This window comes from Quercus lobata, chromosome 1 (assembly GCF_001633185.2).
Source record: "Quercus lobata isolate SW786 chromosome 1, ValleyOak3.0 Primary Assembly, whole genome shotgun sequence".
NCBI classification, from domain to species: Eukaryota; Viridiplantae; Streptophyta; class Magnoliopsida; order Fagales; family Fagaceae; genus Quercus; species Quercus lobata.
Window position 1 is genome coordinate 14,992,280 of NC_044904.1, and position 72,089 is coordinate 15,064,368.

Below are 72,089 nucleotides of genomic sequence, written 5' to 3' on the forward strand. Positions count from 1 at the left end.
TTATTGGCATAACGAATCTATCTCTTGTCTACCAAAAATTTGTGGAGTATATGTTATTATTTCCTCTAGTGAAGCATGAATCTACGTGCATTGTCCTTATGAAAATGGTGATAGCACGATTTAAGCTAAAAATTATTTGTATTCTTTGTCCCTAGCCTAGTGGATAAATTGTGAATTATTGTGATTAGCGACCACACATGTAAAGAAAACAGCCAAGACAATAATGAGAATGCCTAATCGAAAAAGCTTATGCATGAACCATGTAAACAAAAAATAATAATAATAATAATAATTGGAACTTACTCTTTGTCACGTTGGTATTTCTTTATACCTTTCTAGATAACTAGATTACACTGGCCCTCATATATTCCTTTTCGAGGAATAGTAGATATTTTAAGAAAAGTAGCTTCCTATCTGATTAGGATATTCATTATATAACTTTTGTTAGGGATTGAACTTTCAACTCAATAAATAGTATTAATTCAATTGTTATAAACTCAATAAATAGTATAAATTCAATTGTTATAACAATTGAAGGATATGAGAATTTTTACCCTGATTCTACTTGTAAAGAAGACTAATCAATACAACTGACTTATAGAGCTTTTTGCTATTAGATAGTAATTCAGATGATTATCTATGGGTATTTCTAATTTTATAACCTGATTGATAATCATATGACTTGTTTAAATAACTTCTTTCTTGTAATTGAAATCAAAGTAAATGATCATTGAATCGTCGTGTTATAAATTGGTGGTGGAGGTTTGAAGGAAAATTCTTTCACTTAAAAGTAGATAAATTGAAAGGTAGAAAAGGTGTATATTGGATAGGCAAACTTCTTTACCTAAAAGAAGATATGATTTGTTAGACAAGTAGATTATCTTTGCACAAATCAATAGAGGAATATACTTCTAGGAAATGGCCAGATGGGCCAATTAATTTTGGAAGCCATAAAAACAATTAACCAAAAATTCAATCCTTTAAGAGGAAGTAATTAATTAAACTCATCCACTCAATCAAGACCTTAAATTGTTCAAGATGCCCCTTTTTTTCTCTCTCTCTTTGAGATGGGTAAATTCTAATTAGTGAATTTAAGACTTAATTAGTGTAGTGGTAGGATTGGCCATTCAAAACCTAAAGTGTACTGGGGAGTTGGGATATATTCTTTGAGTGGATTAGAATTTGAAAATTAATGGTCTCAGATGATGGATAGGTTGGCCTAGTAACAGCAATTAGGTTTGCTACCTAAAGCATAGGTTTGGGAAATATATTGAAGTTATCAACAAAAGCATTAAGCGATATAAAATTCCATTCCTTTTCGTATAGACTTGTTAGGATAATTAAATGGGGTAATTAGCACTGATCCAAATTAGGTCCACTAAACATATGACCTTTTTCAGTCCAGAACAGTATAGAGAAGTATATTTGAAGGAAATGAATATTTCATACTAAAAAGGTTCAATGAATAGTGAAGTTTTGGAGTGGGAAAAAAAAGAGGGCGATTCTTAGCGTAACGTTGATTTTGGTTGTAAAGTTGTGTGAGGCACGTAAGGTGAGAGGTGTGTGTGTGTGTACGGTTTGATACTGCTAATTGCTGCCACTGTTTTTTTTATAAAGTTGGTGGAAGCAAGTAAAGCATTCTTCTTTCTCTCATTTATACTCAAACTTATATAAGATTATACTATAAACATATTTTTCAAGAAAAATATATATATACTTTGTTTCCTATCTTCAGGCCACACAACGTTACATCTTTCGTTACCACATACTTTTTCCCTTTAAAAAATTATATATATATATATATATATATGTAGAGAGAGAGACAGACCATAGTATTTAGAACTTATAATAATTCATAATTCTGAGAAGTGTTACATCCACAATATTTTCATAACACTTTCACAACAAATTATAGGTAGTAAGTTGTTATTGATTTTAATTTGAATCTACAACTTAGTGTCCGTTTGCCAACTTATTTTACTATTCAGCTTATTTATCTACTATTCATGGACCCCACTGCATTTTTTGATACTATTCATGGATCTTACTGTACTATTTCAGAATTTTTACATTTATCTACAGTATTTTCAGCAAAAAGTTTTCAGTTTCAGCAAAATAAGCAGATCCCAAATGGACCCTTAAATTACTTTTTTGGTCACCCATAACAACCAATAACGATCTATCATCTATGATTTGTTGTGAAATTATTGTGAAAATATTATGAACATAGCATTTCTTCAAAATTATTATTTTTTATCATCAAATCAATATATTAATTATGGTATGATGGCTATCCATGAGTTTTGTAGAGTTTCTTGTTTTGTAACCCTGTTCTAGTAACGTTATTTTTATTTTTTGAAAATCTGTGTGGGTGAAAAAGTGTATGAAAATACGTGTAATATTATTTAAAAACTGAAAATTGTTGCTTAAAATTCCATACCAAACAGCCCCTTCCCATATACATAAGCAAGGTAATAAGTCTGCTCATTACTGGCAAAATATACCCTCGGGCATTTCAGATTTCTTTACTTGGGTTTCGAAACAAAAATGTTCTTTGTTACTTTTCAGTCTTAATAAAGTTCTTTGTCCCCCCATTAAAAAAAAATCAAGACATTAATAAATTTTCTTTTTAGTGTAGGTGAGAGATCATTTACAACTTATAAATGTTCATTACACACACACGCATATGTGTGTGTGTGTGTGTGTGTGTGTGTGTGTGTGTGTGTGTGTGTGTGTGTGTTACTTGTGGGGGGGGGGGGGGGGGGTGGGTGAGAGGGCATCGTGATTTTTAGTATTATGTTAATTGGATTGATTTCTTTCACGCGTCTTCCTCACGCTAAAGTAGGCAAAGAGTGGGGCTACCTCATATTTAAATAAAGTTTTGATGTGCCCAATAGTTCATGACACATTACTGTCAAACTATTGCACCATCAACTATATTTGATCCATAACTTTCTTGCCCATATAAACACTTACTGTTATTGGACTAGTTTTAGTTAGCATAATTGCCTACGCATGTGAACCCAAGATACAATTTTAATAAGTTCCAGCTTGTTATTAATCTAATCATAGCGCCAAAATGCTGTTGGAGAAGAAACAACTATTTTTTTATATTATATTGAGATCTCTTAGTGCTAATCATTTTAGTTATCATGATTTCTTCGTGATAAATTAAGAAAGAAGTCTTCAGTAAAAGCATCCTCATATAGTAGCCTTACAGATTTAATTTCATCTCTGTTGATGTTGATTTTATGGAGCTTGTTTTACATAATCATAAAACAAATGAGAGAGAGAGAGAGAGAGAGAGTTAAAGATTCAGTAATATAAACTAAACAAACTTCATGCCCCCCCACCCACTCCCGAAGAAAAAAAAAAAAACGCACCCCATTTAATTTGTTTCAACCAGTAAAAACCCCAATTTCTGGTGTCAATTACCGGTCCCAAAATTTTGAAAATATTCATTTTAGATAACTCGAGCCAATAAAATATATACTATAGAATACAGCTTTTGAATAATGTATATGTATACTGGACACGATATGATGTAAATAAGTGTTCAAAATGCATTGAACAGAGCTTCACTGCACTTATAAATTTATATATCATATAAATATCCCCTTAACGGTAGCATTTACATGCATTAAAAATAGTCTAAAAAAAATTCTTTTGTTAATTAATTGAATAAATTATAATTTATCTCCTTATAATTTGGATTTATCACAATTTAATTCACACAAAATTTAAATGTTACATTTAAACCCCCTCAAATTTGACCTAAAATAGTTATTTGAATTTCATTCAAAATAAGAGTCATCTCACTTATGTTACACGTGCGGAAGTTTATGAGAGACATTATACAAAAATATTAAATACTCTTATCTTTAATTTGCCAAGAGCCTTGTATTTGTAAATTAATTTCTTAACACTCAGTGGCGAAGTCAGGAATTTATCTTTGGAGGGACCATGTATTAAAAAAAAAAATTGTGTGTATGAAATCTAAAATACTAGTAATGTACAATACTTCATAACTCAACATATATTATAAACAACAACTAAATACATATTAATATAGTAGTGTATATGGTAGATTTTAATCAAACTAATCAAGTACATTTATAAATTATAATGCCATACAGTATAAAATATATTGATTATTATAATAACAAATAATATATTATAAGGACATCAAAACAAAGCAAATGAAAAATAAAGTAACACAGGAGCACTGCATAGGGGTGAGGGGTCTACGGAAGTTTCAAGCTTGTCTTTCACTCTTTCTTGTCTAGTCTAGTCACACAGAACTTCTACTTTTTATATTGTAAACACAAAACTGTAGCAACAGTGGGGAAAGGAAAAGAACTAAAAGGACAAAAGAAAAAGAAGGCAAACGCCAACGTAGACAAAGAGAGAGTTACCTATGAGAGCACTAAGAGCAAAATGTTTTGCAATTGTGTAGGGGACTTGGTGGTGCGACGAATCAACAAAGTTTCTGACCTTTCAATTTTTCTATTGTTGTGGTACAAGTAAGCTCTAGATGTGTGGGGATGAATTTTTCCCTTTTATTTGTTGATGTAATTGTTAAAATACTTATGTGTTTATTTTAAAGATGCTAAATGTTTAATTATTGTAATTTTTTGACATACATATATATTTTTATATATATATATATATGAATTGTATTCTATTTAAATGAAAGTTATGTTTATTTTTAGACTTTCTTAAATATATGTGTGTGTGTGCGTGTGTGTGTTATCGGGTATGGGGGGCCAAAATGATAAGGTTCATTTAAAAATTTTCAAATTATTTAGGATAATTCCAAAAAAGGGGGGGTGGGTGGGGAAGACCCCCCTTGGTCCTGCTAATCATCCACCAATGTTAACACTTCTTAATGTTTCCAAGGAAAAAATTCATGGTTCAAATGCATCATTTTCATTGTAATTATCAAATTATCAACGATAAAAAAAAAATCAAGTCAAGTGTGAGATTCTTGATTTTTTTTTTGGATTATTTAAATACCACTAATTATTTAAACTGCATTGCATATTTGGGTTCATAGAAAAAGAAGAGGAGTAAGAAAGTAGAAGATATCATGGGTAATATGTTCAAAAAATATATAATTTGTTAATTCATATGAAACTTTGACTATTTCATTTTAGTAAAAATTTAAGGGATTCAAATATAAAAATAAAAATAAAAATCTTAAAGATTAAATTGTGATACCACCAAACAAAACAAAAGGGAGTAAATGGTAATTTAATTTATTAATCTAATTAATGTTATTAAAAGATATCAAAAAACACACATTTGAGTAGTGAACTTAGTACTCACTCCACTTCAACAGTTCACACGTCACTGACTGAGGGAACGAAGCTTGTGAGCCACTCATGACAAGAGGACAGGTTCATTTGCAACTAAGCACATCCTTATATTATTATTTTTTGGTAAATTGGATATTGCATTAAACTTAAGTGGCTAAGACCACTTCATTACAAATACGATCCTGGGTCGTGCCCAGTTTGTCCAAAAATAAAAGGGGGGTAATCACAGAGGGAGGGGCTTCAAAAACAACAAAATAATAATAATGATAATTTAACAAAAGAAATGACTAAAGAGTAAAGACATGTTCTTTTCATTTATATTTAATGTGTGTTGGTTGTTACTGCACAAACAAACATATTCATATTCTCCTATTACTATTTTTCTTGGCTGTCAATGAACCACCCATCTTTGACATTTCAATATTGTTAAAATATAGTACACAGGAAACAACTGAAGTCCACGTGATAATTTATTACAGCATGACAAAACATTGAACCTAAAAATAAGAAGAAGAAAAAAATTGAGAGTAATTTTTAATTTATGACATCCGTTTTTAATGATTGTTCTTAAAACACAAAATGATTTTTAGTGTAAATGGGGATTGAATCCTATATTTTGTATTCAGCGACAAAAAAATTTTATCGGTTGATCTAACTAAAACGTACGAGTGAATTATTCTAATTATTGCTTTTCATTCTTTTGTTTTTCTTTACCTATTGCCTATTGGCAGACAAGTTGCATATCTAAATCATAGACAAATGGATAAAATAGTATATATACCGGTTAACATTTCCAAATTACTTTTGAACTTTTAAAAAAAATTAACCAAATTTCAATATATTTTCTTCTCAAAAAAAAAAAAAAAATCCAGATATTTGGCTAAACAGCATTTTCCCAATTATAAATCTCAAATTAATTTGCGCACGTGTTTGATATAATTTCAGCCCACCATATTTTTACGATAAATAATTAGGTTAAAGGAATAGTAGTAATAATTCGAAGGTCAACAGGGGTGGAGCTAATCAAGGAGGGCATTCTTATTGGCGTGACAAAACTAACGTGGTTAGTTGTGTGAAGGCATGAAAAATTAAAGATGAAATGTCATTTTGTTGAAGCTATTATTTGACTAAAGCGTTCTTTCTTTCTTTAATCAACATTTTTTTTCCTTGCAGGTTTCAATTCATAACCCCATTCCCACAATTGGATGACCATTAATGAGGAAGGAATCTACCTTTTTTTTTTTTTTTTAATTTCAATTTATGACGTTCACTTCTAACGATTGCGTATTTTATTATTAGACCAAAATATCAATTAGTTTTTTATATATGCGGAGATTAAATCTCAGATCTCTTATTTAACTATCAGAGACTTTATCAATTGAGCTAACCAAGACACTCCTGTTAACACACATCAGAACATTTGGAACTTTCATTTTAGCCTCGCATAAAATGTTAAGCCAAGAAAAAGCTTGATACGCATGGTTGAGCTTGAGCATGAGAGAATGCTAGACTGCTAGTCAAAGCGAAGAAAAAGTAGTATGATATTTTATCTAAGTGCGTCACTATGATCTAAGTACTTTGAATTTTAAGTTATTGTAATTAGGTAGATCTTTATACCAATCGGTTCTGTCTAGACTGGGGCTCATCCTAAGTTCCTAATCCAATTTGTTAATCAAGAATTGAATGAAAACTTATGTGCTCACAAAATCCAGAAACCAATAATGAAACTTTTTATAAAAATAAATAAATAAATAAATAAAGTTTATACTATAATTGAAGTTAAATTACAAAAAAAAATAATAAAAAAAAGTCCTAAATTATTAATTTATTATGTATTCCCTAAAGTTTAAAATCAGTAATCAATTCCCCAGCTTCAGTCAAATTTGCATATGGTTCTTTTCCCTTATTAAATTCAGTTAAATTGAAGAAATTTAGAATCAAATGGATTAATAGTTTGAATGAAACTAGAGGATTGATTGCTCAATTTCGAAAGATTTTTGTGGGCTCATTACAAATAATGTGATAGTTTAGGATAATTTATTGTAATTTATCCTAAAATTAAAAAGTAAACAGTGGCAGTAGCAGTAGCAGTATGAGTTATAAAGCCTTCAAAATTCGAAGCTAGATAATATGAAGATATAGTTCAGGTATCGCGCTAGACTTTGTATAACTGGTGCTTCTGCCAGTGTTTCTTAGTTAATGATATTTCCGTAATTACCAAAAAAATAGTTCAGGTATCAAAAATTGGGGTACAGCAATATTGGCTTCTCCCTCAACATACTTGGTTGAAATACTCACTACAAACTACATAATTGCCTCCTAAGGAAAATGTTAAAAATGTTATCAATTTTATTTCAAGATGATTTACAAGCTCATATAGCAATGAATGTGAATAGTACCACATCAATAACATAACAAACAAATCTTTTAATTACTTTATTTTTGTGATGGCAGGGATCCATACTACAAATTATATCATATATGTATGAAATACTTTTATAATAAAATTTGTAGTAATAAATTGTAAAAAAATTTATTTGAAAATTAACATATTAATTTACAAAATTTATGTAATAATATTTATAGTATATCACTGCAAAGCTGTAACAAAACTATTTGAAGTTAGACTCTCTAGTTAAAGGCAATAATTAGAAGATAAGCTGAGGTGCGGATTGGCATTTGGCAGTGCTTTTCTTGCCAAAAGACATGCACTAGTTCTTAGAGTTGATCCCCAATAGCATAGCAACTTACCAATGTTGGGCATGATTAGTGCTTAGCTAGTGCATGTCTCTTTCTTTAACTAGTAACTAGTTAAGAATACTTAGCCCCCTCAATAAATAAATAAAAAAAACAGAGAAAACCAAAGCATAAGAAATTAAGAATTAAGAATTATTTCTAATCTCATTGCTTTTCTCTTGGCTGCACACAGCTCCTACAGTTGTCGTCATTCAACCAAAATATTATTCTAATTGAATTAACAAAGAGTTATTCAAGTATAGTTTATTTCCAAATTAATAAATCATTATCAGATAGCATTATTCAATTTGTGCTTAAGAGCTGGACAAAGAAAAAGTCATCAAGTTCATACTTGGAACTTTGTTTTATATGACAGGCTCTTTACAGAGATAAAGACTGAGAATAACACAGTTTTTTTTTTTTTAAGGAGTAAAATACTACTTGCAGTGGACTAGTGAACTTAGTACTCACTCCACTTAATGGGTTTAAAGTCTAAACGTCACTGATTAGAGAGAGAGAGAGAAGTTTTTTTGAGCCACTCATAAATAAAGATTAGGTTGGTTGCAATTAAGAACCCTTAGAACATGACAAACAAACAGACAATTATCTTGTTTGTACACAAGCTTGCCACTAGACGCACAAACAAGTGAACAAGCACGAGTCTATCACAATGTTTCTTGGCTGTTACTAAACAAGCTAGCATGCCTTGACAACGTGATTGTTAAGGTGACTCATAATACAAAGATATCTAAGTTTAATTACATGTAAAAAAAAGTGTATAGATCACGAAGTCCCCACTTAGAAGGAGGCAAAGGAAAGTAGAGAAGTTGTGTACGTATATGCATGTGATGATGGGTCATGGGTGTGATATATATGAAATATCAATTTAAGGTGAAAAGTGCTAGTTATTTTTCAATCAAAATTTGTTAGGAAGAGTTATGATTTCCACATATTCATTATTTCGCATCTTTCTTTCTTTTTTTATATATATTTATATATTTAGTGGTGTTAAAATGTAAACATTATTCTCATATCAATTGTGAATATGTGTGTGAAATAGTAGATGTAAACTAGTGTAAACAAATATTTTTTCTTGTATGGATTAAAGTTAAAAAATATCTAAATTTTTTTCTTCTCAATTTGTTAAATCAACAAAAGGTTCTATTATATTATTCAAAAAAAAAAAAAAAAAGACACTATTCTATGAAAGACTATCTACCATACGTTAAGGATTCACTTTATTTTAAGTGAATGTGAAATAGAGAAAATCCATTTTTTACCATTAAAATTTTATTGATTTTTTTTAAATACTATGCATAGTGTCACTTTATTTAAAATTTAAATTACACGATACTAAATACACCGTTACATTTGAAATCTATTGTTGTAAAGGACTAAAAATACTTGCAAATAATATTTATTAATTTGAGTCTGAGACATGTCTAATATTCGAAGTAACGGGGCCAATGAGATTACATAATCATGATTAATGCTTTATGATTTGTAGTAGGAAGATTCTAAAAGTACTACAACAGTACAAATTAATTTTACCATATAAAACTTACTAATTACAATTATTTTTTTTATAGAGTTTCTACTTATGGCATTAGCTCTTGATGATAATTCTTTATCATCAAACCAAAACATCAATAGGTTTTTACAAATTGATGTGATAATTAATTTAATTGATGAACTTCAACCACTTCATAAGTGAATATTTGAATTGTCTTTCTATAATTAGTGACACATCAGTTTGTAAGCTCAATATAGTCTACCACATAACACTACCCCTTGTAATAATATTGTAAGCTTATTAATTTGGCTGTTATTGATAAGTGGACTCAAATCATCCTTGAGCACTGCAACAAACTAATTAATGCAAGTTAAGAGTGTTTTACTTTAAGAAAAAGAAAAAAATAAAAACCTATTTGTATTTTTATCACTAACTCATACATCTACAAACTCTTGAAATCAGAAATGAAGTCGATGGCCTAGCTAGCAAGTGATAATTTGTGTAATCTCAATTTAACAGAGAATTAATTACATCTTTATAATTGGCTGCATTTAACAGAAAAGAAAATTGCTGAATGCTTTCTTCAAACTGAATTTTTATCATTTTTTGTTTTCTCCTCAACTGCACAATCCTGTGTGGCTTGGTTTATGCTTTACTCAAAAGCATGTCACATCTTTTTCAGTTAGAGCCTAAGGGGTACTCTCCAAGTCACTTCTTCTAAACTATCTCTAAGCTCTTTTTCTTCCATCTAACTGTCATTTGACTTCTGTGGCCTTTGCAAACCGACCGACTACAAATCTACAATCAGTTGGTTGAAATTATCAGTCAAGTAAACTTTCAATATATTAATACAAACAATAAATTAACCTTCAATTTGATAACTTCCAATATTTCATGAACATAATAAGGGGCAGTAATTGATTGGTAGCTAAAAAAGTGATGATAGTGATAAATTGGTAGGTTCAAACATTCACCAGTTTCAATAAATGGTAAAAAAAATAGTAAAATATGAAAGATGGATTTGATAACTAAGAGGGCCCATAGTACTTATTAACATTGATTTTTCTATTACTTGCTACCAAATAAATAATGTTCAGCTACTTAATCGAACATGCCTTATTAATTTGTTTGCAATCACTTTGGGGGTATAACTTAGCTGTTTTCTTAAGTCAAAAAAGCTGCAAATTTTATCATGCCATTAAAAGTTCTAAATGTAAATCACATTTCTTGATAGTGAAAGCTCTTGCAGAAGATCCAACGCTTACAGTTAGTTCATTGACACACACCGACACACACACCAAAGCCAAAGATAAGACGCTGACTTCTTGTGAATACCATTGGAGCCTTTAATGATATCAAACTAACTTTCTTGTCTGTAAGCATCAGCTAGAAGTGGTTACACCATACTACAAGAGTGAGAGAGAACCAAACAAGAAATAGGAAGAAAAATAAGCTTCACGAAATGAATAACGGAAAGTACTATTCTATCTGATCTCTCTCTCTCTCAGTCACACAGTGGTTTAGTACTAGCTAGCATGGGTAGTAGAAGTGGCAGTGGTAGTGATGTCTTTGTTGTTAGCTAGTAGTACTGATGCGTTGGAAAACCACTTTCGGAAGTTGCAACCAGTGCACATAGAAGAAAGAAATTCAACAAAATTGAAGACTAGGGTAGCTATCACTTTAGCTCCATTCTCCTTCAATGACAATGACACTATGCCAACTACACTACCCTGATGAATTAGGTTTACAAACAGTCAAACACCTATACATATATTTTTTTTGTTTCACTTCTTTCACTCTCACGCTTGTCTCGTGAACTAACTTAACATCATACATTGAAGACTAATGTTGATGTTAGTAACTTAACATTTCACATCCATTGAAATGAGATTAAATGTTATTGGAGCAACATATATTTTAGGAACGAGGTGAGGTTCAAACTACTGATATAAGACACCGCAACATCATTTTCACCTAAATCCATCGTTGCTACCGCTTTTATTATAAAAACTATAGTTCGCGTAAACATTATTGTATATTGAAACAAGCCAATTATGCATATTAGTATATTAATTACTAACTCATTCCCATATACTTAGTAGCTTCTTTATGCAAGTGTATACATGCGCTGGCAGAATCAGAAACCAAAACTTAAGGTTTACTTTTAGCATTTGATGATGCATTTTAAAGGAGAAATAATCTGATAGTCATATTCATAGTAGAGGCCACCAAATTAAAGACCACGTTGCAGGCTAATGCTTCTAAAATGCACATGGGTCATTCTTAAAATATTGAACGTGTTAGGTTCTGCATTACATAATACATTTATGTCAAAGAGAATACAGAGTCTATATACTCGTAGTTCTAAGCATGAAGTTTAAAATGGTGGTTCACTTACCTTCAATTTGTGCTGCTCTTACTCACTTGTACAGTACTGTGAGGGCCTTTTTGGTGTTCTAGAAATGCAGAGAAATGAGAAAATAGTTTACCTAATTAGGTTGCTTGTTCTAGCAACTAGGGTTGGTCGGCTATTCTAATCAGAATGATAGCATGGCCAACATAACCACGTGTACTTGATGTAAAAATTTCTTTTATTACGTATGAATTTAGGAGACAAATGAAATAGAAATCACGACCAACCACTTTTTCTATTTAGCGGCTCTTGACTCATTAAAAATGAGGTATATTTTAGAATAAAAAGGACGAAATGAAAGACATTTTGCTAATAACTTAATAAGAGTAACATATATATTTTTGTGTAATATTGCTTTTCTAGAAAAGTAAAACAGATCCCAACCTAAATTCATAGACCCAATTGATTAGACTTTGATGTAAGTGTTAAGTTAGTTATTGGACTATTTATTTGAACTATTAACCCCTTAAAGCTTTAGCTTTGTTACAAATCAACATTCTTTTTAGTATTTTCTATTAGAGCTTAATGGATTTTAATCGTGTGTTGTGCAAATGTTTTTTTTTTTTTTTTTAAATAGAAATACTAACAAAGGATTAGATTTGTCACAAACTATGTCTAACAGTCTAAAGAGATTTACTTGTTCCAAACTTCAAGTTAGAAGTCCAAAAATAAAGTCAAAATTCAAAAGTTTTAAACCTTTGAACAAAAGGTTGTACTTCTGTGGTATCACAATCGTCTTTATTATTATTATTATTATTATTTTCCAGACTTGTGAGTCGTGACTGGCCATGCAAAGAAATATAACATTAAAGAATGACATAAACCAATTTGGTATCCAATCAAAATTGCTAAAGAGAAATCATGAACTAAAGTTAGTAAGAAACTAAAAGGCCATTTAAAAATTGATGTGCGTTTTATGTTTGTTTGTTTGTTTGTTTTTTTTTTTCAATTTTGTCTTAGTTCTTTTATTTTTTTGGTAAATCCAGTGGAAATTGCTATGGCTTCTGTTAAGAGCTACTTTTCGGCATTTGCTAAGAAAGCATCAATTGGGTTCCACTTTTATTGGGAAAGAGAATAAGTTAACTAAGATTTGGATTTTTTTATATATTAAAAGTGATTTATCTTTCTCTATCCATAAAAAGAACTAATTTGTAGTACATTTATCATTTTTCATAAAATTTGCTCAATTACTATGCATTGAATTTTTTTATCCTTGGGGAATTCGTTAACCAAATAATACAACGTCCATGATACAAAGAGATGGAAAAAAGCATAAAAATCCTTGATCATGGTCTTAATTGTCTCATGTGGTGTGATAAATGTGGATCAATTGGACGGCCCAGACAATTCTACCAGCAGAATTTTGGAATGAAACTTCAACTCATTTCAAAAGAACTATTTTCCATTGCCATTCTAATTCTATCATGTGATTGGCACTTGCTAGGTAGCCTCCACAAATTTTCTTAGTTATCTTTTCCATGATGCACTACGGGGTCTGGCAGAAAAATAAACACTCTAGAAAGAATAAACGGCCCAAAATGTAAATTCTGGGCCTTGTTAACTATGTTTTCACTGTGGGGAACACAAATCTATCTAAAAAATCAATAGAAGACAGCAAAAACATTGTGAACACAGCTCTAATAATGCACATTCAAACATCAGCCATAAGTTCTCCACATTCACTAGGCAAACAAAACAACTCGAGTTTATTGGGTAGGGAATATTTTTAAACACAGTGAACCTCTGGGATTATTAGGACTAATACTGGCTGTCTCCATAATTTATATAGTACACCCTCAGCTTTGAAATAACATTGTGCTCTATAAGAGAAACTGGTGCAAGCAAGCATGCAATGCCACACAACAAACTGCTTTCAAAGCAAGAGTTGCCATTACACTGGTACAGTCAAACCAACAACGCCTGCATAGACATTATTACAATGAGTACGGACAAGAAAGTTGAGCAATTATGAAACATAGAACAAGAAATTGTTTATATATAGTGCAGATGTCACATAGAGGATATATATCTTATGATACATACATATTGGGACTCAGATTTAAATGACGCCCTCATGGTAGTCCAAATGGAAAGTCCAACAAATAATGGCATTGTATTCGTTAAGTGTTCAAAAGACTAAAGTACCAGAGGTGATTTTGTTTGACAATTATTTCTAAGATATAAGCAGGATAGCATCCCCGAAGAAATCTCACAAGATTTACCCAGCTTCCACCTCAAGTTAAAATCTCCCTTTCCCAACCGCATCACATGAATTCAGGAATGAGTCAGATGTGGGGGATGTGTATACTGTATAGGCATTAGATCTTGTATAATCTAAGGATACAAAGAAAGGAAGACTTATTTAAGTATCTGATCTTCATCCAAATAAAGTTTACAATGAGTAGTCCTACTATTCCTCTATCGCCAAATGGTCAACACACACAACGGAGTAGATTCCAAATCTTCAGACGCCTACGAAATGAAACATTCCTTGCCATCATTCCAACAACTAAATCATTGTCTAAGTATGACCCAGACAAACCCCAAATAGACTAACACAAATGACTACAACTCCCTTTCCAATGAATGATTTAAAAGAATTTTTTTTTTTTACTAAAAGAAGGTGATCAACAGATTCTCCATTACTGTTGCACATGCAATAACAATCAACAATCAAAAGGGAGCATTTCCGAAGATTATCCAATGCCAATGTTGTACTCAATGCCGCTGTTAAAGCAAACAAAGCAATTTTACAAGGAACCTTTTCACTCCAAATACTCCTCCATGGAAAGTGAACTCCTATAGATCCTCAAAGACTCTCATAGAAAGAACGTACCTCGAACTTCCCACTCTCAGCTAACCTCCATGAAGGTTAGACTTCAACTTGGCCTTGAGGAAGGTGAGAGTACAACAAATTGAAGAAACTATCCACAACTTCCAATTCCCAATCTTGGGAAGACTGACAAAAGTGAGGATTATAAGTACGTCCACCACTTGAAATGAGGCAGCAGAAGCATCTTTATCTACCACCACTCTATACAACTTGGGGAACATATCCTTAAGACAAGAATCACTGAACCAAAGATTGTGCCAAAACCTGAGTTACCTAACCTAGAGCCATCCCCAACACTCACGAAAACCACAAAAAACATCTCAGCCTCATCTATGTGTTTGTGACTATATATATATGCTCAACATGCTCAAAGAATTCATGGAGTTGATTAATAGAAAAATTAAGGTTTTGATTATTGAGGCATGTTGCCCCTGGTGTGTTCTCTTTCCCTCTATCTATTCTCCTTAGCATTTTGTCATTATCACATTAGTGTTCACATGCACTTTTCATGCTACAACTTGTGGACACATTTATCTTATTTTCTTCTCACCTATTTTGCAACTCTAAATGAAATATTTCCACTTCCTTACCAAAACCCTAATCATTCTCAAACCCCGATGGCCCAATCCTTTTCGTAAAGTTTTAAACACTAGACTTAAATCCACAAATTCTTCTAACCCAAAGCCTAACACAAGCACACAGACACAAATTTCCCAACTTTAATTCATAATTTTACTGAAGATTATGTAAGACAATAATAGCCTAACCTCTTTTCTTAAGTAACCCACCCACTCCATTTTTCACTCCTATGTCTTCCCCAACTCTCAGTGTATGTATGGGTGGGGAGGGGGGGATAAGAAAAGACTTGCACCAACAATCCTCAAAGGAATTTAAAATCTTTCATGCTATCATTTGGTTGCATGATAGTACAAAATTCATGGAATTGAGTAAAAAGGAATATAGAGCTATGCCTACGTTGTATATAGGATGTTGTGCCTAAATGATTTAAATACCCAATATGTCAAAACTCAAAAGAAGATTCTTGATAAGATTGTTATCAATATACTCCTAACTTGAAACTATTAATTGGAGGGATAGTCAAAGAAGAGATGATCGTTGATTTGAAGTTCTACATGCAAGAAAACGAGGTGTGAGTCTGAAAATGAAATAGAAACCAAATTTTTGCATACCACAAGCCAATCTTCCACCTGCGTTTCCAGTGGTCAGACTTAGTTCATGTCCACCTGCAGATGCAGAATCAAATAAGAGTGAGGGGTCAAAAAACAATACATTTACAGCAACATGAGGGAATCCAAGAAAGTAATAAAAATTTACTATAACCATTTAAGAGAATAGATACTCCTAACATTTAGGGACCTAAAACCTATCTGGTCCACTCATTTTTTCCTTGACAATGCCCTTAATTTATACTGCTATATACCACCGGTGATGTCAGTTAAGAAGATCCTATGGATAAAAAGTAAATTTCCTCTCTAATGGCCTGCCCTCCCCTTTCCCCAAACCCAAACCATACACATTGTTGCAAGTTCAGTTTTTAGTTATAACGAATATAAGACTCTCAAGCTTGCAAGAACAAATTCCTCTGCAAGCACAGGTGCAGACTGCAAGCTAATTGCTTGATAATGAATAAATACTTACCCTTTCCAAGGTCATCCTCGAGCTCATGAACCACGAGGGCTCTCCCAACAACTGCATTAGGACCAGTTAATGGTATCTGCACATTTTAGCCAAACAGAGTAAATACTCTAATATGAACTACAGTCCCATACAAAAAACAGAGTAAAATGATTCAAAAGCCATACCAACATGACCACATGCGAAATAATAAATAAACAAAAGACAAACACACATGATCGATTAATCAATATAAGGATGTAAGCAGTACCTGCTTATCTACAATTGTTGCCTCTGCCACCCCTGTATTACCAAAAGATATGAGACAATATATTACTTGGTTCAAGTAGAATACAAGTGAATCAAAGAACATCCACATAGGCATTACCATCGGCATTGGCAACTATGTTTCCCAGGTCACCCGCATGACGGACTTCATCCTCAGGAGCACCATGTGTCAAATTGTTAGGATTGAAATGTGCCCCTATTGTTTAAAAGTTAAACAGGACAGATTATCATAAAAGCACCATCCAAGAACCAAAATTTTCACTCTTCCATTGCAAGATTATAATAACCTACATTTTAATAGTTTGAACTCGAAACACTATCAAGACCTACCTGTAGAGATGCACCCATTTGTTGTGTCACCAAACTCATGCTGCACAAGAAAAGAATTAAAAGTAAAAAACAATTCAGAAAATTTTGAACATACAAAACCATGGATTATGGAAGGTAATGATGAAAAACCACTTACTAGGTGGAACCCATGAGGCCCCGGAGTAAGCCCAGTAACACGAACCTTCACAGTTGTGGGACCTAGATGCATACCATTACAATTTTCATCCATTAAGATGGTTTCTAATTACAATTTTTTGAAAACTATAACATTATTAGAAGTAGTAAAAAATGACATGTTAATTAAGAAGAAAACCATAAGTTTGATTTCGGATAGAATAGAATGACGGAAAAGAATACATGTGATGTGACATACCCTGACTAGTCCATTGAGGTTATTGTTGTAACTCAAAATGTATTTTCTTTTCTTTTCAAATGTTTTCCCCCTTTGAACAACAAAATGGTGCTTCCTGAAACTATTTTCGGTCTTCAGTTTAGGAGAAACAAAAACCATTCAAAACATCTCATTTGTGTGATTATTCTGTTCTCTGAAAACATCTTTTAAAAAGTATTACCAGGCATATTGTTCTGGTTGATAGCCATTACAACTTAGAAACAATAGAAAACACTAAAATCTGAGTTAAAATCTGCATTACTTCCATATCAGGTAAACATCAAAACTCTCCCAACCAGACCTAATATCAGCATTCCAGTAAGTACAAATAATCCCATTTTTCAACATACAATAAAGAATAATAATCCCATTTTTAATACAACTAGTCCCAGCAAAACTCATTTATTTTCAGAAGTGTAGGTTCAAACTTGTGTTATTAAATATAAGCTTTCCTTGAACAACACATAGTAATCCAAATTTTCCATTTTTTCATTCAAAATGCCAATAAATATGAAACCAAAAACCCAGAAAGCCTTAAAACTAACAGAAACAATTACAACCTTAACACTCACAATCCCTCGTATCTATTTGATAAAAGAACTTATATAAAAGAGGAGAGTTAAAGAAGAGAGAGACCATCGTCTTCTTGGGTCAACGTGACGACGCCTTCGACAGCAGAGGTGCCCTTGAGGACGGCAACGGCTTTCTTGGTGGCGGCGACGACGGTGAGAGGTTTGGGAGCTGTGGCGGCGGAGACAGAGAGGGTGAGGGATTGACGAGTGAGCTTAAGGGAGGAGCCATGGAAGGTGGAGGAGCTGAGGAAAGGAGGTGGGTGGCGAAGGCTTGAGGAGAACTGGGAAGGAGGAGAAGGAGAGAGGAGGATGGTCTGGGCAGCCATGGCTGCCAGTGCGGCTTGCATTTTTGGGATTGTGGTTGAGATGAAGAGTGAAGAAGATGATGATAATGCCACAGAGAATGAGATGGAACAAAGCTTCTGGTGAAGTGAGTGGTAGCTCACAACTGTGTTTGTGTGTGTATGTACTGCGGGGGTTTATCTGTTGTTGGGCCTAAGGTTGTTTGTTTTTTTTTTTTTTTTTTAGTTTTTGGATGGGCTTGAAAATTGACATTTTTAAGTGAAGAATTGGGAATATGCCGACAATGAATATGGGCTTTTTTTTTTGGGGGGGGGGGGGGGGGAATGGAAAGAGATATTTTTAATGCTTAAACACTATGGTATTTTTTTTTTTAAATGACTTTCTAAATATATAATTGAAAGGATAATATAGAATTCTAGGATTTCCGACACCGCACTCAATTTTTGGACTTTAAAACTCTTGTTTCTTGGGTTATGCAACAAAACAAAAATCCGAAGTTATTTGCTATGACAACTTGGTTGATATTGACTCAGAGAAATCAAATCAGTCTTAGTGCCTGTTTGGATACTGATGAAAAGGTTAGTGTTTGTATCTGTATCTGCATCTGCGTCTGTTTTTTTTTTTTTTTTAGCAGCACGTCTATGTGGCTTTTATGCTTTTCCAGTGGGTCATTGCACTGTTCACGGGATCCACCTATTTTTTCAACAAAACTTTCATTAAAAATGAGTTTTACAATACTATTCACACATTTAAAAATTATTTTGCTACAGTGTTTTCAGTTTTTAGTTTTCAGCAAAATAAGTGGTATCTAAACACACCCTAAATCAACCAAGTTGCACCATCAACCAAATTGTCCATGTGTCCAAGGATCCACATGAGGAATTCAAAGTAGTATTGCCTCCATTGAGACCACAACAACCCACTACCCGTGTTTCCTGGTACCCTCCCTCGTCAAATTTATTTGGCGTGCGTTTGCCTAAGAATTATTAGACATTTTGCGTTTTTTGGTTAAGTGCCTTGGTACTGTTTACAACACAGCCAAACTTCAAAAAACATGCATAAGCAAGCCAGCCATGGGTCCCATGATACTATTCATAGTTTAGAAATTATTTTGTTACAGTATTTTTAGTAATAAGTTTTCATTTTTCAACAAAGTAAGCGATATCCAAACAAACCCTTAAGATCAATTTTGATAAAGAAATATTTGCAGATGTCAATTAATCTAGAATTGGTGTGGTCATTCGAAATAACCGTGATTTAGTTGTAGCATCTCTATCCCAACAACTCCCCTAAGCTTATCAAGTCGTAGAGATCAAAGCAATAGCTACATCTGGAGCCCTTGAGTTTGGTTTAGAGATTGGTATAGACCGAGCCATTGTGGAGGAAGACTCTGAAGTGGTTATGAAAGCTTTGGTCAATGAGAATGGGGAAATGGCCTCTAATGGTTTGCTAATCAAGGATGCAAGATTCTACTCTAGGTCTTTTACTAAATTGCTCTACTCTCACACTAAGAGAGATGGCAATTAAATTGCTCATAGTCTACCTAGATTTGCAGTTAATATACCAAATTGTGCAGAGTAAATGGAGGATGTTCCATCACATGTTTGCTTTATACTCCAAGCTGATATAGTCGTTTTGTTTTCATAAAGTTTTCCAATCTTTTCCCTAAAAGAAAAATGTTACATGTGTAACATTTTTCACAACAAATTTTAGATAATAAGTTATTATTAATAGTTCTAATTTGAACTCATCACTAAAATTACATTTTTGTCTACTAGTAACAACCTATCACTTAGGATTTGTTGTGAAAGTTTTATGGACATAGCATTTTTCTAATGTTAATTAATTTTTTTTATCAAAATTTCAAGGGTGACTTTGAGTTTAACTTATAAGTAGTCATACCTACCTTATAATCCTTGTGTATGTACGGGTGCAATTAAAAATGGTCACAATTAGATGCATACATATAACATTGAAGCATCATATATTTGAATTGAGTCATTTTATATTTTCTAATTAGACATGTGAATTTGCATTTAAATATAACTAACACAACTCTAGAGTCAATTAAAATAACACTTAGCATAAAATTAGAATTGATTTAAAATATTCAGACACTTTGCATCAAAGTATATGGCAATTAGAAGGACACGTGACATCGAAAATATTGGAAATTGAAAGGATACTTGTGATAAAATTGGATTGAACTTAAAATCTAATTTGAATTATTAATTGAGCTCCTAGCCTCCCACTTTAATATATTATATATGATATATGATTTCAAATATTAAAAGCATTCAACTCATAGTTTTAAAATATTCAATGTTTTCATAAATTTTTGGAAAATTAATATTCTAATAATTCAAGAATTCTTTTATTAAATATAATTTTTTAACTAAAGAAAAGAAAACAAGAAAGGTTTAAGTGGTTTGCCCTATTTGTGATTGTCTAAAAGGCCTTTAGTTACTACATTTTTTTTTTTACAATTATAAATTGTGTATGTAAGGACACGATTTGGATCTTAAACCCAAAAGATAAAAGGATAAAGGCCCAAAAAGCCTAACACAATGAATTTGTAAAGAGTGGGCTTGAAACTATACTTCAATGAGTTGGACAACAATCATAATGGGTTAAAGATGACAAGAGAACAAAGATAAATAAGTTTCGTGCATAGAAAATCTTCCTCGGCAAAGTTCAAGGAGAGTAGCTCTTGTATATATTTTATCTTAAACTTGATTACAATTACAGTTCTTATTACTACAATGTTTTTTCTACACATGATCCTCTTGTAATAAGGTCTTTCTTCCTTATATTCTCTTGTTTTGCTTCATCTCCACCCTCCACGTATAGGTTAAGTTGCTTGCTTTGATCCTTGTCCCATCAGCACTTTCCTAAAGTCTTTGGGGGTAGCTGAAAGGCTGAATATCACTGTTCATATATCAACTCCACATTAATGCGGCCAGAGAGTTAGCTGCAGAGTATTTAATGCAGTGGTAGCAGCTTTCTCTTAGATATTTCTTAGCTTCCCTTTTTCTTATTCCCTACTTATGTTTATCCTTACTAGTAGAATCGTCCGGAGTGTTGCTCTTGATGGCAAATCAAACTTTCTGACCTTTGCTTTGCTTAACCGAGGAGGCATTTCTCATCGGATTACCTTCCCAAACCTTCATGGCCAGAATCCTTCCATACCCTACCAATTTGTATGTCTTAGTTAATGTCTAACTGTCCTTGGACTATTGAACGTCCTCGGACAAGGCCTAAGGCTCAATATACACCCCTGAGCCTTCCATCCCCATAGTGTATTACAATCAATAACCCAATATAGGATATATGTACACACAATGGTTTACTTATATGGGCCACTAATTACCTAAATTAAGGATAATTGATATGTTTTGATTCAAAGCTTAATAGAGGGCTATGACTAGGAAACGTACATAATAAAACATAGAAAGCAAATACATTAAGTCATATAAAACACGTGTGTATTCTAACATTCCCCCTTAACACACAAAGGTGAAATCTTAGATTTGGAATTTTAATCCCATGAAGAAGACAATGACCATGAATAACCGAATTTGATGTAAAATGTACCAAGAACAACGAGGCATTTATCACGCAAAATGTTAATTGGTGGCAACACACAACAATGATAGGTGATTGGAGAATGATTGCACTAATGACCAAAAAGTGGCTACTATGGTCCAAGGATGGCTATACTAATGGCTTGAGGAATATTTATAGAAAATGACATTATGGTAAAGCATGTGAGCAAGTTGATGGATGTAGATTGAACCCAAAATAAATGAGGATGCACTAATTAGTGTGACTAGGGAACCTCAAATGGGAAAACAAAGCCCCAAATCATAATATACATGAAAAAAAGAGAGTAAGGAAGTGCATTCATGGAGAGAACTAGTTATGAAATGTAACCTAATATACATACAATGGTTAAATACATAATCAATTGATTATTTATATATAGTTTTACTCACATAAAATCACATAAATTGTTTAAATTTTTAAATAATAAACTTAAATATTTTTTTTTTTGAAAGCAAACTTAAATAGTTTTATAAATTAGCAAGTTGGAAGAAATTCCTCTAAATTAATATAGAGCTAATCTCTCTCCAAAGTTCAGGGCGGTCCAGTACAACGGCTTTATGAAATTTAAGTAGCACGAAATCACAAAAAAAAACGACGCGGCGTTTTCCTTTGTAAACTCATAACAACAGTCGCAGACTCTCACAGCGGAGTCCTTCGTTCCTCTCTCCCTCTCTCTTCTTATTCAATGGACCCTCCGAACCCGAGTCCAAACCCGAAACCGAACCAGTCTTCGATGCGGGTCTTAATTCGACCACCCCCACCGCCACCACCACCAGCACCTCCGGCTTCCTCTCCTTCAGCCTCCCCCAAAGGCCAAACCCCTCTCCCTCCGCCAGATCCCCCACCACCACTACCAGACGGCGTCGTCGTCGTCGGCTTCATTTCGCGAAGACCCGAACCCTCGTCCCGGATCATCAACCGGGTCATCGACGCCAACGTATTCGGGTCCGGCAACCTGGACAAGCCCTTCTTCGAGATAGACAGCGAGAGCGAGAAGGAGAAGGAGAAAGAGGAGGTCAAGGACTGGTTCAAATGGAGAAGCATCACCTACTACCTCCAGGAAGATAAGGGGATTTTGTACTTGCGGTTTTGTTCAACCCGGTGCCCCGCCATGACCGGGGGTTCGGATCCTGGGTCGGGTTTCGAGGACCACGAGTCCCGTGATCTCCAGGGTTTGCTCTTCATGTTCACTGTGAGTGCTACTGCTTCTTTTTTCAATTTTCTTAAAATGCAATGCTTAAAATTGTAGTATATTTTATTCTGGGAGCAAAATTGAGCTGAACTCAAATTATATGTAAAATGCTTCAGTTTTTGAAAAGTAGTGATTGCCTTATTGTCTATTGCTATGTTAAAGTTTAGTGCAAGAGCGATTTTAGTTCCTGAAGTTTAAAATAATCTCGTTTAGTATAGACTAAAAATTGACATGTCATCACTCCATTAGTACTAAAAGCGATCACTTTAAGTTTGTTAGGATTAAAAATATCACTTTTAAAGCTTTTTAGGGACTAAAAGTGATCACTTTAAACTTCAGGGGCTAAAATTGCTCACGAGTTAAAGTTTAGGGACTAACCGTGTATGATTAGGGTTGAAACTTGAGATAGGTTGGGTTTTAGTAGTTCTATACATTCAAAATATTGCATGTCATGAATTTTATAGGTTTTGTTCATAAACCCTTGATTGGCAAGTTATAATGCAGCCTGTACTTATGGGGTGCAGGAGTGCCGAGTGCCATCTCAGAATAGCTCATTGGCAACAAAGAGTTTGTGAGAGCATTGATTCTTGTTTGAAGCTTCCATGTTCAAAAGTTTTGTAGTATATCTAGTTTTGATGAAAATGCGGTCTTTTTAAATTGTTATATCTGATGTTCAGCTCAATTAGCAATGCAGGTTTGCCATGTAATAATATATATTCAGGAGGGGTCACGCTTTGACACTCAAATTTTGAAAAAATTTCGAGTTTTACAATCAGCCAAGCATGCTTTGGCACCATTTGTAAAATCCCGAACCAATCCACCGTTGCCTAGGCCACATTCTTTGTCATCGTCACGACCTACATCATCAACCACCTCCTCCAACAATCCTTCTCCAGGAAGAGCTGGTGGCACCTCAAGTCGTAATGCTTCAGCTATTTCTCTCATGTCAGGATTAGGTTCTTACACCTCTTTGTTTCCAGGACAGTGTACTCCAGTTATACTTTTTGTTTTTGTCGATGATTTCTCTGATGTGTCAAATCCCTGTTCGAATTTTGAGGAGTCATCAGATACCTCCTCACTTAATCAGTCTTCTAGTTTGAGCAGTATAGCTAGACCAAGCATGCCTGTTAAAGGTTCTGGTTCTGTTATGGTGCTTGCCCGTCCTGTGAGTAAATCTGAAGGCAGTTTTAGGAAGAAACTACAGGCATCTCTTGAAGCACAGATTCGCTTTTTAATTAAGAAGTGCCGAACACTTTCAGGTTCTGAAACAAGTCATCATGGGTCAAGAAGTGGGGTTGCTTCAAATTCTGCACCATTGTTTTCACTTGATGCATCAAGGGCTGTTGTACTGTTAGATTGGTCTACAAGTCAGAGATGTGAGTCTCTTGAATTTGCCATTGGCCTTGTGGAAGATGTCTTGAGTGGAAAAGCAACCTCTGATTCTCTTTTGCTTGAAAGCCATGTTCAGAATGTTATCAAAGAGGATATATTATCTGTAAGGGAGTTCATTTACAGGCAGTCTGATATTTTAAGAGGGAGAGGAGGCATGGTCACTAATACCAACAGTGGCTCAGCTGCTGGTGTTGGTATGGTTGCCGTTGCTGCAGCTGCTGCTGCTGCCTCAGCTGCTTCTGGCAAGACATTTAACACTCCCGAACTTCCAAATCTGGAAATTTGGTTATCTTCCAGTCAACTAATTTTGCATGGAGTGCTCTCTGCAAAAGGTGGATGTATAGATGAAACTGAAATTAATAAAAGGAAACCTCGTCTTCGGAGTACTGCTTCACCACAGGTTGAAGGATCTGCATCAAAAAATATGGATCCTCTAGATGTGGCAGTATCTTGGTTGGAATGTGGGAGAGGACTGAACACAAAATTTTCCACGCTGTGGTGCGAAAGAACCCTTCCAGTAGCCAAGGAGGTTTACTTAAAGAACTTGCCTGCTTGTTATCCAACTTCGCAGCATGAAGCTCATATGGAGAAAGCTTTGCATGCTTTCCGCTCAATGGTCAAGGGACCTGCGGTGCAAAATTTTGCAAAAAAGTTGGAGGATGAATGTACATCCATCTGGAAATCTGGGAGGCAACTCTGTGATGCTGTTAGTTTGACTGGAAAACCATGTATGCACCAGAGACATGAGGTCCAAACTGATCAGTCACTTTTAAGAGATGGGGTCAAGCCACATTCTAGTGGATATGTTTTCCTCCATGCTTGTGCATGTGGCCGTTCACGGCGACTACGAGCTGATCCTTTCGATTTTGAAACTGCAAACATTACTTCCAACTGCTCTCCAGACTGTGACAGGCTTCTTCCTGCTCTTCACCTTCCAGAATTAAGCAATGCAGGACCTATTCAGCCATCCTCATGGAGTTTGATACGTGTTGGGGGTGCAAGGTACTATGACCCTTCTAAGGGCTTGCTTCAGAGTGGGTTCTCTGCCACTCAGAAGTTTCTTTTGAAATGGACTATATTTCTAGAGACATGCAAAAGCCCAAATGGCTTAACAGAAGGTGTTTTGCAACATGGTTCTGTAACTAGGTCACGTACAAACTCCAAGGTTGAACTTATTGCGGATACCGATATAAAGAAAACTAGTTCTGTACGGTTGTACTCAGGAGATTTGCAGATTGGGGGTGAACATCAAAGCAAACCTTCAGAAAACATCAAGTCATCTGATGACACTAAAATCAGTTTTGGTAGAGGTCTTCCCAATTTTACATTGAGAAAACCATTTTCTGCAGTTGTTGCTGGATCAGCAGCTGCAGATTCAGGATTCCCTCCTCTCCAGCAGAGGAAGCAAGCTTCTTCTGTGTCAGATAAGGTTAAGCAAGGTAGGGCAAGAGATCGAAGTGTCGAACAGGTTCATGCAGCTGATGAACATCAGGGATCTCAAAAGTCTGAAGATATTTTAAATGATACCAATACTAATGGCTGCACAGATGGTGACCCCTTCTTACAGATAGGCAGTAATGTAATTCCTGTAAATGTGAATGGTGGGGGAAAGATCAAATTGAACCCGTCATTGAAGCATGTAATGGTTTATGTTGGATTTGAGCATGAGTGCCCCAATGGCCATCGTTTCCTATTGAATACAGAGCATCTCAATGAACTTGGATCTTCTTATTCATTTCTTGAAGAATCTCATATAACTTCATTGACCAACATTTCAGACCGTAATGTGATGAATCCTTCAAAATTGGGTAAAAATGGTGTCCGTGATAAAGTTCATCGAAACTCAAATCTGATGAATGCTAGTGCTGTAAATAAGGAGAAAAATATGTATCAGTCGAAAGAGATAGTGGCTAATGGTAATCTAAATTTAGGTCGCTTGATACAGTTTCCTGGGTCAGGGGAGGAACAGAATCAGGCATCCCTCAGCATTTCAACACTTCCCAAAATTGTAAAAGGGCTTGAGGGGGGACTTCAGTCTATTAGCCTCGATGATGGTGGAAGTGCTTTCTCCATGGTGAATAGAAATTTACCAATTTACATGAACTGCCCACACTGCAGGCTCTCAAAGAATAAAAGGGATCCACCAAAGATTAAGTTTGCTGGCACAATATCACAGCTTCAAAGGATTTTTCTGGTACAAAATGTTGCTTATATGATTTTTTCTTACTTTGCCTTTAATTCTTTCATAGTCAATATAATTCCTTGGCATGAAGAATATATCTACTGTAGTTGTTCATACAGTGTCAAATTGTTAAAAATATAAGAGGCAGAGTATTTACCATTCTCAGCATCCTGTAACCATACTAGCTAAAATTATGCATGGGTAATTGGTCACCAAAATGATTCAAGTGGTTTCACATTGTTTAGTGCAAAAGATGGTGACACACTGAATATCTTCTAAGATTATTTCCAGCTAAAAATATGTAGTTGGGCCACCAAGATACAGCTGGAGAAGCCTTATGAAAAATTTACTGGCATTACTTAAGATTATGTCAGGGATGCTGTCTGTTTTCTATGTCTTGCTCCAATGAAGTTATTCAATTTTGGACATCTATCTCATAATAAACTTCATCAGATGGTTCCAAATTATTTGAAGTCCATATTTCTACCATCTTTTTCCTGGTGCATTAACTATGTTGAGAATTATATCATACAGTACAGTGACAGACTTTTTGAGAAGAAACGCCTGTCTTCTGTATATTCTATGAACAAACTGTACTTGAAAGCAAGGACGGACCTAAGGGGGGCCCAAGGGGGCCTGGGCACCTCCTGGTCCGAAGAATTTTTTTTTGTGCACGTATTTTTTTAATTTTTGTTATTGGGCCCCCCTCCTCTCCAATCGGCCCAGCCCAACTGGCAACTGCCCAACCCAAAACTTAACAAAAACAAAGCCTAAAAAAAAAAAAATAAAAAAAAAAAATAAAAAACCTATTAACTCGATAGTTACAAACCAAACAAAGGGAAAAAGAAAAGAAAAGAAAAAAGAGCGTCGAATTCTCTTTTCGTAGATGATTGCATTGTAATGTATTATGAAACAATAGTATTTTGTATCTTTTGTCTTTGTTGGTAGATGATTTCATCTTAATGTATTAAGAAACAATGATTTTGTGTATTTTTCTTGGTTGATAGTTTGTTAATAATAAATGGATGTTTATTTGGATTTTTTTTTTGCTTATACTCTGCGCCCCCCCCGCCCCCCCCTCCCCCACAACTTAAAATCCTGGGTTCATCCCTGCTTGAAAAGTTATAGACAATGTGTTTTTGTCCAATCAGAAATCAGCTTAAGAGTACTAGGGTTTACATGTGCGTTTATATCTGAAAGATTGAAACTGAAGGACATCACAGAGTACTCGTATACATTATGTTATGGAGAGTAAAGGGAGGAGGGGGTTGGGTAAAAACATGAACTGAAATTTGCTGCTCTTTAGTGCCGTGCGTTTTTTTTGGTTGATATTCTGTTGTCTTTATTGCCAAATATGTAATATGTGGTATTTGCTTGTAGGTCACTCCTCCATATCCAATCATATTAGCAACATGCCCTACCATACAATTTGAGGTATGTTTCATTTGCTCATTATAACATGCATGAATTCACTTTATATATGTTAAATACACCTTAAAGTATTTCTTCATTGTTTCTAGAAGTTTCCACAGTACCGCATATATTGGAAATATAGCTTTCCTTTGTTTTCCCACATTATTTGTAAAGTTATGGATGGTGTATTTTGCATTATGCCAGAATTTACTGAAGCTCTCTTGGAGGTTGTGGATTATTATCTATACTTTCTCATTATATCCATTTATATGGCATTATCTCACCTTGACTGATGAGAATCCTTAAAAGGGATTATTTAATAACACCAATGGCTTGTATTACTAATTGAGATTTTTTCGGGAATAAAGATCCTCTAGGTTGATTAAATTCTTCTTGGGTCTGAACAGTCTGTTATAAGCACTTGTCCAGTGTTTCAGTCTGAAAATTTTCTGGGAATAGTCTTGTTGGTACACACTTCAAATTTTTTTTTTTTTAAAAACCTAAAATTGTGACTTAGATCTTTATTGGAATTCTAGGTCTAGTTTTCCTCACGTTATGGCCTTCATTTACTTGCAGGCATCATGCCTACCTTTATCAATTCCAGACAGTGAGCGAAAATTGCAGTTCAGCCTTGGATGCCGAGTGATCTTACCACCAGAGAGTTTCCTTACGCTAAGACTCCCCTTTGTGTATGGTGTGCAACTGGATGATGGAAGTCTACATCCTCTTAACCCTTTTGAACATCAACCAGAGTTAACTGCCTGGATTACCAAGGGCACAACATTGCAGGTTTTGTCCAAGGGCAGCGGTCTTGATGAGGGATTTCACACATAGTCAGATTTGCTGAATGTTAGAATATGGCCGCTACAATAACCGGCATCTGTGCTGATTTTGCAGTTTGCACAGGCAGATTGTGTGACCAGCTCATCTGAGCTCAGGTGAGGTAGTACTTTTTTTTTTAAATTATTTATTATTCTGTGTGTGCGTGTGTCCTTGATTTTTTGCGTATCTTTCCTGTGCTTGTCCTAGAAGTAGGGTTTTGGCTAAGTTTTCCTATTTTACTAAGTTTTCACGGGGAAAACATGCTTTGCTACCATAGAAAGATAATAGTGTTAGTTTAATAATTGATGACTGAGATATAGCATAAACCATTGATATGAATATGGTATGCAAATATGACAAATCTTGAGAAAGTCAGACACAGTATGGCAGGATACAATATTACTTGGTGAAGTTGAAGTTCTTATTTTTGAAGACCCTTTATGAGTGGACTTACTTCCAGTATGTTCTCTACTGGGACTGACTAGAGTTCTAGGATACATTGAGCTTTCGATATTTTTCTTCTTTTTCGTTTCTTTATTTGGGCATTTCCTTTATGCTATTTAATTAAATTTTATTACTTATCAAACATATTATATGCACGTATGTATTTATATGCTAATTTATAATAAATCTTCAAGGATTTTCGTAGTTTTAACAATTTAATTACACAAGCATCCTTTTTTTTGGAGGGGAGGTTGGGGCAGGGGGGTTGTCCAACACCTTCTCCAATAAGCATTGGACATGTATAAATTTTTTAAATATTATTCTTAATATGGATTTTCTTATAGGATGGGTATAAGGAATTAAGGAATCCTTTTCATTGGCTTTTGAAATTGATAGAAGCCATTTCACAGTGAAGATTTAATTTTGACAAATCTAAAGGTGTACATAGTGCTAACTATTAAGTCATTTAATATACGTTATGATTAATAATCACTCCCTAATTGGTAGGGTAAGATTTTAAATGAGAGCAATGCTAGTACCACAATAAATTACACAAATTTTGCCACAACTTGCCATGCGGTGAGTTGTGAATGGTGAAAAAAATGATAGTCCATGTGGGTCCACAACTACACCACTCACAACTCGCCATGTGGCAAGTTGTGGCAAAAGTTATGTAATTTACTGTGGTACTGGCATTTTTCTTTAAATATTGTGGCACTATATACACCTTTAGATTAGTCAAAATTATTTCTTAACCTTAAAATGACCTCTATCTATGTCAAAGCAAATAGAAAAAAACCCTAATCTATAATGTGGAATATTTATTGTGAGTATTGGAGAAGTAATGGTACCCTATAATGTGGAATCTTTTGTGCTTCTGCTTCAGGGATTGCTGATAATGATGATGATGATGATGATGATGATGATGTTTTCTTGTCACAAAGAAACTTATGATTGGACATGGGGATATGGATTTTCATTGATTGTCATAATGTTTCATTTGGTGATTGGTGAACCAGAACCAGAAGACAGAAAATTTGAGAAATTCTAAGTTGTTGCCTGGTATTTTGCTTACCTAACTTCATTGCATTACGCATTGTTGTTGATTTCTCTATTAATTGTGCTACCTGTTAATCAGGTATATGACCACTAAATTGCTGGTGCCTCTGAAGGAAGCTTCCTAGCATCATGGTATGTACTCTACATCTTTCGTTTTCCTTTTTTGTAATAGCATGTGCTTGGTGCAGTACAAAGGTTGGGAAATAGGAATAAGGGAAAAGAAAAGAAGAAATGGAAAAATCCTAACTTCACCGCCTAAGGGTGTTTGGAATCACCACCAAGCTTAGAGACATTCTCTAATCATAACATTTTTATTCAAATTGCATTGCTTCAAACTATTTCTGCAGCCTCTTTTTAATAGGCATCAGGGATTACATTAAGGCACAATTACATCCCATAAAATCCTCTACAAGATTAAAGCTAAATTCACACTTAAATAAAGAAAAAAATTCTAGTTTAAAATTTTAAAAATGAAATCTGGAAGAAAATCTGAAGCAGTAAATTCTGAAATAATTTGGGTTGTGCTCCCTCCATCATCTGGATTTGGTAGACACACAACATTTGAATTGATGCTCCTTGGAATGACTTGGCAGAGTTTGCCTTGTGATGTGCTCCGATGGGTCTGAGATAGACATGTATTGAAAATCTGGTGATAAAATGATCTGTAATTTTGAGTCAGTGGAATTAGTTATGAATAATCATACTATATATGTTTATCATGCACGTGTTTTCTATTTTTTGTACTACAACTAAGCCCCAAGCCCTGTTGTTAATGGGGTTATTTTTAAATCTTTTTTGGATCTTTCTTCTTTTCTTAATGGTTTTCAGCCACCAACAAATGCTTGTTCTCCAGAAAAGTTGTTTGGGCTGTGCCTTTTTTTAAGGTTGCTCAAAACATGCTTTTTAAAATACTGATTAACTATAGACTATGCTTTCTTTTACCAAAGCCATATCTTGTGGAATTGATTAACTATGCTTTTCATCTTTCTGATACTCTCTCTTTTGTGACAGTGCACATCTTCATTCATAGTCGCTTATGAGGCTAAATTATGCACAGAAGTACACGAGAGTTGTGTTCCAAAATTCTTTACAATATAGAGGTATGGCAAAGCCATTTTATATTGGAGCAGGCTCACAAAATTCAAGTGGATGATTAGTATGGGCTGGCATCAATTTGGGAGAGATCCTAGTCTAAGATCAAGCTGGTTGTGGAACGCTGATCCTTATTTCGCTAATTCGGTAATTCCTAAGTTATTTTTGTAGTGATGTAAACCGAAATAATAGATGAAAAGCTGATGATTTCAGCAATTCAATGTAATGCCATATATATATTTGAGAGGAAACTAAAATAGACAGATGTAGTTCTAAATTTTAGTCACTGAAATGGCTCCTTCCATCACTTTTCATAATTCTAGGGTTTTAGTATCAATGGAACATAAATCAACATTATGGATTTTGGGCTTTGGACTGGTTTCCTAGTTAAGACGTATCCGTGGAAATAATTACATGGCCTTATGAACTTTACAGTGTATTTTGGACTGCAATGGAGCTGAAACATAACTTCAATTTTTGTTACATAAACGAATTTATGTTACCTAATCAAGTCATGCCATTGTCATGTGCGACGCACCATTCAAAGCTATATATAGCATTAATGTGGAGAGTAGCCGGTCTGCTCACGTGAATTTGTTGTGGCCATCTTTTTCTTATGAACATGCCCTGCTGTTTCGAAGGCTGCGTAGTCTGTTCCCCTCATGTTGTGTCTCTTCTCTCTTCAATAATCACGTCTGTACTTTGTAGTGTATGGGCCCAGACTCCATTGGCCTCCAATGGACAAAAAAGAGACTCTCTGTAAGACGAGTCTTGATTAGCTTGTTGGGTTTAGAAGGTGATGAAAAACTTTAAATACGGAGAAGGGCTGGAATGGCCAAAGCCACTAATTAAATTGATACTATTATATCCAATGTTTCATATCAGTTAAAATTCTAGTTTGCAATTTGGCTAATATGTAATTATTAGATATTGTCTAATTTCTGCTGATAGTAGAGGTTATTTTCGTGATAAGATTTGGTTTTTTGGTAAGGTAATGAGATTTATTGACACTTTCTTAATGGTGATTTCTCTCTCTCTCTCTCTCTCTCTCTCTCTCTCTCTCTCTGTATTAAATATTGGTATGTAAAGAATGTCAATTATATAATTTTGCAAATGAAACAGCATAAGTCTATTTTATTATGTAATGAAAAGTTATATAAATCTATATAGACTTCGTGTGCGTTTGGATACCGTTTATTTTGCTGAAAACTGAAAATAATAAAAAAAAAAAAAATTACTGTTCACGTGTGGGTTACTATTCATTTGTCTACTTGCACTGTTCATGTCCCATAAACAGTTCAAGAGGCGCTGGTCCTTAAAAAAAAAAAAAAAAAAAAAAAAAAGGCCAAAAACGCATACGCATTTGACGCAAACCAAATGAACCTGAATTCGTTTGGGAGTTGATGAAAGTTTCAGCTTATTTTAGTTTTTAGCTTCTTTTTGGTATTATTCATGAGTTTCACTGAACTTTTTGGTATTATTCATGAGTTTTATTGTACTATTTAGTTAGTTTTTGACTTTTATTATTATTATTTTTTTTATACACTTTTAGCAAAAAATTTTCAGTTTCAGCTAAATAAAATTCTGAAACTATATGCTGGAGTATTTTGATATTATAATTTTTTGTTCTAATAGCTTAAAGTGCTAAACTGAAATGATCACTAGAACGGAATTAATAAACTTAGTTAGAAACTAATTAGACTTTGTTTGGTATTTTGGTAATTGGAGGGAATAGTGGTAAGAGGGAGAATTGAGTGGAGGGAATAGTCGTAAGAGGATGAAGCAACTAAAGGAATATGTTAATTTTTTTAATATTTTTTATAATCTTTCTATTAGGAGTTTGGTTGCTAGGCTGACTTAATCGTATCTCGTAATATAGAGGACAAATTTATTAAGAATGTCCAACGTTGAGATAAAATACAACTGCACATCTTCCCCAGATCGATCTTGCAGGGAGCTCTTTTGGTAACACGGTGCACTAATCGTAGCACAATAATTACTTAGTACTTTTATTTAATCTTTCCAAGTTTTATATCATTTTCAACTGATTTATGTATCTTTCCTAGTTGGCCACACTTATCTTTGTTCAAAGTTCAACCACACCATTATGGTAAAGAAACCAGATTGGAGCCAGCTACTAAAGTTTGGAGAAAGACGTTTGAAAAGCCTGTATTATCTAGTATGGTTGTAAAGGTTGTTGAGTTCTTAATGCTCTGAAGGAGGAAAGGAATAGCCTTGCTCCCCCATATTAAGGTTGTCATAAAAAGTAGGTTAAAAGGGAGTTCATGAAAAATAAATAGAAAGGACACCAAAAACTTTTCACCAATCCCCTTCTAGCTCTCACATTTGTATTGAAGTGCGAGAAATGATATGAGCACAATATTTTCATAACGATTTTGTAGTAAATCTTATGTGATAGGTTGTTATTTTATTTTACTGGTTGACAAAAATGTAATTTCAATAGCGGGTTCAGATTAAAAACAATAATAATCTGTCACATAAAATTTATTATGAAAGTATTGTGAAAATATTATGAATATAACACTTTTTTTACCATAACATGTCAATGATGTAAAAACTGGCAGGAGGGGAGTGAAAAATTTAGTGGAATTTTGGGTGTTCATGGCACTGGTCAAAATTAAAAAGAGCATTACAAAGGAGAAAAGTCTCTTGTCGGCCGTCACCAAGTTTTAGTGTTTTACTGATTTTTTTTACACGTGTTTTTTTTTTTGGCAGTTTTACACGTGTTTTTGTGCTATGGTGAACCTAGTCGAGCAATATCTCAAGCAAGGTTGTCAAAATCGGGATCCTACGTAGGATCGTTGAAGGTAGGTGGGATCGTAGATCATAGGATCGGATCGTGAATAGTAAGATCCTACATATTTTCAGATTTAAAGCAAAAAACACATTGATAATGACTTTGAATGTTGAATAATCACGTAAATTATAAATTCATCCATAAAAAAAATTAGATTTGCATCATATGATGTAATTTGCATGTCATACATCGCTAAGTTTATACTAACGAAACAAATATATCTAAGTTTTGACTTAATATATCTAAAAAGTTCAATAAATATTTAATTAGCAACCAAATACCAAAATATTTATCAAAACATAAGGAAAATATTTTTAAGTTCTAAGTTCCAAATTTGAAAAATCCAAAATAAGTTAGCAAATGGAAACTAACTAACTACAATATGAAATCCAAAAGTAAGATGAATATTAAGGTGAAGTGAACATTTAATTATTCCCTTTCTAAGGTTCTTATAACCACCATCCTAAATTCCTAATCATCATCATCCATTTCATTATCTATGTAGACATTATATATTTGTATACTAAAGTTGTAAAAGATATCAAGATACAATTTCACACTTAACTATTCAAGTTATACCACTTAGCAACAATTAAAGAGTATACTCAAAAAAATCAATCAATTAATATACAAATACAAGCATAACTGATAAAATTATATAAAAAAATATTTTAGTAATATTAGAACACAAATTAGTATATTGATCAAACAAATTTAATAATATTATAGCTTAAAATGCAGCAAAGTCAAGTCAAATTCTTCATTTAGAAATGATGAAACATTCTTTCATTTTGATTACAAATGAACTAGAAACTAGAAAACATTTGCTTAGGTTGACATAATTTTATAAAATAAAAAATAAAAAGTCATACTATCACAATATGAAAAAATAAAAATCCTTAAGGCTTCATCAAAACAAAAAATTTATCCAAAAAAAAAAAGCAAAAAAATTATGTTTTTGGTAGGATTGGTAGGATCGGTAGAATCCCATACGATCCTACGATCCTATACGATCCTAAGTACGATCCTACCATTTTTACGATCCTAGTGCGATTCTAATCGTTTTGGTGAGGTGGGATCGTAAAATCGTGCGATCCTACGATCCAGATCGCGATTTTGACAACCATGATCTCAAGTGTTATGTGTAAGATGTGAAGAATTTAGTGATTTTTTAAGTGTATGTGACAACTGACAAGACTCTTACAAAGGACAATGAATGGTAATTAAATTCAATTTTGGGAGTATTGAATATTTGAGCCAACGGCAAAGTACAAGTAGTGACGGAGCCAGAATTTTGGTTCAGAGGGGGCAAAATTAAAAGATATTATTTAAAGTGAAATTGATCTAAAAAATATTAATCGATAATAATAACAAAATAAATAAACAGTAGTAAGAAAATAAACATATTTCATATCATTAAAATAAATTTAAAAAAAATAACCAATTCATACTACAAAATCTATAACAAAAAATTTACAAATTGATGTGGTAAAAATGTGATTAGTGTTACTTAAACAATCTATAATAAATAGATGTTTGAAATTTTTTTTTTTATTATTGGTGACATACCAATTTTTAAGATATAAGTAATAAAATTTGTAATATCTCTAGCATCACTCAACAATAAAATACTGTAAAAAGTATCATTAACAGTGAAAATGGTAAAAAAAAAATAGAAAAGAAAAAAAAGTGAAACAGGTGTCAAACTTGGACAAGACAAAAGCTACTTACATGAACAGTAAAATAGGTGAAAATGTCATACTGTTTGATGTTTGAGAAAACTTTTTTTTTACTTTCTTTTTCTTATGTCAGAATCATTTTCAAGTTTCAACGAAGTGGGAGTCCTTTTTTAGCTTTTTTTTCTCTATGCCAGTGGGTAACTACTTAACAATTAAGATTGCATATACATGATTTTCTCAAAAAAAAGATTGCATATACATGACAATTTTAGGAGAAGTCAGGGGGGGCAGGTGCCCCCCCTCGCCCCCCTCTGGCTCCGCCCTTGAGTACAAGCTCTCTTTTTGTGCTTTCAAAACACAATATATACTTAATTTCTCATTTAAAATATATAATAAGCTTAGGAATACACTTTTTTTTTTTTTAAGAAATGCTGTCATAATTTATTATGATTGTTGTATAATAGAGGTGGTATTAGTAGTCAATCTATATAAAAACGATGTTACTTCAATCATAACTCATTATCAATATAACAAATTTTTGAATTTTTTGTGTCTATATTACTCATTAAAATATCTAAGAAAATTTTCTTGAAATCGAACTTTACTTAATAGGATATACTAAACCGCAATATAAAAGAGTTGTTCCTGCAACATTGACGGGCCCGTAAATAATTGTGAAATGATGTATGGATTGAATATGTAGGAAAAAGTATTAATCACAAATATAGCATTTTTTTTTTCCAGTTAGTCAAGCCAAATAATTTATTACTTAGAATTTAAATGTTAGATAGCAGCATAGAGATGCATTTTTTATTTGAAAAAGTTTGTAATTTGTATATGTCACTTTATTATCTTTTTCTTTTTTACACCAATATTGTTGAAAATGGCAAAACTTAGGTACAGTATTTATGTGCTGTTCCTTAAGTTCCCATTTTAAGATTCTGTTATGTGGATTTTTCTTCATGGGATAAAAGTGTATTTTTTAGTTAAGTAACCACATAACTAAATTTTACGAAGGGAATCTAAGGAATAACACCTAAGATACTGTACCTAAGTTTTGTCCAATTGAAAATGATTGAGCCTCGGTCAAAATTGCCCGTCACAATAATACCAATATAGATGCCATCCTTGTACCCTTTATGTTTCAAAATATGAAAATAATTAGAGATCATTAATAATCGAGGGTTCAAGTGATAGCTTAGTGGTAATTGCATCTTTTGTGATGTTCCATATTTGTGGTTTGAATCCTAATTCTTCCTCCCCCACTATTAACCTATCTAAAAAAATATTATCACTAATAATCTTATCCATAAATTGTATAATTACTTTTTTTTTCAAAATTTAAAATTATACACCACGAGTTCATGAATTGGATAGTAATAAAATCTAATTAACATGAAACTAGCTATGTGTGTTAAGAACAAAAAGAGCATATTATTAACAGTGTCATTTTCAGAATATTAATCCAATAAAAAGTCGTTGAGTAATATAATATTTAGAAAGAGTTATAATATGTATAATTTGATTCTAATTTTGTATGTATTTTCAATATTATAATTTTTTATTGCCTATAAAAGAATGATTGGATCTATCTTTCAACAAATCATCATTGAATTACATTGTCTCCTTATATTCTTCATATTTGCAAAATATCAAAATTATTAAAGCTTAATAACTATCTCATCTATATAAATTTCAAGTTTTTATTTTTATTATTATATATAATTTAAAATTATCCAAAAATATGAGTTTGTGGATCACTTTGTCAATACAACCGATTAATACAAAATTTAGTGTCCTATTAAGAACAAAGAGAATGTATACTCCAATAGTGGGATTTTGAATTATTAATATAATAAAAAAATATTAAGTAGTGTAAATGTGAAACATTAACAAATAATTTTAGCACATGAAGTTTTCGTGCACAGTATCAAGTTAGTTTTATTATAAAAAGGTTTACAAGCTCACTAAACAGTTTACAAAGCTAATACCACATCAGCCTACGTAATAATTATTTTGCCAGCTCATTTACTATTACTAAGTCAATCGATCCTCTCCACTCATTTCACCTTTGGTGTGACTCACTCACTATGAATAGAGCTCTGATGGTTTCTGTCTCGCCTTTGGTTTCAATGGAGAAAATCTACCATGTATCGGGTGCATATATTTATAGAGTTCATCTTTATGTGAAATGATAGATACATGCACCTGCTGCGCATTTTAGTGACTGCATATATGTGTGAAAGGAGGCACATGTCACATTGTAAAATTCATGTGCTAAAACCCACAATAACCCTAACAAGTAAAGGTTATACTAACGGATACCTTTAGGACAATAGTTAATAATTCATTTTAGAAAAATTTTGATACTACTTTTATAAGAAATGGAAAAAAGTGTCAAATATTAATTTTTTTAAAAATAAATTATTAATTATTACCTTAAGGACATCCATTAACATTATCCAATATCTAATATGGCATCCATTACCATTATCCAATAACTAATAGCATTGGAAGAAGCACAGTCTTATTTGAAATTTAATAGTCTTCCTCTTGGCTTTATTTAAAAGTCTTAAAAGCTGTTAAACTCATCCATGCGAGTCACATGCATTTGGGCTCCACAAATCCCGTGGTGATATCCCACCACTGATTTTATAGCTACAGCCGCTCATGTAAATTCTTAAACCAGTAAACCAGTTTAAGAGTGGAGACAAAAAAATGATCAAATAAGGATAGTATCATAGCATGACTGTTACAGTTTGTTTAGGAGGAGAGTAATGGAAATGAATGAAAAGAATAATTTTAGAATTCTTTTTTCTTTTTTTATTTGAGAGTTTTAATAGAGAAAATGAAAAATTCATTCATTTATTTGAGAGTTTAAGTAGGAAGAAATAAAATGGGTAGAAGGAACATTTACTCATCTCTATTCTCTTAAAATCTCAAATTTTCATTTCCCCAAATTTGGGAGGAATTGGAGGGAATGCAATTAGATTTAATAATTTTTTTTTACTAAAATTCCCAAAATATATTTATATATTCAGCTATTTGTTTTTTTAAAAATGGTCTAATAATAATATTGTCATAAAATGATTTCATTCATTTCCCTTTATTTTACTCCTAAACAAGGTTACTTACCTTTCATTCATTTCCATTTCTTTATTTTAAAACATTCAAACAAGACTACTTAATTTGATTCCATTCATTTCTCTTACTTAAACACATTCCATTTCATTTCATTCTTTCATTCCTGTATGATCATTCTATTTGATTCCATTTTGAACTCTATGAACTCCCAAATGAAGGCTTAGAGAGCCATTGGCCTCACTAGCCTATTGGCACCCAAACACCCTTGTGTCCTGATGCTCGGGGGTTCTAGCCCCCGCAAAATCACCTAGCAAAAAAAAAAAAAAAATAATAATAATAATAATAATAATAATAATAATGAAGGCTTAGAGATGAGAGACGAAACATAATTGAATAGGGGTCTTTTTGTGATAATTGAATGGTGGTCTTTAATGTAATGTATAATTGTATGGTTCTAAATTTTGTACAGGCCCACCAATAATTTGCCTTTTCTTATTGCACAAGGTGATATAAATTGGAAATAGGTTCATCTAGATGACTGATATGAGGAGCAGGAAAATTATTAGTGGGGGACTATGCTTCATGTGGATGCCGTCTCAAGATGATTTCTCCTTTTCAAAAAGCAATTTTGTTTGCTTCTTTGATGGGTATGGTTCATACGTGCATGAAACATCATGACTGGGTTACCTTTTAAAATTATTAGAGCCTGAAAGTTTTCAGCATTCTTTCAACACACATGCTAAAGACAACATGTTTCTTAAATCATTGTCCTGGCACTGTAAACCAAGCTTTGCAATTGTAGAATCTTTCTTTGACGTAGCTTCGAGATTATCTTCTATGTCAGGACAATAATGGAACCCTATTTATGAATGGATTTGCTTTTGATGTGTTATTGATTAGGCCACAAAATAAAAAATAAAAAATGATGTGTTATGTTTATGTATCAACTGCTAAAGAAACAAAGGCTTTCTATATTATTGTAAACAAAAATCAATCTTGAAATTCTTGGACGTCAATTTAATTGGATCACACTCTTGTCTTGAGTTATAGCATATAGTATATAATTTTATGATGTGGAAATAATTATACTCATTCCTGCATCACAATTCTGAGTAATATAATACTTGAACTGAAAATTGACAATGGAATAATTTAATCAACCAGCTAGAAAGTACTAGAATGACTTGATTAAAATTTACACAAAATGTCTGGGTACCTTTTATATCTTTCATTCTTCATTCCATTAGACTAAAAAACAAGTATCCAAAAACAAAACAAAGAAAATTCCATTATTTTCAAAACCATAAATGCTAAAATCCTCACAACATTTGAATATAAGCTAGTTACACTTTATTCTAAAATCTAATTGCATGAATTTTATGATTTTTCTTTTTGAAAACATTGACAGATTTACTCATAAATTAATGTCAATACAATCATAAAACCATAAGCTTAAAAATAAGAATTTTTTCAAAACCTTTTTCACAATTATTGAAGTAACATGTTAAAGCTAACATTAATAAAAATGTTATCAATAATAGATGTATACAAAAATAATGTTGGTCCAATAACAATTTACCTCATAGCAATTGCATGTGAGAAGGAGTATAAAATATTTTGTGTCCAATTAACATTATTTATACTTAAAATTACCCTTCTGTTATTACAACCTAATACGTATAACAAAACATTATGATTGCCAAGAGATTTTTAAGTTTTAATTATTTAAGGTTGACATCTTTTGACGTTTTTAACGAGACATTTAGGTTTTAAATTTCTTGTTTTCTGTCGTAGCAATCCAAAAAAAAAAAAAAAACATTATAATCAGAACATAAATTACCTTATGTATATGTACCCTGCCCCTTCAAGAATCAAGAACTTGCTAGGTAAAAGTCGGCAGAACCCATGATGCCCACGTGTCATTCTCACGGCGTTTTGGAGGGGAATGCTGAGCTGTATTCATGAGTTTTGATATCCACCAGTCAAACTAAAAAAATTCCACAATTTTCATTTGCTATTTAGATCACCGGAACCGGCTATAGCAAGTTCCACCTTCCGAGACGGCCTTTAGAAATTTCAATATAAAGTTGTGACTACCACATAATAATAGCTCAATCTTGCAAAATTGATACTAAAAATAGTGACTGTGTTTTGTTTTTTTGATTGATAAAGAGTAGCCGTGTGATCTTTTGACTTTCACCACAATGCCGATCCGTGGAATAGCAATCGGACGGCCACAAGAGACCTATCAGCCGGATGCACTAAGGGGTGCATTAGCTGAGTTCATCAGTACACTAATATTTGTGTTTGCTGGTGAGGGTTCTGGCATGGCCTATAATAAGCTCACTGAAGATGCCTCCACCACACCTGCGGGGCTTGTAGCCGCCGCGTTGGCACATGCTTTTGGCTTATTTGTTGCTGTGGCAATCTCCGCCAACATCTCCGGTGGCCACGTCAACCCGGCTGTCACCTTTGGCGCCTTCCTTGGTGGCCATATCACCCTCGTTAGCGGTATCCTCTACTGGATTGCTCAGCTCCTTGGCTCCACTGTAGCATGCTTGCTCCTTAGGGTATCCACTGGTTTCTTGGTGAGTAACGTTTAATTTTTAGCCCATATGATTCAAAACCACTCAAAATATCATGTACATAACGTACGTAACATCCTTTTAGTCCATAGTTTTAGAATTTTTAACACTTATTGTTGTTGCTCTATTTGATAAAATACTTACGTTAAATTTTATATTCAACCAATAATAGTGTCTCATGTGTATAATTAAAAGTAAAATGGATTATAATTGATGAAATATAAAGTGAAATAATAAGAATGAGATAGGAGTTTTTTTTTTTTGGTGGGGGGGGGGGTTAATTCTTAGGAAGTTATAAGTAATTTTTATATTTTTTTTGAGAAACAAGCACACAAAGGAGAAGGAAAGAGATTCTAACACAAAGGCATACTACAACTCCACTCAAAAGTCATGGTAACTTTTAAGAGAGGGTGTGACAAGTTATACTATACATAATACACTCTCTTAAGTAATGTGGAAAAATTACCTATTCTTTTTTTTTAGAAACAAACATACACACAAGGGAGTGGGAAATAAGTTCTAACATAAAAGCACACCACAACTTCATTCAAAAGTCATAGTAACTTTTAAGAGAGGGTGGAGTAAGTTATATTACACATAACACACTCTTGAGTAAATTTTGATTGTTAATTAATATGAAAAATGAAAATTGTTACAGACAACATCGGCGTTTTCGTTGTCAAAAGGGGTGTCAGTGTGGAATGCACTCGTGTTAGAGATCGTGATGACATTTGGGTTGGTTTACACAGTTTATGCGACGGCCTTGGATAGAAGAAGCAAAGGAAATATTGGGATAATTGCACCAATTGCAATTGGTTTCATAGTCGGTGCCAACATTTTGGCTGGTGGGGCTTTTGATGGGGCATCCATGAACCCAGCAGTGTCATTTGGGCCAGCTTTGGTCAGCTGGGACTGGAAAAACCACTGGGTCTACTGGGTTGGGCCTTTGATCGGAGGTGGAATTGCTGGCCTTGTGTACGAGTTCTTCTTCCGCACTAATCATCACCACGAGCAATTGATAAGCTCAGATGTTTAGAGAGAGAGAGAGAGAGAGAGAGAGAGAGAGAGAGAGAGAGTAATATTAAATGCAAACGTATGGTCATTTGGACCTACGGCTATGTAGCTTGTCCATGTTCTTGGTATTTCATTATTTTTGAGGTCTTATTATTCCTTTTTGTTTGTTTGCCATGCTTTCAATTTGGACATTGTTGATTTTAGCTTCATTATTGTCGATATCACCATCTTGCAATTCAGTCATTTGGAGTTTTGGACAACGTTATGCAACTTTTGGTTGTTTGGACCCACTTCTTGTTGATGTTATTCACTTATCTGTGTGTAAATTGGTTTTACGTGAATCTTTTCTCTTTTTAGTTTTTGTTTTGTTTGCTTTCATATATATTCCGTTGGACAATGTTGATTGTTTGAGTTCACTATTGATATCACACAAGCTAGCCTTCAATCTTCATTGCCTCACAAATAATGCCACTTCACAAAACATTATATGAATGACAAAGCACACCTGTAGTAGTTCTAACCAAACAATGCCATGAAACTCAGGCAAGAGCAAGACGAAATTACTATTCTTTCACAATAATGGCCAACAATATCCTAAATCAATGCAATAAACACAAGAATGCATATATCGCTGCATTTTGTTCAAAGAATCCAGACAAAAAAGAAGTAGAAGAATAAAAAGATCAAAACAACGTAATTAATCCTATTGATACAAACTATTTTACAAACTGTTGATGTAGAATTAACATTTTTTAAATAATTATTAGTAAATAAAAATGTAATATTATTGGTAGATCCAGATTAAAACTAATAAAAATTTGTCACATATTGAGTTTTGTAAAAATATTATAAAATAATTTGTAACTGTAAAATTACTCAAACAACATCCACACGGTCACGCATTCTTGGGGTGACTTGGACAACTCCGATTGGCGGTTAAATATTACCAATGGCAAAGGGATTGTTAAACTTTGATCACAGTGACTTATTTGATTTTGGGGTTGTTTGGTTATAGGTTAAAAAAAAAAGTACTTAGTATTATTTTTTTAATAGTTATAGTTTATAAATGTATTTAGAATGTTGACATGTGCCTTAATGCAATGAAAAGTGTTTTTTTTTTTTTTCTAAAAAAAAGAAAAATTGGCAGATTCTTCAAAGTCAATCTCTCCTCAAATATATATATAATTATATATTAGGGGCAAAGCACGACTTAAGCTTCACAAAAGTTATAATTTAATTTGTGAACTGAATATGACATTTTATAAATATATTAAAATTTTTGTTTATTTTAATGGGAATATTCCTCTTGAAAAAAAGAATATTTTGTTTGGACCTTTGACATTGTTTGACCCAGAAAGGATTATGGGGCCTGAGTGTCTTAAAAATTACCAAATTTGGAGGTGTTGGGTCATTTCTAGAAAATCAATATGCTAAAAGTCTAATTTTGCTATATTTTAGGGGGGTGGGTGTGATTTGCTTATATATATTCATTTTTTTATTCAGCCAAAACGACAAGCCATTCTACAGAATGACTTTTCATTTAGAGGATCCAAACTCCAAAGTCCAAACACTGCACTTTATACGCACAAACACGGACAAAAGTAAAAAAGTTACTTATAGACTTATAGTTGTAGAAAATCCAAAATCCCGAACACGGACAAAAGTAAAAAAGTTACTTATTATAGACTTATAGTTGTAGAAAAGTAGAAAATCCAAAATCCCGAACACGGACAAAAGTCAAAAAGTTACTTATTATAGACTTATAGTTGTAGAAAATCCAAAATCCAAACGGGGGGCAAGGGCAATTCATGTTTCACAAAATAAAAAGATAAGAACATCAATTGAGGAGAATAATTTGCGTAAAATAAGAAAAGCCAAATGCTACAGTACTATAGTTCCGTCTGATTAGGCGTTTTTTGAGCTTAAAAGAACGTTTTTAAATTTCAAAATTTTGTTTTACAACTATAACTTTTTGTAGTTTTTTTTACAAATGTTTATTTTAAATTAATTTTTTTTCCAATAGCTTATATAAACACGCAACTGACATAGGAGAATTAAAAGGGAGAATGATTGAGTTTTAATTTTTATTTTTCAATATTAAAAATTATATGTACTTATTGTTTGGTCCAGTCGAATTTATTTGGTCTAGCAAACCATTTAGGTCCAGTCCCAAGGGTGGATGTGATATTTTACCCAAATATGAAATATATAAATAAAAAAAGCATAGCTGTAATCAGCTACATATTAATTTTGGCAAGTGGCCAAGATTCTTATGTTTGATGGTTACTCTTAGAGCATCTCTAATAGTTTAGGTAAAAGCAAAATAATCTCTATAATAGAGAATGAAACAAAAAAATGGTCTCCAATGGATTCTCAAAATCACAATTTATTTTTTGTTCATGAACAGTAGCTCATCAAGTTTGATAGGCTACTATACATTAGCTGTAAGGACACGATTCGTGACGGACCGTAACAGTGTTGGGTTCGCACATAAAAAGGCCCAAACAACATCATTTGTAGAGCGTGGGTTTGAAAGGCTAGGCCTTGGTTGCCAAACGGTGGGTTTTACGTGACATCCATACATGGTTAAGTCGTCTTCGCCTTAGGAGTCTTTCTCCTGGAGGCGGGCTGGGAGGCTCTGGTTTGTTGGCCATTTTTCCCAGCCCCTCTATGAATTATTTACCTTTCCTTTTATACTAGCCTGTGTTTTTTTATCCTTCGTCCACGTGTAGGATCGACATTCCAAGACTGATACTTGTCCCATCAGCCCATACTCGGAGTGATTGGGGGTGGTTGAAAAAGTTGGAGTGTACGGCTCTATCAGGTGCAAAGTATTGAATGGCAGTAAGAGCAGCTTTCCCGGGTCGTTATACTTCACAGGGTACCCTTTTCTAAATGTCATAGATATTTTAGATTTTTTTCAAAGTTATTTCTATACCACCTTTACCCTTTCCTCTTGTGAGATCTCAGTTATGCCGAGGACTGAGTCGTCCTCGGCTGTGTCCCAAGACTACTTCATATTTGTATTGCCGAGTTTGGGACATCACCTTCCTCGACTTGGGCCTTTGGACCCCAACAAGTAAATGGGCCTGGCCCACGGATTATTGGGCCCCACAACAGCCCCTCAAAACCCTGCTGTCCAACCTCTTGGTTGGAGAGGAGGGTTTTGATAGTACCAAACCTTTTATTATAGCTCGTTCAACTCAGTCCTTCATTAATGTTGACGTTTCTTCGTCTGCCCAGGAAATGTACCGGTCTACGAGACGTTCTTCAGAATTTAGTCACGACACGCTCATGCCGTTTGGCTATCCCAAACGTGCTTTTAATAGTTTCCCTTTTACGAGATCATTCAAATTTAATGATTATTGATGGTGTGGGGAAGTGGGGCGAGCATATTCTTGTTTGCAGATTTCCTTGGAGATCTGAACACATTAATTACATCCCGCTTCGCCCTTCATATAAAAAGAAAAATCAAGAGATTATCTTCTCTCATACATGAACCCTTTTAACCCTCCCAAAATCTGAAACCCTTAGACTCCCTCCAGAGTTTACTTTTACCCGCTGGTTACACCCTAAATCGTGACACGCTCGAGATAGGAATAAGTAATGGAGGAATCGTACATCTCCCAACATGAACCCTCGGCTTGGGCCTTTGGACCCCAACAAGTAAATGGGCCTGGCCCACGGATTATTGGACCCCACAACAGCCCCTCAAAACCCTGCTGTCCAACCTCTTGGTTGGAGAGGAGGGTTTTGATAGTACCAAACCTTTTATTATAGCTCGTTCAACTCAGTCCTTCATTAATGTTGACGTTTCTTCGTCTGCCCAGGAAATGTACCGGTCTACGAGACGTTCTTCAGAATTTAGTCACGACGCGCTCATGCCGTTTGGCTATCCCAAACGTGCTTTTAATAGTTTCCCTTTTACGAGATCATTCAAATTTAACGATTATTGATGGTGTGGGGAAGTGGGGCGAGCATATTCTTGTTTGCAGATTTCCTTGGAGATCTGAACACATTAATTACATCCCGCTTCGCCCTTCATATAAAAAGAAAAATCAAGAGATTATCTTCTCTCATACATGAACCCTTTTAACCCTCCCAAAATCTGAAACCCTTAGACTCCCTCCAGAGTTTACTTTTACCCGCTGGTTACACCCTAAATCGTGACACGCTCGAGATAGGAATAAGTAATGGAGGAATCGTACATCTCCCAAAATCACCATATTCTTATGAGACTCAAAATGGCTCGATCAGGGCAGGGATGGTGGAGACTCAAGATCCTCCTTTCCTTCTTTTCAGCCAAAATCCGAAACAGGGGCTCGTCACGTCAAACTTTCGGCGTGACTGAGCTGGGATCACCTACCATCAGTACCAGCTGCTCTCTCATGAGCATAACTAACATGATATCGGTGTGTTAGGAGTCAGGACCGAGACAGGGACTAAGTGCCCCTGCTTCTTCCTCTCTTTGTTCACTGGTGTCTCCTTTTACCTCTCTTTCTTCTTCTTTCCACCGCCAGATCTATCCTGGTGCTTTTCTTTCTCCCTCTTTTGCTCCTCTTTCTTTCTTTTCATCTCCTCCCTCTTCTTCTCCTCTTTCTTTTCATTCATCTCCTCTATCTTCTCATTCATCTCCTCCATCTTCTTCTGAAGAAGGTCCTTCTCTCAATATGGGCGCTACTGGGGCAGAGTTTGGAAGGACTTTCGGAGACGAGTTTAAAAAGACATCAGACTGTTTATTTGTTATATTGTTGTTGTTTTCCTTTTATTATTTTTGTAATCCAACTTCTGTATAGGCTTGTTTAAGCCCTTATTTGTACGCTGTAATACCTCTTTATATTAATAAAAGTTGTTATTGTTTTATTTCACATGTTCTATCTCTTTATTTCCGAAATGATTACGTCGTGAATAGACATACAATCTTGTAAATTCTTTTTATCTTTACATTTTGACCGACGTCTAGGTCCGACATCCTAGTTAACAAAAAGATCTTGCTCTGTGTTTATAGAAACTATCCGACTTAATAATACTAAATCGAACAAGTGATATTTAAGGCTGAAACCCCTATTAGAAAGAAAAAGAAAGGACATTATGATGAGCTTATTGAGTCGGCCTGGCACAATACCGCCGACCTTAGAGCATAATACTTAGGGCTGAAATCCCTTATCAAGGAAAAAGGCGTTATTATGAACTTACGATTGCTGTTCGACACAATAATACAGACTTGAACTAATGACACTTAGGGTCAAAAACTTTTGCTAACGAAAAGATATTATCATGAATTTAATAAAGTTGCTTAGCACAACACTGCCGACCTGAGAAAACAACACTTACCCCAAAATAGCCGAGATGACAACTGAATGCTAGGTGCGGTGCAGGAGGTAATCATCTGAAGACATACAATCCGGAAATGAACAGCCCCTCCGGGTTGCTGAGTAATTGGGTGTTTTACCATCTTCCTAACAACTTTAATAGCTTTAACCTTTTATGGTATTTGGGCCGAGGATTTGAGCAACTTAGAATCTTTATTCAGTAGCCGACCTTACCATAGGTTTGAGTCCGAGGACCATACAATACTTTGGTTCTGTTCTAAAACTCAGTTTTCTCATCTAAGTAGTTGGTTTCCCCATAAGTTTGAGTCTGAGGACCATACAATACCTTGGTTCTGTCCAAAACTCAGTTTTCCCATCCAAGTAGTTGGTTTCCCCATAGGTTTGGGTCCGAGGACCATGCAATACCTTGGTTCTGTCCAAAACTCAATTTCGATATTGATAAGTAGTTGGTTTCCCCATAGGCTTGAGTCCGAGGACCTTACAATACCTTGGTTCTGTCCAAAACTCAGTTTTCTCATCCAAGTAGTTGGTTTCCCCATAGGTTTGGGTCCGAGGACCATGCAATACCTTGGTTCTGTCCAAAACTCAATTTCGATATTGATAAGTAGTTGGTTTCCCCATAGGTTTGGGTCCGAGGACTATGCAATACCTTGGTTCTGTCCAAAACTCAGTTTTCTCATCCAAGTAGTTGGTTTCCCCATAGGTTTGGGTCCGAGGACCATGCAATACCTTGGTTCTGTCCAAAACTCAGTTTTCTCATCCAAGTAGTTGTTTCCCCATAGGTTTGGGTCTGAGAACCATGCAATACCTTGGTTCTATCAAAAACTCAGTTTTCTCATCCAAGTAGTTGGTTTCCCCATAGGTTTGGGTCCGAGGACCATGCAATACCTTGGTTCTGTCCAAAACTCAGTTTTCTCATCCAAGTAGTTGGTTTCCCCATAGGTTTGGGTCCGAGGACCATGCAATACCTTAATTCTGTCCAAAACTCAGTTTTCTCATCCAAGTAGTTGGTTTCCCCATAGGTTTGGGTCCGAGGACCATGCAATACCTTGGTTCTGTCTAAAACTCAGTTTTTTTTTTTTTTTTAGAGTGGGATCTTGGCTTTAGGGGAATTATCTCCTTGGCCAAGCCCCTAGAACCATCCATGCGATTGACGCTACTAAGCGTAGCCCCTAATCAAGACCCATAGCCCCTAGCGGAACTTTACACTAGAACTCTATAACCAACTGTTAGAAATGACAAGAGAACTCTCTCGACCTACCGCCTATGCCAACACACAAACCTTTCCCACAGACGGCGCTAATTGTAAGGACACAATTCGTGACGGACCGTAACAGTGTTGGGTTCGCACGTAAAAAGACCCAAACAACATCATTTGTAGAGCGTGGGTTTGAAAGGCTAGGCCTTGGTCGCCAAACGGTGGGTTTTACATGACATCCATACATGGTTAAGTCGTCTTCGCCTTAGGAGTCTTTCTCCTGGAGGCGGGCTGGGAGGCTCTGGTTTGTTGGCCATTTTTCCCAGCCCCCTCTATGAATTACTTACCTTTCCTTTTATACTAGCCTGTGTTTTTTTATCCTTCGTCCACGTATAGGATCGACATTCCAAGACTGATACTTGTCCCATCAGCCCATACCCGGAGTGATTGGGGGTGGTTGAAAAAGCTGGAGTGTACGGCTCTATCAGGTGCAAATTATTGAATGGCAGTAAGAGCAGCTTTCTCGGGTCGTTATACTTCCCAGGGTTCCCTTTTCTAAATGTCATAGATATTTTAGATTTTTTCCAAAGTTATTTCTATACCACCTTTGCCCTTTCCTCTTGTGAGATCTCAGTTATGCCGAGGACTGAGTCGTCCTCGGTTGTGTCCCAAGACTACTTCGTATCTGTATTGCCTAGCCTGGGACATCACCTTCCTCGGCTTGGGCCTTTGGACCCCAACAAGTAAATGGGCCTGGCCCACAGATTATTGGGCCCCACATTAGCAATTAGATTTTTTTGATTAAAAAATTATACCAATTACTATTATATCAATTCTTTCTCTTTCTTCTAGATTTCTTTTTTCTCTCGTACTCTTTCTCCATTGCTTCTCATAGAACAAGTGAAAGGAGGCTCTGCCTTTAAATTTTTTTCTTGGATTCTTCTTGTTGTCTTCTCAAATTCCAGTACCGTGAGATCATTGAAGTCAACCAACAAAATCAAACAACTGAAAGAAAAAAAAAATCTCTCCTCTTGTTCTCTTTCAGTTGCAAAATTTGAACATGTTATGAAATTTAAAAAAAATAGCAGTTGAGAATTTGAAAAATATATTGAATAAAGGAAGAATAAAGAAATATTAAAAAAATAATGAAAAAATAATATTTAAATGAGATAGAGAATGGATAAAAAAACTGTTAGAAAGTGTATTTAAAAAAACAGGTAGCAAAAGGTAAGAATTATTATTTATTTTCTAAATAGTACAAAAATTTGAAAAATCTGTTGGACATGCTCTTAGAGAGGTTATTTTTGAGCCCCATGCTCTGGAGAAATGGTCCCAACTCCAACTGCACCACTAAGGGGGTGTTGGGTGAGTGTTTCTAAACAACAATTTTCAGTTTTTAAACAGAATTTTATCCATTTTCACACACTTTTTCACCCACACATATTTTCACAAAAGTTTTTAAACAATAATTTTTAGTTTTTAAATGCATATACCAAACGGACCCTAAAAATCCCACACCGACCAGAGCTCACTCCCCAATGCTCTTGTTTTTCCTTTTCCTAATTATTTTTAAGGTAAAAAAAAATTGTTCTTATCATAAATTCAAATTTCAAACGCTATTGACCATTGGTTGTGACGTTGTTGTTATCTATAATGTCGGCCACTCTCTATTGGTCACTCTCTATCGCAGGAGAATATTTCTTATGGGACTTTTCTCACAATGTGTGAAATTCATAGGTACATATTCTAAAAGAAATATCTTACGACATTGTCTCATCAGATAATTTTACCTACTGCGTCCTTAACGAGTAAGAGGGAGAAGAAACAGGCCACATCTATGATTGGCCACAAGCACGTGGAGTGGAGGGTCCTAGACTTAAGAGGATTGTGATAGAATGTGCATGCGTAGAGGAGCAGCATTCATGGCGGAAGGATAAGACAAACCATGCTAGAAAAGGACCACTAGATTGTTCTTTCACATGGGTGAGTGAGTGACTGATATGGTTTGGGTTTGCCATGTACTTTATAAAAAACAACACAAACAAAACAACCCTAAATGCATGCAAAGACATATCATCATTATATCAACCGACAACCATTAAGGTTGTAGTAGGCGTCAGCGTCACAAACGTTTTACATGCATGGTTGCATCATGTACTTTATGTTTATCTACACTTATGGTCTAAAATCTGTGCAACCATAATTGAACTCAAATGGCTATGGCAAATATCTCACCTAGATCCAAGCAGTTTGGTTCTTCCAAATTTGTACCCCGAGGTCATTTTTCTGTCCCATGAATATAGTTTTGGTAAATTTTAAGTTTAAACTAATTTGAATTATTTAGTTTATTGTTTAGTGATTTCTTTCTTTCTTGTGAAATGTGGATGATGAGTAGTATTTACTATATATTTAGGTTTTGTTTTATTTTTGTAACAAGCTTAATTTTGTGGAATTAAATGCACCATTCAAACAGTGAATCAAAATCTTTGTCCAGGCATAGGTGTAGTGGAATTTGGATCCTCCGTGCTACAACACAAAAATACTAATCAAGTTAATTAGAGTTCTACATAATCATTTATATGGTCCAAATTTACTTAGTAGACATATATACAATATGGGCCTCAACATACACACTCATGCAATACACATGCATCTAATAGAATGAAATCCACATAGTCCAGACTCCAGACTATTATAACTACTTTAATCTTAATTATATGAATCACCACATGCACAATTACAAAACCCCTTATTTGAGTAAGAAATGGCAATCCTAACATACCCATAAGATAAACGAAGTTAACGAGTTGAAAGTGCCCTCTAAACATGGGAAAATTCTCTTATGGAACTCTTCTATGAAGTTACCTTCTCACAGCATGTGAGACCCAAAAATATGTTACTTTTTGTGTGGAACCCACATGCTTTGAAAGGGTGGCTTCATGAAATCGCTCCATGAGACATCTCCTCCAAAACATAAAAGATTACCTCACATGTTCTAAATAGTGTAACATTAACAAAGAGTAATACTTAATTATTGATTTTTTATTATCTTAAAAGCACGGTGTGTATATATAAAAAATTTGAATTGGACAATGGATTTGTCAAAATAAAAACCGTGCGATTGAAAGTTTAAAATCATGTAATCTTGACAAAAGTGAACCCAATCAGTATAGAGACTCAAAATTAAGTGTGAACTCTATTTTACACTTAAAAAGCTTGGGCCAATGCCAAGTCAACCCACAAGCGTTTGACAGATAGTATTACGTGAACTCAAACTTACGGCCCAAATTAACTTCGCTACCGCATAAGCTTGAAGTTAACCTTTTACGGCCTTATTGTTCTACTGTGATAACTGATAAGTATTTATGGTCCATATAATTATTTTTCAATAAAATATCCAAAATCAATGCAATAAACACAAGAATGCATATATGGCCGCATTTTGTTCAAAGAATCCAGACCAAAAAAAAAAAAAAAGAAGAAGAAGAAAAAGATCAAAACAACATAAGTAACACAAATTATTTTACAACATTTTTACAAATTGCTGGTGTAACTTTAGTATTTTTCAAATAATTATAGCGGAAAGCACATTTTAGTCCCTACATTTTATTTTTATTGCTTTTAGTCTCTATCTTGAAAAATGCTTTCCATTTTGGTCATTCTCATTATATCAGAAATGGAGAAAGCTGGTATGGCAAACAGCAAGAATAAATAATACTAAATTAATGTCTATGTGGCCTAAATTAATAATAAAAAATGTTTTTTGGCATTAAAAAAATGCCACTTTAGCATCTAAATTAAAAATATTAATAAATTAATTTTAACTAAATAAAAAAAATTAAAAATAGAATTAAAAACTGAAAATCATATGAATTGAGATCTAAGTGTGTTTTGAACAAGAACAACAAGAGCACAAACCCAGATCCAAGAACACAAACCTAGAAATTAAAAAAAAAAAAAAAAAACCACAAATGTGTCGAGCTGAAAATGAAAATGAAAGAAGTGCCCAATGATCTATACACAGAAATAATCACATAAATCACTAAACAGTGTTAACAAAATGTAAACTTGAGAGAGAGAGAGACTGACATGCTGGCATCTTCCCTTCTAAGGAGCTTGACGGGAGTCCCAGAGCGAAGGGAGGTGAGATGCGAAGTGTTGAGCTCTTTGGGTCCAAGTATCTTCCCAGGCCACCACGACCCGTTTCTCCTCCGAACCCAAACGATCGATCCAGCGCTACACCCTCCTGCACCTGATCCCTTACTTTCCATCTCTCTCTCGCTCTCTCTCTCTGTGTCGCTTTCGCTCGCTCGCTCTTTCTCTCTCTTGCTGTGTAAGGTGTCTCTGTTAGAAAGCTCAACCACCGGTGAAGAAGAAATGGATGATCCGAGAAGAATTGTGACCGGGTGATCCGACACAGGGGACTCTGGTTAGGGTTAGGGATTCCATTCAATTTGGTTCAGATTTGGGAATTTACTATTTTTTATTTATTTATTTAATTTTTGGGTTTGTGTTCTTGGATCTGGGTTTGTGTTCTTATTGTTCTTGTTCAAGACACACCTAAATCTCAATTCATATGATTTTTAACTTTTAATTCTATTTTTATTTTTTTATTTAGTTAAAATTAATAAATTAATTTGTTTTAATTTAGATGATGACGTGGCATTTTTTAATGCCAAAAAACATTTTTTATTATTAATTTAGGCCACCTAAACATTAATTTAGTATTATTTATTCTTGCCGTTTGCCACGTCAGCTTTCTCCGTTTTTGATATAACAGCAGGGACCAAAACGGGAAGCATTTTTCAGGATAGAGACTAAAAGCGGTAAAAATAAAATGTAAGGACTAAAATGAGAATAGCCTGAAAATGTAGGGACTAAAATGTGCTTTCCGCCAATAATTATTAGTAAGTAAAAATGTGATGTTACTGATGGACTCAGATTAGAACTAGTAAGAATTTGCCACATCAATAGATTTATAAAAATATTGTAAAATAATTTATGATTGTAGCATTACTCAAACAACATCCACACGGCCACACATTTCTTGTGGTGACTTGGAAAACTCTGTTTGGTGGTTAAATATTACCAATGGTAGAGGGATTATTAAACTTTGACTATAGTGACTTATTCGATTTTGGGGTTGTTTGGTTATAGGTTTTTTTTTTTTTTAATATATATATATATATAGTATTATTTTTAAAAGGACAAAGGTTAGCTACAATCTTTTTTTTTTTTTTTTTTGAGAAAATAGAAATACTTATTAGAACACACAAACACGAAAGTAATATATAGAGTTTTTTTAAACAGACTTATAATACATTACATAACCAAAATACCCCTACAAAAGAGTCTAACCTTTGTTGTAGTAGTCTGAGGTTATAAAGACTGAAAATATATAGGGATGTTTATCCCACATCGGTTGTGTGTGTTAGCTACAAAATTAGTTGTAGCTTAAAGCTATAGCCTTACTCAATAAAATAAAAATTAATACATAATTTAAAAATCTAACTGTTGAATTGTATGTTCTTTACACTCTCAATACACATGTCAAATTTTGTGTCAATCGGATATTATTTACTATATGATCTATAAGCTTATATTTTATACATAATTTTAAACTACAAAAACTTGTAATTTAAACAATTTATTGATGACATAGCTATTGATCTTTAAATTTTTAGAAATTTTGCAAGCATAAAGGATATAAGAAGAAGATGTAATCCAATGGTAGATTTGTCAAAATTCACTTTCAATAAAAAGATATTGAGTAAGGTTGTAACTTTAGGTTACAACTAATTTTGTAACTAAACTTTATAAATGTATTTAGAATGTTGGCATGTGTTTTTTTTTTTTTTTTTTGAGAAGAAATACAGTGAAGTTCTATTAATCATTGCGCTAGAAAATCAGCTAAAACAAAATGAACAACATTGGATGGAACACTCTCTATCCAAACTAAAAGCAAAAAAGAAAATCTAGCTCTCTTGGCTAAGGCATCTGCAATCGCATTACCTTGCCTATAAGAATGAGAGAAAGAGACACTCTGAAAAGAGTTTACAAAGGACAAAACATCCTTAATCAAGTGACCATACATGCAGCCAAGATTAGCACTAGTCTTTAGGGAACTCATAACAAACTCCAAATCACCTTCAAGGACTATGTGGTGGAGGTCAATTTCTCTGGCGAATAGAACAGCACGTCTAGTGGCCAGGAGCTCCAGAGCAGTCATTGAAGATGGTTTCTAAATTTTCTCAGATAGGGATGCCATAACATTGCCATGGTAATTTCGAATAACAACTCCAATTCCAGCCTCGTTGGTGTCATCGAACATTGCCCCATCAAAATTGACTTTGAAGCAGTTCGGGTCAAGTGGTTTCCATTTGATGTTGCATGGTCGAGGCTTGTGAGTTTTCTGCTTAAATATCAGCGGGTAATTTGAGTTGTAAACCCAAGCAGATTCTGCCTCTGATTCTATAGGACTCAGATTCTCACCCACACAGAATTTATTTCTTCGATTCCATATTTTCCAAGCTGTAACAGCAAAGAGACAGAGCAATTGCGGTTGGGATTTTACTTTGACCAGTAAATCAGTAAAGGACCAACCCGAAGCAGCCCCATTATTCAATCAGCCAAAATAATTTTTTCAAACAACCTAGATAACTTCGCAGGACAAGAGGGCATGCACAACAGACTCGGGTTCTTTAGAGCAAAGAGGGCATACTGCATCCATCAGAATTTTTTGCTTAAGGAGGTTTGTTTTTGTTGGTAACGCATCAATACATGCTTTCCAAAGAAAGTGTTTAATCTTACCTGGGATATTGAACTTCCACATGCTCCTCCAAAATCTAACTACATAGTCATCATTTGAGGTAGAGGCCAAATCAGAAACATCTTCATCACACACGATCTTGTAGCCCGTCTTTATTGTGTACTCACCAAATTTGTCTCACGGCCAGCATAAACAATCAGCTTGCTGGATAGAGCTAAGTGGAATTGCCTTTATTTTACAATCTTCAAAGGGGAGGAAAGAGGCATCAATAATTTGGCTATTCCTGGTAGCCATATCATTATCAATGAGAGATGAGAGATCAACATCCCTATGAAGGTTCCGACACGGGGATATAATTTTTCCACTCCCTTCGAAAGGTAACCACCTATCTTCAAAAATTCTAATTTCATTTCCATCCCCCACCCTCCTTCTAGCACCCATTGAAATGACTTTTCTAGCTCGAAGAATGCTTTTCCAAGCATAGGATCCCAAGGAGGCCTTTGCATCAAATGTCGTACCATTGGGAAAATATTTTTCCTTGAAAACCTTATAGAAAAGGGATTCAACATCATTTACCAACCTCCAAACCTGTTTTGCTAACATGGCATCATTAAATTTGCATAAGTCTCTAAAACCCAATCGACCAATCGCTTTTGGCTTCTCCCACTTCTCCCAACAAATTTTTCGACGATCACCTCGATGTCCTCACCAAAACTTCCGAATCATCATCTCAATATCATGACACAAACCAATGGGTAGTTTAAAACAACTCATAACAAATGTGGGAATAGCTTGGACTATTGATTTCAATAACACTTCTTTGCCTGCCTGTAACAACAATTGTTCTTTCCAACCTTGTAATTTACTCCAAACTCTATCTTTAATGTAATTTAGAATCGCCCTCTTATTTTTCCCCACAACTACCGATAATCCAAGGTATTTTTCACTCTTTAATTTCCGGAACTTCAAGCAAGAGTTTAATGGAATTTTTTGTTGCTAGACTCATAGATTTGCTGAAAAATAAAGTCGTCTTCTCCTTATTAATCTGTTGGCATGACGCTGCTTCATAGGACACTAAGATATCCTGAATGACATTGATATCTTCCACCTTAGCTTGGCAAAAGGGCAAGCTTTCAACAGCGAAAAAAAGATGGGATATTTTTGGACCATTCTTGCATAGAGAGTAAGCACCAATACGACCCATAGATACAACTTGATTGAGTAGACCATTCAGCCCCTCAGAGAAAAGGAGAAAAAGGTAAGGCGACAAAGGTTCACCTTTCCTAATACCTCAGGAGGGTCTGATGTTTCCGTGAGGTTCGCCATTAATGAGGATGGAATATATCACAAAGCTGATGCATGCTGAAATCAAGCCAACCCATCTGCTATTAAACCCCATTTTTTTCCATGAGTTTTAGGAGAAAACTCCACTCCAGTCTATCGTACGCTTTACTCATATCAAGTTTTAGTGTCATGTAACTCGACTTCCCTGTCTTCTTTGTTTTAATTTGGTGTAGAGTCTCAAATGCTACTAGGATGTTATCCGAGATGGCTTTATCAGCTTGGAATGCACTTTGTGATTCGGATATGATGTGTGGCAAAATACCCTTCAACCTGTTAGCTAACACTTTGGAGACAAGCTTATATATAATATTACATAAAGCAATAGGTCTAAACTTAGTAACTTTATCTGGGTATTTCACTTTAGGAATGAGGGTGATGTAAGTGTGATTAATACCTGTAGGAATCTAACTCGTGTTCAAGCAAGAGAGGACAACATGAGTTACATCGTCCCCAATTGTGGTCCAGTAGTGTTGGAAGAATATAGGCAGCAAACCGTTTGGACCTGGAGCTTTTAGAGGGGACATTTGCTTCAAGGCCAAAGCAACTTCCTGTCTAGTAAAATTTCCCACCAACGAGGCATTCATCCCTACTGTAACCGAACTTAGAATTGCTTGCAACACCATTTCAGTTTGGATTGGATTGGCGGAAGTGAATAGTTTTTGGTAGTATTGTAAAAAAGACTGAGCAATATCCTCATCTGTTGTGCAGAAAGTTCCATCCATCCTCACTTCGAATACCACCAATTTTATTCCTTAGGTATCGTTACAAAGCTCTTCCATGGAAGTAACTGGGGTTTCTGTCACCGGATTGAATCCAGTGAGTCTTCCCCTTTGATGCCACATCTTTTCTTCTTTGGATAGTAGGATATTCATCTCCCTTTTCAGCGAAACCACCAGCTAAAAATCCCCATCCCTTGTTGCAGCTTCCTCTACTGCTTGAACTTGCCTTTTCTTCTCATTTAGAGCCCTAGTAATGTTGCCAAATTTTTCTTTGCTCCACCCACTCAGTTTTGTTTGGCAGTTTTTAATTTTTTTCCCCCACCCTGTACATCGGGGGTCTATGGGTCTCTATCCTCCAAGCTGCCTCAACTGATTTGTGGCAACCATCATCTTCCAACCAAATTTGTTCAAAGCGCCATGGCCTTTTCTTTCTAGTCAAAATGCCTAGGTCCATCAAACCACATTCATCTAAAATATCACAAAAAGGCTGCATTTGTTGCTATGGTCGTAGGCGCCTACCTAGTTTTTCATGAGTTTTTGTAATCTCATTGAAATCACCGGCGCAAAGCTAGAGAAGAGAATTTTCGAAATGGAGTCGTCGGAGACAATTCCATGATTCATGTCGAAGATGCATCTTAGGTCGACCATAAAAGCCTAAGAAACGCCAAGTTTCAACCATATCTTCATTAACAATAGCATCAATAAAATAGGGGGAAGGGTCAATTACTTGAATATTGATATCTCGCCTCCAGAAAATAGCCAAGCCATTGGCAAGATTTATTCGAGAAACTCCAAAACAGATGTTTTGGCTGCAAACACAACTGCAGGATCTTTTGCCCAGACTGTAATGACCCCGCCCCAATTGTGTAGATATTGTCCACTTTGGGGCCTATACCCCTCATGGTTTTGTTCTTCCCCAGGTTGCGCTGGGAAAAAGGCCTCTACACATTGAAGGGAGGTCATTCCTTATAAACACATTCCCATGTGCTTTCCTAGGCGATGTGGGATTCCATGGAATTCAAGACCCCCCTTTTTGGGTCACTACAACTACGTGAAGCATTTAATTAAACCTGATCAAAATGTCACAGGCCTCCCTGAACATCTTCAAGTGAACAAGTACTGGCCATGGTTTGAGGTGCAAAACATTCCCTTAACTAACTTCGTATAACAGTAAAATAATATGATATTTGATATGTGCTTGCTAAAATTAATGAAAACTTTCATGTGTAGAGATGTATAGGAGCAATTGATGGAACACACGTGAGTACCCGACCTCCTGCAAATGAAACTCAAGCACATAGGGACCGCAAGAGTCTTATAACAACTAATGTGCTGTGTGTGTGTAACATGGACATGTAGTTCACATTTGTCCATGGTGGGTGGGAGGGCAGTGCGAATGACTCAAGGGTTTTCGAGGAAGTAATCAGTGACCGGAAGTATGGATTCCTATGGCCACCAAAAGGTACTATACATTACAGTGACTTTAACTAAAATTATTTTATCCTCCACATCTAAGTAGTATGTTTATGAACAACTTAATTACGTGCTTGTTGGTTGTGTGTGTGTATGTAGGGTCGTACTACTTGGTGGATTCGGGTCTACCAATTGGCACTAATTTTCTCCCCCTCTCACAAGTCAACTAGGTACCATGCGTAGGAATTCCACTCAAGCAGTAGACGAATAACATCAAAGAAAGAGTTGTACAGGCACTTGTCCTTGTGAATGGTTATTGAGCAGTCTTTTGGAGTGCTGAAGGCTCGTTTTCCCATTCTGAATTTAATGCCAAACTTCAAGCCAATTAGGCAACGATACGTGGTTATTATGTACTGTGCTCTACACAATTTCATACGCATGAACAATCAGGGTGATGAATTGTTTAGAACAATAAGAGAGAGTGTTGGCGAAGGTAGTGTGACCAATAGTGAAGGCAGTGGCGATGATGGAGCATCAACAAGCTCAACGACCCAAAGGCATGTACTAGAAATGTCAAGTGCATCGAAGAGAGCGATGGGCCAATTTAGGGACAATATCACTGACAAAATGTAGGATGATTATGTTGCCTATGGCAATGTGAGATGATTATATGTTGAAAATGGCAATTGACCATTTACTTCGCTGCAATGTAGATGCTATGGGTTTGCAGCGTAATTGTTTTGGCACTATAATATGTGACGGAAATATTATTTACGTAGGTGGATGTATAACTTAGTTCAACTTGTAATGTTACTGTACTATTTTGGAATAACATGAAAACGTGCATATATGTTCTCCGCATAATTATGTAACGTAATTCGAATGTATAAATTATTATAAGATATATTTTTGGAAGGCATGGAATGCCCACAGCATGTGTTCACATATATTTGATATGTGGTATAAAAAATATTGTTGGACGATTAGACATAAAAAAATAGTCACTACTATAAGATGATATTGTATGGTACTGTGGATTTTGAAGAGTGTAAAAGGGGGATAGATGAGGTCTACAATGTGGCTCTTGCAATATATCACATCACTTATGATTATGCTAATCACCGAAGAGATGCCAAATATTCTTTTTTTGGTATGTCGCCCAAAGAAAACTAGAACTGGTTAAAATTGTCTAGGTTCCACGTAGTGGAAATGACAAATGTATTATAAGTACATAATATGTTATATCTAGCTCCCCAAACTACCTTAAAAAAAATATAGTTCACCAAAAAAAAAAAAAAAAATTAAATTAAATGCATAACTAAATATGAAAGATATTTACATTTCACACGTGACCATCAATGGGTCATGGCAGATGCAATTGCGTATGGCCATGGCCCCCAAAAGCAGTAGAGAATACAAAAAAAAAGCCCCAAGTACAGTCTAAGACAAAAATAAAGCTAGCCTATACTTGTAGACCTTGTCTTCAGCAATTTGGAGTGCGAGCTTAGTTTTTTCAGCCTTGTGCTTTGCTATCCTTAAGAGCTCCCGTGCTTCTGCTTCTCTTGCATGAGCCTCATCCCTTTCATTTCTTGTAGCTACGGTCTCAGCCTTATATCGGGTAAACCTTTCATGGACAAATGGTGCTGTTGCATAGCCACGTGGGCATGTGTTCTTGTCCAACAATTTGAAGAACTTACATGCCTGATCGGCGTCCTGCAAACAACATTGAAGGCATATAAAAGATGGTCAGCAAAGATAGTAGAAAATGACAAGTCAGATATGTAACAACAATAAAATCATGTAATACTAACCGGCGACCACTGCTGACATCCATAGAACCTCCTACCGAAATTACGAATAGATAGGGAGGTCCTTTTCACACATCGATCCATATTGCACATATGGCCGCTAGAAGTGGACTCATAAGTAGTGGCAGAAGATATATTACAGGCTGAAAATATGAAACTCATGCAATAAGTCCAATAAGGAAAATGGAACTCATCCAAAAAGCAACCTAACATATCAAGAAAATCTAACTACTGAGAAATTTATCAAACTCATTAGTTGCTCAAAATGGATGAACTACTGAGAAATTAAATGAGTATGCTTTTTATTAAAACTTCAAACAACATAAGTTTTCTCAATTCCAATGATATCAAGTTTAATATTTTGAAGATAATGTAGCTCCAATCTTATTATATTAGCTATGAGTCCATCTCCTTTAAGATTGCAAGAGGAAACGTAATAAACTCATTTTACTAAAGCTGACATTAGAATTTGTGTTGCAGCAACCTGATACATTTGTCAACAGACTCACCACATTTAGAAAAGCCATGGCCTTAAAAACAATAAACAGTAAGTAATCACAGCATATTGCACTCTGTCACCATACTAAACCACATCTATTAATTAGTAATCAAATAGATTAAAACTCCTCTGCCAAAAAAAGAAAAAAAAGAAAGAAAGAAAGAAAGAAGAAACCTAGAACAAGAAAGAAAGAAAACCTTGAATAGCAATTGGAAGTCAAGGACGAAGAATCAAGGGATGATACAGAATATGGCAAGTTCCTTTGTTATTGTAAACTAAAGAACAGTTTATGATGCTACCACTACCATCTTAAACACTATCCCATATCTTGCACATGATCAATTTATGATGTCAATCAAAGATACATGCTAAATGGAGTGAGAACATAACTACATGCTACTCCCTGTCTCTAAATAATAATTTTTACATTTTCTTAACCCCTTCACATGAATCTAATATTGGTAAAAAAAAAATTGAGTTATCAAGCATAAAAAGTCATATCTTGCAATTAAAAACAATAAATTATATGAATAACTTTACTATCAAATGTACTTGAGATACCTTGTTAGGGTGTTAATGATTTATCAAACATCAGTACAAATGAGAAATTGTTGAAGTTCTTGCTCAACAAGAACTGCGTGTGCACTGAGCTAGTTGCAGAACTTTTGTTTTAATGTATTAATATTTAATACATCTTTTATGTGTTGGGATCTCACAAGTAGTATAGGAGGACAATATTGGTTTCTTTAGTGACTCAGACCTTTTGTTTTTGTTTTTCGTTTTCTATTCCACAGAATTTAAACCGGCCAAACAAATAATTGATTGCGAGTTAAGAATTGAATTGAAACTAGGCTGGCCGTGTGGTAATACAGGGCACTATAACAAGAATAAGTTTTGAATGTCTCTGTTCTAAGTTCAAGAATTAGAAACCTTAGGTGTAGTGTTGTTTGGAATTAGTGTGTGTCTTTTACTCAAAATCCCATTGTGGGTTTGAATTTATCAATCCCCATGTATGTGTGACTGGCCTTTTAAAACAAAACAAAAGCCTATGAACTCATGTTACATGTGTGAATAGGCTAGGTTTTTTTTTTTTTTTTTTTTTTAACCAAGAAGTTTGACATATAAAAAAGATAATAAATATTTCAACAGTAAATACATATAGGAAAGGAAAGGAAAAAGCTCAGTGCACATACTAATATGGAAAACAACCATAAGCTAGTTGCAGCTGGTTAATTTGTTCCTGTTCCAGTTCTATATCAGACTGTGTGTGTGTATAGTGTGCACTGTGCATTTTTAGAAACCCTCAAGGTTTCTTAGAGCACAGAAATGAAAATAGTTTCAATGTCACTCTAACATTGGGATTCATGAGTGGGCTGGCAAATTCAAGATATTACAAAATCAAAAGTCTCAGAAATGAAAATAGTTTCAGTGTCACTCTAGCATTGGGATTCAGAATTGTAACTCCAAGACTCCATCACATAACAGAATCAAAAGTCTCAGAATTTAATGCTATACAAAATATCTAAATGCATGCAAAAATATTCAGGAAAAGAAAACACATGCATCACCCTTCTACACACAACCCAAAAGTCAAATTCCATTCTTTTATGTAAGAATCATAAGGCTGGAAAAATAAACACACATAACCAAAGACAATTATTATATGGTGCATACTACATAAACATTAACACATTAGAGAGACATAAACAAACACATCCACATATCATTCAAAAGAAGCATTGCAGAACAAAAATAAAAGTTAACAAGCATAAAACTTTAAAAGTATCCCAAAACTAAAACTAAATACCAACATTGATCATGCACAATCTCAATTCATAGAAAAAACACAAATCCCACTTCTGAGCAGTCCAAAACTAGAGGAAATGAAAGAACAAAGCAAACAAACTCTTGGGTCACTAAGAAAATTGTAGAAAGAATTATCAAGTTCAAATTTTTATTTAAACTTTTCCTATAGTTTCTCAGGAACCAAGCAAAAAAGAGAGCGAGAGAGAGCAGAAAAGAAAGACAGTGGGAAAATGGGTTATTTAGAGTAAAACCCATTTGCATACTTCAAACCATTGAAGCAAACCAGCAATGGGTAAGCACAATAATATCATATAAACAAAAAAATAAAAAAAAAAACCAAAAAAGCATGTCCCTTTATTATTTTCTCACTTACCAAACAACGGGGAAAAACAATGGCAAACAAAGTTCAAGGCTAAACTTCATTTTTCTCAAAACCCAAATGCGAATCACACAAATCAGATAAATAAACAAGGTGAGAGAGTACAGAAAGGGATGAAGTAGCACCGTCTTGGGTCGGAGGAGATCGTCCGTGACAAAATGGGGAAATGGATCACGTTTCTTTATGCTTGTCGGTGTCGCTGGGTCACGATGGAGGAGATCACGCCACCGTACACGTCGGAGAGATGGGTGTTGTTCACTGGTGACGGTCCTGACGAGGCGAGGGAGCTTGAGAAATTTTTATGGGTTTGAGTTTGTGCTTTGGGAGAGTGACAGGGCTGAAGGGGGAAGGGGAAATGAGAAAAGAGAAGGCTGATGGGGATGAAAACCTTCCACGAGTAACAAAACAGAAGTGCTCTAACCAAGTGACAGGTATGAGGCCCACAAATAGTGTGAAAAATATTAAGTGATGGAAAGTAGGTGATGGTGCCAAACGGCTGTGAAAAATTAAGTGACGAGTGATGAGTGATGAGTGACGAGTGATAAGTGATGAGTAATGGAAATTGAGTGACGGAAATTGAGTGATGAAATTTTTGCATCCAAACAGCCTCTTAATTTCGCAAAAGTTATAATTTAATTTTGTGGACTAAGTATGACATTTTATAAATATATTAAAAATTTTGTTTATTTTAATAAAATTTTTATTGGGAATATTCCTCTTAAAAAAAGAATATTTTGTTTGGACTATTGACATTGTTTGACCCAGAAAGGATTATGGGGCCTGAGTATCTTAAAAATTACAAAATTTGGAGGTGTTGGGTCATTTCTAGAAACTCAATATACTAGAAGTCTAATTTTGCTATATTTTGCTAAAGACAACATGTTTCTTAAATCATTGGCCTGGCACTGTACGTAAACCAAGCTTTGCAATTGTAGAATCTTTCTTTCATGAAGCTCCGAGATTATCTTCTATGTCAGGACAATAATGGAACCCTATTTATGAATGGATTTGCATTTGATGTGTTATTGATTGGGCCACAAAATAAAAAATAAAAAATAAAAAATGATGTGTTATGTTTATGTATCAACTGCTAAAGAAACAAAGGCTTCCTATATATATTATTGTCAATTTAATTCTTGGACGTCAATTTAATTGGATCACTCTCTTGTCTTGAGTTATAGCATATAGTATATAATTTTATGATGTGGAAATTACACTCATTCCTGCTTCACAATTCTGAGTAATATAATACTTGAACTGAAAATTGACAATGGAATAATTTTATCAACCAGCTAGAAAGTACTAGAATGACTTGATTAAAATTTACACAAAATGTCTGGGTACCTTTTATATCTTTCATTCTTCATTCCATTAGACTGAAAAACAAGTAACCAAAAGCAAAAGAAAATTCCATTATTTTCAAAACCATAAAAGCTAATATCCTTACAACATTTGAATATAAGCTAGTTACTCTTTATTCTAAAACCTAATTGCATGAATTTTATGATTTTTCTTGTTGAAAACATTGCCAGATTTACTCATCATTTAATGTCAATACAATAATAAAACCATAAGCTTAAAAACAAGAATTTTTTCAAAACCTTTTTCACAACTATTCAAGTAAGATGTTATGGCTAATGTTAATAAAAATAGTATTAATAATAGATATATACAAAAATAATGTTAGTCCAATAACAATTTACCTCATCAGCAATTACATGTGAGAAGGATTATAAAATATTTTGTGTCTAATTAACATTACTCATATTTGTGAGTTCTAATTAGCTCAACAAATAAAATTTCCAATAATTGAATAAGATATCTAGGGTTTAATCATCGTCTACATAAACAATCGATTGGTATTTTGATCTGGTGATAAAAAACTTTTATAAAAAACGGAAGCCATAATTTAAAACTATATTAAAAATAAATAAAAAAACATTACTCATACTTAAAACATCTTTCCACGGTTCTAATGAGACATTATAATCAGAACATAAATCACCTTATATATGCACCCTGCCCCTTCAAGAAAAAGACCTCACTCGAAACAAGTTTTATTTTTTTATTTTTTGAGATAAAAGATAGAAATATTTATTGAATGGAGAAAAACCAAGTACAAGAGAGTGTATAAACCCTGTTCAGACACAACGAAACAGGGGAAGAGGAAGACTTCTAAACAACTTCTAAATACATGCCTAAAAAAATATCTAGACAATTCCAAGGCTGAAGGAGTGTTGCTGCGTGGGTCCTCCATTACTTCTTCATCTGCAAAGCTGAGAAGCTTATCCATTGTTTCTTTGTGCGTTGGTGAGATTGTAGTATTCCTGCAAGAATCCAACTGGCCCCTCCAAAATGGATTTGGGGTGGGCTTGAACTCTCTCAAAGTATACTCTATTTCGTGCATTCCAAATCCCCCATGAATCATGATACCACTGCCCACTTTTCTAATTCCACTGTAGAGAGTCTCTGTGCCAGCGTTTGGAACAGCAAGAAGAAATCATTCGCTTCATTTGGGCATTTTTGGATTTTCCCCGGACATAGCGCCCAAACATTTCTTGACGAAAGGACACTCCCACAGTATGTGACCTGCAGATTCTGGTTGCTGGCAGTGGCAGTGTTGGGGAGATAAACACCTTGGGGAGCTTCCTTGAGTAATTAATATAACATATAGAGACACATTTTAACCCAAAAGGCCTAAGCCCAATGGGTATGTGCTCAATTATGTTATATTAACCACTCATTCTTCTCATCTTTATTCAATGTGGGACTTCACTCACACGTGTAACCCAACAATCTCCCCCTCACGTGTGAGTCTCTGCCTCTCTGTGGGCTTCAAGACCTCTCTATGGGCCATGAACAAGTCCTACTTACTCCTCCTTGCCTAATGGGCTTTTCACTTCATCAATGCATCATCCATGAGTCTTTCGTACGCCATCCATGGGAACCACGTGTCAACCCCGCACGCACATCCATGGGAACCCCGCACGTCCATGTCCATGGGAACCTTGCATCACACCATTATTTAGCACCATTAGCAATATTCATTTGTTGGGCTCTTTTTTTTCTTCTTCTCCAGGATCTTTATGTGTGGGCTATTTAGGCTTTCTTTGTCCCCGCTGGATAGGGACCATGAACACCTCACCACCTTCGCCGCACACCACCATGGGCTCTGATACCACTTGTTGGGGAGATAAACACCTTGGGGAGCTTCCTTGAGTAATTAATATAACATATAGAGACACACTTTAACCCAAAAGGCCTAAGCCCAATGGGTATGTGCTCAATTATGTTATATTAACCACTCATTCTTCTCATCTTTATTCAATGTGGGACTTCACTCACACGTGTAACCCAACAATCTCCCCCTCACGTGTGAGTCTCTGCTTCTCTGTGGGCTTCAAGACCTCTCTATGGGCCATGAACAAGTCCTACTTACTCCCCCTTGCCTAATGGGCTTTTCACTTCATCAATGCATCATCCATGAGTCTCTCGTACGCCATCCATGGGAACCACGTGTCAACCCCGCACGCACATCCATGGGAACCCCGCACGTCCATGTCCATGGGAACCTTGCATCACACCATTATTTAGCACCATTAGCAATATTCATTTGTTGGGCTTTTTTTTTTTCTTCTTCTCCAGGATCTTTTATGTGTGGGCTATTTAGGCTTTCTCTGTCCCCGCTGGATAGGGACCATGAACACCTCACCACCTTCGCCGCACACCACCATGGGCTCTGATACCACTTGTCTGGGGAGATAAACACCTTGGGGAGCTTCCTTGAGTAATTAATATAACATATAGAGACACATTTTAACCCAAAAGGCCTAAGCCCAATGGGTATGTGCTCAATTATGTTATATTAACCACTCATTCTTCTCATCTTTATTCAATGTGGGACTTCACTCACACGTGTAACCCAACAGGCAGCACATTTCACACCGTGCATCCACCTTCACCCTTCTCCGATGTAGGCTTTCCCTATCCCATTGGAAAGTATGGGCATCAATCAGGTCCTTTACCATCAAGTCAGGGGCGGCTTGATGCATTTGGGGGCCTAAGGCGAAAATTGATCATCTTATTTAGACGTAAAATTACTACTAATTAACATAGACTACATAGAATTTTTTTTTTTTTTTTTTTTGAATTTTTAAGACAAAAAAAATTTGACAAAATTTTTCATACTTGTTGATGTAGTAGATTGATAGTGGTAAGTAAAACAGTGGTGTTAGTGGTAGATTGAGATAAAAACTAGTAAAAGTTTGCTAATTAAACTCTTATTATTATTCTTTTTTTTTAGAAGTGCAACATTCACAATATTTTTTACAACAAATTATAGATTTTAAACTGCCTTTTGTTTTTTATTTGAAAATATCACTATAATTATTTTTTTGCCATCAACAATAGACTGTAATAACTTGCTACTTAGCATTAGTTGTAAAAGTGTTGTAAAAAATATTGTGGACGACGTTGCATTTTTCTCTATTTTTTTATTTGTTTTTCATCTAATAATAAAAATTATTTTATTTATTGATTATAAATAATCATATTGGTTAAAATTTAGGGGGCTTTTTTTTACTTGGGGCATTAGGCGGTTGCATTTTTTGCTCCACCATAGAGCCGGCCCTGCATCAAGTTATATATGTTGTTGCTCACCTAGGAAACAAGTTGACAGTACCCACCACAACACGATTTGAGGTGGCCTTATCCATGATGCCCACGTGTCATTCTCACGGCGTTTTGGGGGTGAATGCTGAGCTGTATTCATGAGTTTTGATTGGTTCCCAATCCACCACTCAAGCTAAAAAAAATTCCACAATTTTCATTCGATATTTAGGTTACCGGAACCGGCTATAGCAAGTTCCACCTTCCCAGACGGCCATGAGAAATTTCAATATAAGGTTGTGACTGGCACATAGCTCAATCTTGCAAAATTTAGTCTCACTCAGTTTTGATACTAAAAATAGTGACTCTGTTTTGTTTTTTGATTGATAAGAGCCACGATGCCGATCCGTGGAATAGCAATCAGATGGCCAGAACTAGAAGAGACCAATCCCACGGATGCACTAAGGGGTGCATTAGCCGAGTTCATTAGCACACTAATATTTGTGTTTGCTGGTGAGGGTTCTGGCATGGCCTTCAATAAGCTCACTGATGATGCCTCCACCACACCTGCCGGGCTTGTAGCCGCCGCGTTGGCACATGCTTTTGGCTTATTTGTTGCCGTCTCAGTCTCCTTCAACATCTCCGGTGGCCACGTCAACCCGGCTGTCACCTTTGGGGCCTTCCTTGGTGGCCATATCAACCTCCTTCGTGGTATCCTCTACTGGATTGCTCAACTCCTTGGCTCTACTGTGGCTTGCTTGCTCCTTAAGTTTTCCTCTGGTGGCTTGGTGAGTAACATTTAATTTTTAACCCATATAATACTATGATTCAAAACCACTCGAAATATCATGTACATAACGTAACATCCTTTTAGTCCACGGTTTTAGAATTTTTAACACTTTTTTGTTATTAATGCTCTATTTGATAAAATACTTACGATAAATTTTATATTCTACCAGTATATCATGTGTATAATTAAAAGTAAAATTGATGAAATATAAAGTGAAATAATAAGATTGAGACAGGAGGTTTTTTTTTTTTTTTTTTTTTTTGGGGGGGGGGGGGTGTGGGGATGGTTTAATTCTTAGAAAGTTATTAGTAAATTTTGACTGTTAATTAATATGAAAAATGAAATTTGACTGACAGACAACATCGGCGTTTTCGTTGTCAACTGGGGTGTCCGTGTGGAATGCATTCGTGTTAGAGATCGTGATGACATTTGGGTTGGTTTACACAGTTTATGCGACGGCCTTCGATAAAAGAAGCGAAGGAAATATTAAGATAATTGCACCAATTGCAATTGGTTTCATTGTTGGTGCCAACATATTGGCTGGTGGGGCTTTTGATGGGGCATCCATGAACCCAGCAGTGTCATTTGGGCCAGCTTTGGTCAGCTGGGACTGGACCAACCACTGGGTCTACTGGGTTGGGCCTTTGATCGGAGGTGGAATTGCTGGCCTTGTGTACGAGTTCTTCTTCAACCACACTAATCATCGCCAGATTCACCACGAGCAATTGATAAGCGCACATGATTAGAGAGAGAGAGAGAAATATTAAATGCAAACGTATGGTCATTTGGACCAACGGCCATGTAGCTTGTCCATGTTCTTGGTATTTCATTATTTTTGAGGTCTTATTATTCCTTTTTTGTTTGTTTGCTATGCTTTCAATTTGGACATTGTTGATTTTAGCTTCATTATTGTTGATATCACCATCTTGCAATTCATTCATTTGGGCCTGTTTGGTAGAGGAGTTTGAGTAATATTGTTTGTAGTTTTTTAAAATACATATAAGTGAAAAAGTGTGTAGAAATGTGTGTAATATTATTTAAAAACTGAAAATATATTGTTTAGATAGTCCTCAAAAATAATGCCTCACAAAGAAAGTATGAATGACATTGTGAAATCTTCATTGCCTCACAAAGAAAGTGGCTTGTCATTGTGAAATCTTCATTGCCTCACAAATAATGCCACTTCACAAAACATTATATGAATGACAAGCCACACCTATAATAGTTCTAACCAAACAATGCCATGAAACTCAGGCAAGAGCAAGACGAAATTACTAGTCTTTCACAATAATGGCCAACAATATCCTAAATTAATGCAATAAACACAAGAATGCATAAATCGCTGCATTTTGTTCAAAGAATCCAGACAAAAAAGAAGAAGAAGAATAAAAAGATCAAAACAACATAATTAATCCAACATACACAAACTATTTTACAAACTGCTGATATAGTTTTAACATTTTTCAAATAATTATTAGTAAGCAAAAATGTGATGTTATTGGTGGACTCAAATTAGAACTAATACAAATTTGTCACATCAATAGTTTTATAAAAAATATTATAAAATAATTTGTAATTATAATATTACTCAAACAACAGCCACACAGTCACGCATTCTTGTGGTGACTTGGACAACTCCGATTGGCAGTTAAATATTACCAATGGCAGAGAGATTGTTAAACTTTGATTACAGTGACTTATTTGATTTTGGGTTTGTTTGGTTATAGTTTAAAAAAAGTACTTAGTATTTTTTTTATATAGTTATAATTTATAATTTATAAATGTATTTAGAATGTTGACATGTGCTTTAATGCAATGAAAAGTGCTTTTTACCAAAAAAAAAAAAAATGGCAGATTCTTCAATGTCAATTTCTCCTCAAATATATATATATATATATATCTATATATATTAGGGGCGAAGCACGACATAAACTTCGCAAAAGTTATAATTTAATTTTGTGGACTGAATATAAAATTTTATAAATATATAAAAAAATTTGTTTATTTTAATGGGAATATTCCTCTTGAAAAAAAGAATATTTTGTTTGGACCTTTGACATTGTTTGACCCAGAAAGGATTATGGGGCCTGAGTGTTTTAAAAATTACAAAATTTGGAGGTGTTGCGTCATTTCTAAAAAATCAATATACTTAAAAGTCTAATTTTGCTATATTTTAGAGGGGTCGGTGTGATTTGTTTATATATATTCATTTTTTTATTCAGCCAAAACGACAAGCCATTCTACAGAATGACTTTTCATTTAGAGCATCCAAAGTCCAAACACTGCACTTTATACGCACAAACGGACAAAAGTCAAAAAGTTACTTATAGTTGTAGAAAATCCAAAATCCAAACGGGGGGCAAGGGCAATTCATGTTTCACACAATAAAAAGTTTTTTTTTTTTTTTTTTTGAAACTCACACAATAAAAAGTTAAAAACAACAATTGAGGAGAATAAAATTTGCGCAAAATAAGAAAAGCCAAATGCTACAGTACTATAAGTCCATCTGATTAGGCATTTTTTAAGTTTAAAAGAGCGTTTTTAAATTTCAAAATTCTTTTTTGCAACTATAACTTTTTGTAGTTTTTTTAATTTTAAATTTAAAACATTGTTTTCCAATAGTTTATACAAATGCATCCTACATATTAAAAGCAACTGGCATATGAGAATTGAAAGGGAGAACGATTGAGTTTTCGTTTTTATTTTTTA

General features: G+C 34.6%; 4 protein-coding genes across 7 annotated transcripts; 3 read left to right on the forward strand and 1 right to left on the reverse strand.

The window, feature by feature from the left end:
- Positions 1-13,587: 13,587 nt before the first annotated feature.
- On the reverse strand, positions 13,588-18,564 carry LOC115980403 (superoxide dismutase [Cu-Zn], chloroplastic). Its single transcript, XM_031102654.1, has 8 exons — positions 18,094-18,564; positions 17,203-17,264; positions 17,067-17,106; positions 16,837-16,932; positions 16,720-16,751; positions 16,473-16,548; positions 16,004-16,057; positions 13,588-13,900 (listed from the first exon to the last, which is right to left on the reverse strand). Exons 1-8 carry the CDS (start codon positions 18,374-18,376, stop codon positions 13,872-13,874), a joined length of 672 nt encoding a protein of 223 aa, XP_030958514.1. The 5' UTR covers positions 18,377-18,564; the 3' UTR covers positions 13,588-13,871.
- A 3,916-nt stretch (positions 18,565-22,480) lies between these two features.
- On the forward strand, positions 22,481-31,925 carry LOC115980412. 3 transcript variants are annotated; one of them, XM_031102666.1, is made up of 7 exons: positions 22,481-23,130; positions 23,825-26,716; positions 28,085-28,138; positions 28,694-29,060; positions 30,270-30,445; positions 30,522-30,574; positions 31,454-31,925. In XM_031102666.1, exons 1-4 carry the CDS (start codon positions 22,624-22,626, stop codon positions 28,949-28,951), a joined length of 3,711 nt encoding a protein of 1,236 aa, XP_030958526.1. In that variant the 5' UTR covers positions 22,481-22,623; the 3' UTR covers positions 28,952-29,060; positions 30,270-30,445; positions 30,522-30,574; positions 31,454-31,925. The 3 variants fall into 3 exon arrangements, with proteins under 3 accessions (XP_030958526.1, XP_030958523.1, XP_030958531.1); XM_031102663.1 differs by having other exon boundaries at positions 28,694-29,055; XM_031102671.1 differs by having other exon boundaries at positions 23,042-23,130; positions 23,817-26,716; positions 28,694-29,055.
- A 9,282-nt stretch (positions 31,926-41,207) lies between these two features.
- Positions 41,208-43,055, forward strand: LOC115980430 (aquaporin TIP1-1-like). Of its 2 annotated transcripts, XM_031102690.1 has the most exons (3): positions 41,208-41,703; positions 42,359-42,746; positions 42,777-43,055. In XM_031102690.1, exons 1-2 carry the CDS (start codon positions 41,320-41,322, stop codon positions 42,734-42,736), a joined length of 762 nt encoding a protein of 253 aa, XP_030958550.1. In that variant the 5' UTR covers positions 41,208-41,319; the 3' UTR covers positions 42,737-42,746; positions 42,777-43,055. The 2 variants fall into 2 exon arrangements, with proteins under 2 accessions (XP_030958550.1, XP_030958542.1); XM_031102682.1 differs by having other exon boundaries at positions 42,359-43,000.
- Positions 43,056-68,891: 25,836 nt separating this feature from the next.
- Positions 68,892-70,320, forward strand: LOC115980447 (aquaporin TIP1-1-like). Its single transcript, XM_031102697.1, has 2 exons — positions 68,892-69,378; positions 69,737-70,320. Exons 1-2 carry the CDS (start codon positions 68,989-68,991, stop codon positions 70,124-70,126), a joined length of 780 nt encoding a protein of 259 aa, XP_030958557.1. The 5' UTR covers positions 68,892-68,988; the 3' UTR covers positions 70,127-70,320.
- Positions 70,321-72,089: the final 1,769 nt, after the last annotated feature.

Coding starts and splice junctions, on each gene's coding strand:
- LOC115980430 (XM_031102690.1), top strand. CDS start 41,320: ATGCCGATCCGTGGAATAGCAATCGGACGGCCACAAGAGACCTATCAG. Junction 41,704..42,358: donor GGGTATCCACTGGTTTCTTG/GTGAGTAACGTT, acceptor AAATTGTTACAG/ACAACATCGGCGTTTTCGTT.
- LOC115980403 (XM_031102654.1), bottom strand. CDS start 18,376: ATGCAAGCCGCACTGGCAGCCATGGCTGCCCAGACCATCCTCCTCTCT. Junction 17,265..18,093: donor GTTGACCCAAGAAGACGATG/GTCTCTCTCTTC, acceptor GTATGCATCTAG/GTCCCACAACTGTGAAGGTT. Junction 16,933..17,066: donor AAATGGGTGCATCTCTACAG/GTAGGTCTTGAT, acceptor TTTAAACAATAG/GGGCACATTTCAATCCTAAC.
- LOC115980412 (XM_031102666.1), top strand. CDS start 22,624: ATGGACCCTCCGAACCCGAGTCCAAACCCGAAACCGAACCAGTCTTCG. Junction 23,131..23,824: donor GTTTGCTCTTCATGTTCACT/GTGAGTGCTACT, acceptor TTAGCAATGCAG/GTTTGCCATGTAATAATATA. Junction 26,717..28,084: donor AGCTTCAAAGGATTTTTCTG/GTACAAAATGTT, acceptor ATTTGCTTGTAG/GTCACTCCTCCATATCCAAT.
- LOC115980447 (XM_031102697.1), top strand. CDS start 68,989: ATGCCGATCCGTGGAATAGCAATCAGATGGCCAGAACTAGAAGAGACC. Junction 69,379..69,736: donor AGTTTTCCTCTGGTGGCTTG/GTGAGTAACATT, acceptor TTTGACTGACAG/ACAACATCGGCGTTTTCGTT.